General features: G+C 36.1%; 1 protein-coding gene and 4 long non-coding RNA genes across 6 annotated transcripts; 3 read left to right on the top strand and 2 right to left on the bottom strand.

Annotated features, from left to right (window-relative positions):
- Window positions 1–12,899: 12,899 nt before the first annotated feature.
- On the bottom strand, window positions 12,900–13,871 carry LOC131025719 (uncharacterized). Its single transcript, XM_057955511.1, has one exon. The coding sequence runs from the start codon at window positions 13,869–13,871 to the stop codon at window positions 12,900–12,902; it is 972 nt and encodes a 323-aa protein (XP_057811494.1).
- Window positions 13,872–17,938: 4,067 nt separating this feature from the next.
- LOC131024275 (uncharacterized) lies at window positions 17,939–19,373 on the top strand. Its single transcript, XR_009101730.1, has 2 exons — window positions 17,939–18,492; window positions 19,094–19,373. It is a non-coding gene; the product is annotated as an uncharacterized LOC131024275 (long non-coding RNA).
- Window positions 19,374–40,379: 21,006 nt separating this feature from the next.
- Window positions 40,380–41,454, bottom strand: LOC131024274 (uncharacterized). The gene is made up of 2 exons (XR_009101729.1): window positions 41,315–41,454; window positions 40,380–40,899 (listed from the first exon to the last, which is right to left on the bottom strand). It is a non-coding gene; the product is annotated as an uncharacterized LOC131024274 (long non-coding RNA).
- Window positions 41,455–52,431: 10,977 nt separating this feature from the next.
- Window positions 52,432–54,924, top strand: LOC131024272 (uncharacterized). The gene is made up of 2 exons (XR_009101728.1): window positions 52,432–54,097; window positions 54,699–54,924. It is a non-coding gene; the product is annotated as an uncharacterized LOC131024272 (long non-coding RNA).
- Window positions 54,925–61,894: 6,970 nt separating this feature from the next.
- Window positions 61,895–64,435, top strand: LOC131024271 (uncharacterized). 2 transcript variants are annotated; one of them, XR_009101726.1, is made up of 3 exons: window positions 61,964–62,589; window positions 63,475–63,558; window positions 64,160–64,435. It is a non-coding gene; the product is annotated as an uncharacterized LOC131024271 (long non-coding RNA). The 2 variants fall into 2 exon arrangements; XR_009101727.1 differs by having other exon boundaries at window positions 61,895–63,558.
- The last annotated feature ends 7,060 nt before the right edge of the window (window positions 64,436–71,495 follow it).

Raw genomic sequence — 71,495 nt, 5'->3', positions numbered from 1 at the left:
GTACTACTTCTTTCACCAAAGGCTCGCCATGCATTTCTTCTGTCTTCCTTCTCACTTCTATCACTCTTCTTCCTCACCATCTCTTGTCTCTCCCCCTCTCCTTTTAAGGTTCGTATGTATGGCCGCTTCTCTTGAATATTTCCAAGATGGTATGCATACTTTCCTTTCCTTCACACTGCTCTTCTCCACCTCTCCGTCTCCTTCACTTCTCCGTCTTCTTCACTTCTCCGTCTCTCTTCTCATCTCTCACCTCCCCACTGACATCTTCCTCTTCTCGAGTCCTCTCACGTGTTCTTGAGAATCGGAGTTGGGTACCGTCTGATCATAGCTTCCATCATCAGCTCTCTTTTTTATGTTGCCAAAAATGGGGAAAGTAGGAAGTCAGAGAAAAACCTTCTCAAAGATAGTTCCCTGCATCTTCTCGAAAGACTGAAGATGGTAAAGCAAAAGGATCACCAGAAGTTATAAGGATGACGTTTCAGTAAAGACCTCAAGTCAACGGAAAATAGGTGTGAGTGGAACAAGTTTAGAAACACATGAAGACTAAAGATGAAGATCAAGAAGTTCAAGGCGCAGACAAGCAGACTTTTGGAGTCCATGGGTTTCCCATGTGTTTTCTTTGTTATTTTTGCTCCCTTGTATGTCTTGCCCAATACCTCGACTGATGTCTCATCAGTTTTTCTTTTAATGAAAAAGAACTTCTTTTTGATCTCAACCTGAAGACAATGACTTTTTGTCTAGGCTCTGATTAATATTTTTCTGTCTTGTCCTTGTTCTGTTTGAACTATTGCGTTCTTCTCTCTGAGTACAAGTTTTAGGATCTTTTGTTAAGGGGGAATAGTATTCACCCTGTTTAATAACTTGTGCTCCGAGTTCTGTCTTTTTCTTGCTTAGAACTGTTGTGTGGTTTTGGCATCATCAAAAAGGGAGAAATTGTTGGGAACTTAATGAAATATCCTAATCCTTGTTTTGATGATACCAAAATCAATAGGTTTCTCTTGTAATAGACTAGAACTGCTCGAACTCAAGTGTTAGAGTTCTTTTTCTAGTTTAGCTTGTTGTTCTGAAGATTGAAGACTAAAGAACGAAGGACTGAAGACTGAAGTTGCCGACTGAAGCATCAGTCGAAGAATCAGTTTTGACTGATTACTTAATGCGTGCCACGTGAAATCAGCGGACTAATACTAAAGTCAAGTATCAGTTAAACATTCTTCCTCGGACTGAACCTCCAACGTTCAAAGGAAGCCACGCACTCCAGAAGTACAGCCGCATTAAATGCAGAGATATCAGGATCGTCATTTTTCTACAGAGGTCATTCCTCTTTGGTGATTACCTTTTCAGAGATGTCGCATCTTCTGCTCTTCAAGATAGTCGTTCTCACCAAACAAGGAACCTCGAAGATTGAAGCCTCAGCCCAAGTTCAAATTTCTCTCTAACGGAAGAAATCTTGAAGACCTTCTCCGCCAACGGATCTATTCAAGACTTCTCCTTTAAATATCTCTCGAGGATCACTTCAATCTTCACCGATTCAACGACATAAGCTGAAACTCTGCCAAAATTATTTCTCAGCTAAAGCCCAGACTCTCCAAAGTTTGAATCGAAGAAGAGATTCTCAAAGCCAAAAATCAGTCACTACTGATTACATAAATTCTCTTAGACCTTAGGCAAACCTCATTTATCCAAAGCCTAGGTCAAACTAAGTACAAAGAACTTGTTCTTTGAAGTTTAGTTGGTAAGTTTACAAACCTCCCTTCAATCGACTGAATCGAGTGTTTGTGTTGTAAAGGAGTTCAGAAAGGCGTTCTGTCTCCGTGAGATCCTAGTGCCCAGTGCGTGCTAGGAGTGAGAAATCCAACAAGGTGTGTTGGTACTGTAGATTGGATCTTCGATTGTTTCGGTTGTGTGCACCTGTAAGCACATGTTCAGGTTTGCAGTGCACCAGTAAGCACTTGCAGAGTGAAGTTGTTGGTTTGATCAACCGACCGTAGATGTAGGAAGTGTTTTCCGAACCACGTAAAAATCTCTGTGTTATTTACAGCTTTCAGTATTTACTTTCATACTTGTGTTCTTCCTTTTGTAAACTGAAAACTGATTAATTGCAAAGAGAAACTTAAGAGTAACAACGTGCTCAACTCACAGGCTATTGCAAAATGAAAGTTTTCCGCTGCGTGTGTTATCAGTCTGACTGATCTATCTTCTGATAGTTAGTTAGAGTTATAACATCTCTATTTATCAAACTCGACTAAAGCTTTACGTGTGATAACTCCTTACTGAAGAGTTTTCAGTATCAGTCGTCAACTCTGTTTTGGTCAAAACTCTTTTCAGTAAACAGGTGTCTGAGTTTTTGTTTGAAGTTTCGTTTTGATCTATCGAAAAGATCGAAAAATAGCCTATAGGTGTATTCTCTCCCCCCATACACCTATTCGAGACCCTCCGGACCTAACAGGTACAGTCAAGAAGAAGGAATCGACTACGATGAAACCTTTGCACCTGTTGCAAGACTAGAAGTAGTCAGGCTTTTCTTAGCCTTTGTCGCTCATAAAGGATTCAAAGTACACCAAATGGATGTGAAGTGCGCATTTCTCAATGGACTGCTCACCGATGAAGTCTATGTGGAACAACCTCCGGGTTTTGAGATTGCTGGACCAGAAAATGTGTATAAGCTGAAGAAAGCGCTCTATGGATTGAAGCAAGCTCCAAGAGCATGGTATGATACTCTCTCTGAGTATCTAGTTGAACAAGGATTCAAGAAAGGATCTGTTGACAGGACCCTGTTCACTCTAAAAGAAGGAGAAGATCTCCTACTTGTTTAAATTTATGTAGATGACATAATCTTCGGATCCAAATCCGAACGAATGTGCAAGAAGTTTGCTGACATTATGACGAATAAATTCCAGATGTCAATGATGGGAGAAATGAATTTCTTTGTAGAATTACAAGTCAAGCAGACCAATGAAAGAATACTGATCAATCAGTCAAAGTACGCCAAAGAACTGATCACCAAGTTCGGTATTCAGCACATGGAATCAGTCAAGATTCTAATGAACACAAATTGGACGTTGGATCCAGGATCGGGAGAAAAATCTGTATCTTCAACCAAATACAGAGAAATCATTGGATCATTACTCTATTTGACTGCTAGCAGACCAGATATCGTGTATGCAGTCGGGGTTTGTGCAAGATATCAATCAAATCCAAAGGAAGCTCACATGGATGCAGCAAAGCGGATTTAAGATATCTCAAGGGCACGCCCAACTTAGGATTGTGGTATCCAGCTGACGACGACTTCAAGCTCACCGGATACTCAAACTCAGATTTTGCAGGATGCAAAATTGATCGCAAATCAACTTCGGGAACTTGTAATTTCCTAGGAAACAAGCTTATCTCTTGGTTTTCAAAAAAGCAGACTTCAGTCGCCACTTCAACAACTAAAGCTGAATACGTTGCTACGGAAAGTTGCTGTTCACAACTCCTATGGCTAGTCCAACAACTGAAGGACTATGGGATCGAAGAAAAGGAAGTCCCAATCTATTGCGACAGCTCCAGTGCTATTGTAATCTCACAGAATCCAATACATCACACAAGAGTTAAGCATATCGCAATCCGACATCACTTCATTCGTGATCATGTGGAAAAGAAAAATGTCTCTGTTGAATGGATTCCGACCGTAGTTCAGAGAGCAGACTTGCTGACCAAAGCTCTTCCCGAAGATAGGTTCAACGATCTTTGTGGAAGGATCGGCCTCATCAACCCTGAAGAATGATGCTGATCTTGAAGATCTCAACTGCAGTCACAATGACTGTTGCTCAGTCAACTGGTGCTCCTCAACTACTAACAGAAAACAGTGGTATCGACTGACTACAATGATCAGTCTACATTTGAGGGAAAACTTACTTTTATAAGTCAACCAGAAAACAGTGGTATCGACTAACTACAATGATCAGTCGATTAGTAAGTATCTTCAACTTACCATGTGTTTATCAGTTGATTCGGTTATGAGTTCTTAATAGTCTTCAAAAACATTTCTCTAACTGATCAATATTTTAAAAAAGACTTTAACTGTTTGTTGGAAAATGAAATATCCGTCAAGGATAAGTACTTTTAAGAGGATTTAAAAATTATTTTGACTTGTCATGATCCTTTACTTAACCTTTTTCCAACTTCTTTGCCTATGTAATAAAAATCTTAAAAATCTCATTGATTTGACAAATTGCAACGGTTTTTATTATTCCCTCCGTCCCAAACGAAATGTCCTGTTTTTCTTTTTGGGTTGTCACAAACGAAATGTCCTATTTTCTTTTTTGGCAATACACTCTCTCTCTATACTTAATATTTAAATAATTTTTCACCAACCCATTTTATCTACTTTATACACATTTCTTAATCTCCGTGCCGAAAAGAAATAGGACATTTCGTTTGGGACGGAGGGAGTACTTTTTCTACCTTTTGAAGCTTCTATCCTCTGCAGTGACGGCGGACGTGAAAAATTTCTTCAAAATCGTTTTAGGCACAACTTTCCAAACAACTTTTCATCTTCTCTCTTGGAAATATAGTCTATACATGCCTCGTTGCCACAAATTGTTTTCTTCAACAACTAACATCTTTCCACAGACTCCTCTGTGAGAATATTTTATTTTCAAAAGTTGCAGAAAAATTTCGTTCCAACAAAGGAGAGTTCAATGACAACGAAGTCATGGAGTGGGAGAATGATGCTCACACACTTGGTCTTCACAGGACCCTTCCACTGGATCTCAACGTTTCTCCGACGTCAAACTTGTTTCTACACTCACTTATATCCAGCGACAAAGGTGTCTTCCCTCGTAATACCCGGCGCCAAGAAGCTTCTTCGCTACTAGAGGATACGCTTTGAAGTACCTCTCTCAAAAAAGGACTTCACCTGGTTATCAAGCTCATCTCACATCTTTTGTGAGCTTCCATGGCGTGCAACAACAATGAGCAGTAGCTCGTTGTCAGCCAGCGCAACCCATCGCACGCGGTCTTCTCTACAAAGACCTAGTGCCGGGTCATCGACAGTGTTTGTCCTCACGACTGTCACTGATTCGATTTTCCTTTCCCACACACTTCTCAACCTTTTCTCCTTCCTCTCTTTCTTAAGCCTCTCTTCCTCCCTCTTCGGTTTGCATGATAGCTGCTCCTTCTCTGTCTACCTCTAAGAGCCATGTAACCTCACCCCTGCCCCTTCCTTCATATCACCTCAAACACTCTTCTTCCTCACCGCCTACCTTCTTCTTCTTCTTCTTCACCCTTCTCTTCTCCATCTCCATCACCCCTCCGACACCTTCCTCTTCGGATCTTCTTGCGAGCTTCTTGAACCCTCGCATGGTCCTAGCTTCCTTCTTCAGTCATTCCTTCCTTTTTGATGTTGCCAAAAAGGGGAAAAAAACTCAGAGAAAAACCTTCTCAAAAACTAAAGCTGGTAAAGCAAAAGGATCAACAGATGATCATGAGGAAGATTAGCCAGAAAGACCCCGCGTCAACGGATAACAAGTGCAGAAGAAACAAGTTCAGGAACATGAAGATGAAGACAAAGGCCGAGAAGAAAACGAAGATGAAGATCAAAGAAGTTCAGACATGCAGACTGCTGGAGTCCCATAAACACTTGTGTTTATGTGTTTTTGTTTTTACTCCTTTGTATGTTTTGCTCTGTACCTTGTACTTTAACTGATTTCTCATCAGTTATCGTTAATGAAATAAAAAGAACTTCAATTTATCTCAACCTGAAGACAATCCATTTTTGTCCAGGCTCTAATTATTTACTTCAGTTTTGTCTTCGTTCAGTTCGTTTGAACTGTTATGTTTTTCCTTCGAGAATGAAAGTTTATAGGTTATCTTGTTAAGGGGGAATAATATTCACCCTGTTTAGCAACTTGCTGTTCTTGCTCTGTCTTTTCTTGTCTTAGAACTGCTGTGTGGTTTTGGCATCATCAAAAAGGGAGAAATTGTTGGGAATTTAATGAAATATCATAATCCTAGTTTTGATGATACCAAAATCAATAGGTTTCACTTGTAATAGACTAGAACTGTTTGAACTCAAGTGTTAGAGTTCTTTTTCTAGTTTAGTTGTTGTTCTGAAAACTGAAGACTGAAGCCGGAGGACTGAAGACTGAAGTTGCCGACTAATGTGACTATTAAGGCAAAGTCAATTACTGATATTTGACTAACCTGTCCAAGAATTAGTTACGACTGATTATTTAATGCGAGCTACGTGGATTCAGCGGACTAATACTAAAGTCAAGTATCAGTTAAACATTATTTCTCGGACTGAATCTTTAAAGTTTAAAGGAAGCCACACACTCCAGAAGTACAGCCGCATTAAATGCAGAGATCTCAGGATTGTTCTTTCTCTGCAGAGGCCATTCCTTTTTGGTGATTACCTTTTCATAGATGTCCTATTTCCTGCTCCTTAGTAGCTGTTGTCACCAAACAAAGGAACCTCGAAGATTGAAGCCTCAGCCCAAGTTCAAAATACTCTCTAACGGAAGGATTCATGAAGACTATTTCAGCCAACAAATCTATTCAAGACATCTCCTATAAATAGAGCTCGATGATCACTTCAATCTTCACCGATTCAACTACATAAGCTGAAATGCTGCCGAATTCGTTACTCAGCATTCAAAGCCCTTCCAAAGTTTGAATCGAAGAAGAGAATCAGAAAGCCAAAAATAGTCACTGCTGATTACATACATTCTCTTAGAACTTAGGCAAATATTGTATATCCAAAGCCTAGGTATAACTGATTACATAGAACTTGTTCTTTGTAATCTAGTTGGCAAGTTTTCGAACCTATTTTCAATAGACCGAATTGAGAGTTTGAGTTGTAAGGAGTTCAGACCAGTGCCCTGTCTCAAAAGAGATCTTAGTGCCCAGTATGTGCTAAGAGTGAGAAATCCAACCAGATGTGTTGGTACTGAAGATAGGATCTTCAGTTGTCCAGGTTTGCTGTGCACCCGTAAGCACACGCCCAGATTTGTTGTGCACCCGTAAGTACATGCCCAGTGAAGTTGTCGGTCTGATCAACTGACCGTGGATGTAGGAAGTGTTTTTCGAACCACGTAAAAATCTCTATGTTATTTACAGCTTTCAGTATTTAACTTCTTACTTGTGTTCTAACTTTCTTAAATTGAAAACTGATTAACTGCAAAGAGAAACCTAACTGTTGATCTCACGGGCTATTTCGAAATAAAAGTTTTCCTCTGCGTGTGTTATTTGTGTAATTGATCTATCTTCAGATAGTGAGTAAGATTCATAACATCTCTCTGTTTAACAAACTCGACTGAAGTCTTACGTGTATCAGTTAAAGTCTTTGACTTAACTGATAACTCTTTACTGAAGAGCATTCGGTATCAGTTGTCAACCATGTTTTGATAAAACTCTTTTAACTAAACAGGTTGAGTCAGTTTGTATTTCAAGTTTCATTTTCAAAAATAGACTATAGGTGTATTCTCTCCCCTCCCTCCATACACCTATTCGAGACCCTTCGGACCTAACACTAAGTCAATATTCAGGCAAGCAAACAGAAATATGGAGAAATACTAAAACTAGACTGAAGACTGAACAAATAAATTCAAAGAATAAAATCAGATAATAAAGACACTAATTCTAGGGAATGTACTGACATTAAATAAACCTATGCATTTAACATATTAACTCAATTATCAATTTAATCCATCTATTATGAAAGATCATAATCCTATTCATAATATTCTCAAACAAACAACTATGAAAGTAGGTTAATAACCCATGTCACATTCAAGTCTTAAGAGAATAAATTAACTCCCAATAGCTCATGAAAAATAGCTTCTATAGCCAATCTATCACATTCAAGTCTCAAGGTAAAATTATATCATGCATTCCCGAATCGGCTGAACAATTACCACATTTAAGTCTCAAACTGAACAGCTAGACATGCAAACTATTGGCCGGATAATTCATAAGAAAATCAAGCACCAAGAATCATGAACTAGGAACTAGAGGGTTGATATTAATAAATTAAGCATACAAATTCAATCAACTGCATACAAACCCTACAATCAGAAAAGAAACAAGTCAAATATAATAAAATAAATCAAATACATAATTAAAAGAAAAAAAATGAAATAAATAAAATTGATAGAACCCGAAAAGAATTTTGAAGGAACCACTTAAATCTTCAATCTTGCAGAAAATAAATTTGAGATCTAAAAATTATTAAAGCAATAAATTATAAAGCTAAAAACTAAAAAATATGAAAAGAATATTAAGAGATGTTTCTAATAGGTCAATAAAATTACCTATATATAAGCACAAGGGATAAATACAGTACATAACTAAAAAATATAGATAAAAACGCATCTGGGCTAAAAAAAACCCTTAAAAACACGAACTTCTCGGTTTTGACGCCCCAATTTTCTTATCAAATAATAAAAAGTGCTTTGAATAAAAATAATAATACTCAAACATTTAAAATAATTCAAATATCAATTTCAACGGAAAATGTAAATAAACATAATAAATCTAGTCTCTGTTCCGATTAAAAATAAAACATTATTTCTTCTTTATTCCTCGACCACCATCACTCGCCCCGCCCATCATCACCCAAGACGTCTCCTGAAAAATGATATTGTTTTGGGGTGAGTACAAAAACTCAGTGGGGTACATTTATCCGAATTATAAGAATCACAACAAATATAAGTGCATAAAAACTGTCTGTTCTTTTGTATTGCCCAAAGGCTATATCTTTTTGTCTCTTAGCCCGAAGGCTATAACTTTCTGTCTCTTAGCCTGAAGGCTATAACTTTCTGTCTCATATAGCCCGTAGGCTATAATTTTTTGTCTCATATAGCCTGTATGCTCTGCCTGCATCTCACACATACAATTTGAGTAAAACGTATAATAAGGATAAATGTTAAATGCAATGTTATAACACACCTTAACCTTTCTTGATTAAAACTCACAATTAAATAATTAAGTCTCGCGCGCCGTTCCTATAATGAATTATAAAATCATAATTAAAATATGCTACATCAATGAGTGCACATGAAGATGGATATATAAATATAAATAAAACCTTTTTCTACTATTACTAATAATTTACTAATTAAAATATTTTAAATACTAAAACATATACAACATTTACAATATGTATTTGATAGAATAATAATCTCAACTCACTAACATAAATAAACGAAGAAGCCTTATATATATTGTTAGGTCCAGAGGGTCTCGAACCTGTATGGAGGGGGGAGGGGGAATACACCTATGGGCTATTTTTAAAACTCCTCAATCAGAGGGATCTCAGATAGAGATCAAAACGAAACTTTACACGCAAACACAGACTCCTGTTTTACTGAAAACAGTTTTGACCAAACAGGGTTGACGACTGATACTGAAAGCTCTTCAGTAAAGAGTTATCAGTTAAGTTGCTGGAACTTAACTGATTCAAGTAAGGGCTTCAGTCGGGTTTGCTAAAACAGAGATGATAACACTCTTCCTGACTATCAGAAGATAGATCAGTCAGACTGATATCAGTCAGGAGGAGAATCAGGGGCATCAGACGCAGATGATTGAGGAGAAGAGATATTGATTACCTTCGTCTTCGGAGAAGGTTTGGGTTCTCTTCTTGACGGTTTGAAGAGACGGAGACTGTCTGTGAAGTCAATCATCTTTGACCATCGCACAAAGCTGTGCTCCTTTGTTCCTTGGATGATAATCTGGGAGACCATGTTCTCTTGTCGAACCATTGTAGCCGGCCTCGTGTGGTGAGCTTCGTTGTAGAGAAGCTTCAGATAAGCTTCTTCCCAGTTGAAGGATTCGTTCTTCAGAAGAGCTGCCATAACATTCTTCTGAGGTTGAGAAGCTTTGTCGAGAGTTCCAGTTGCACCTATCCAGCATTTCTGGATTATCTTGCCCAGCATTGCATACTCTGGATGAAGATGGGAAAGAGTGACTTGGCTTTCCGTCGATTCGGATTCATCCTTTAGAGCAGACTTGAGAGTCTTGTTTACTTCATCATTAGTCAGTCTGGAGAAGGAAGTTCCACTGTTCGGGAGTTTGAACAGTTTTCTGACAATCTGAGAGACGTTGAGAGTCTCTACAACGCAATCTGTCGAGGAGATGAAACTGACTTTTGAGATGAGCTCTCCAGAGTCGTTGAAATGAAGATTCTTGTAGAATTCTCTGATAGCATCATCAAGTAGATATTTCGCTTCACTGGAGACGAATTTGGTCCATCCGTGCCGGTGAAGAATTGTCGAGACTTTCGCATATTCAGGCTTCTTCTCGAAAGATTCCTTCTGCACAGACTGTTCATATCTGACTTCTTTCTCAATTGAAGCCTCCTTCTTATTGTCGTTCTTCTTGATGTTAGTCTTGGCCATTTTGAATGTGAAACCTGAGAATAAAAATTTGCAGAGAGTAATCTCACAGTAGAGTGCTGTGGATTTTGGGAGTTAGAGAGAGTGCAAAAGTAATGGAAGATGGAGAAGTGGCCGTAATGAAGAAAGTGTGATCGTGGAGGATGAACAGTTTCTTAGGGCAATCGAAAAGACGTGGGCGGTATGAAATCTGCGCGCCAAGTCAGGTTTAATGAATTTTGATGTCCGTAATTAATGCCCGTCAGAGAAATACCTTAAAATAAGAGATATAAACCGATATGGAATATTAGGCATGATCTCTTGTTGAAAATAGGCGGCGTACAGTGCATGCAATGATTTGAAAAGATATGCTCAAAAAGAGGTGTTCAGAAATTGTAAGTCCAATACTAAACGCAAAGTCGCCAGTTAATCATTATGACACAAAAACCATATTTCCATTATAAGACAAAGATAAAAGCGAATAAAAACAAGTTCCCAACAATCAGTCAGGAAAGCAGTCAAGTACTGATAAAGCTTAAGCAGAGTTCCTCCTAAATTAGATAATCCATTATCAACTCAAGTAAAAAGGCACAAGGAACAATGACTGAGTAAAATTAGAAATCGAAAATCAGCTTGAAATCAGTAAAAGGCAAAATTCCAAAAGAGTGCAGAAGAACAAAACAAGAAAGAATGAACTATGGCAATCTAAGAATGTCATTTACAAAATAAAAAGTTTTCTGATTATATGACATTCCTTGATCTTCCTTAGTCCTCAGTTGATGCAGAGCTGTTTGCTTGGTTTCCTTGGAGGACTTCCTTTTGGTTCTTCAAACATCTTCCATTTTCCTTTCTTGTCTTGTAACACCCCAATTTTCATAAACTTTACTATTTAAAAATTTTAGAGAACAAAAGATAGTAAAATAATAATTTCTTGATTTGTAAAGAAAATTTAAACTAATTTCAAAATCAACTTGCCAAAACTGAAGTAGTATCATAAAATAAAAAAATAAAAAAAATAAACTGATAAACTAAGACTTAACAAGTTCAACTAAAATGTTCAATGTAAAAACTCTATCCCTAGTCATCCTCCACTTCCATGGCCACCTCGACTCTGGAACTGCAAAACTGAAAAAATAAGGGGTGAGCATATTGAAAATATACTCAGTGAGGAACCATGCACATATTCACATACGCTTAAACATGCAAATAATTCACATTGTCATACACATATACTTAATTCTGAGTGTTTCTGAATTTATAATCATGTACTTGAACATGATATTATGAATTTCTGATCATGTACTTGAACATGATATTCTGTGTTTCTGATCATGTACTTGAACATGATATTCTGCGTTCTGATCATGTACTTGAACATGATATTCTGCGTTTCTGATCATGTACTTGAACATGATATTCTGAACATGTATCTAGACATGTATTTGAGCAAGCATAATCAAACATGAACTAAAATCACATTCAAACATACATGAATATAACAACAGGCATATAATCCCTCACCTTAAAGTCGAAGCTTATAAATTCAATTAAGCCCGGAATGAGGATCCTAATTGCACTGCACCGATTAAATAGATAAAACGTTTTAATATGAATTCTAACTTAAACTAAAATTTTTATAGGCAAAACTGTATAATATAACCGTATATATATATATATATATATATATATATAATCATAAAAACAATACTAATAATTTGATACTAAACTAACTGTTTGAAACATGAAAAAATTAAACTAATATTAATAAATCACATTAAGGCTTTAAACCTAAACTAATCAAATATCAAAATTTGGTAACTAAAATAAAGTTACTAATGTAAGTCAGAGTCACTATCTATTCCAAAACATGAACGAAAAATTATATATATATATATATAGCTTGATTGACATACATATATATATATAATCTACTAGTTGAAACTTAATAGGCAAAAAAATTGGAAAGGTATTCTGGTGATCATCGATTCTGATGAGTGGAAAGAAAATCAATTACTAACAAAATAAAATCATATAAAAGACTTACGGTTTGAAAAACAAAACTCAAGCAATTAGCAAAGTTTTGCGTGAAGTAAAAAAATAAGGAGGAAAAAGAAGAAGTACCGATTCTGCTGTTGCTTCCAGTTTATGCGTGTGTGCGTGTTTTAGGGTTTTAAAAATTTGATCTCATATTTATACTAGTCTTTAAAGAGTTCTAGTTCTAATAGGAAACAAAAATAATAATAATAATAATAATAATAATAATAATAATAATAATAATAATAATAATAATATTCTAGCTAAAATTAATGGTGCATATCTATATGTATCATGTAATTATTAAAAAAATAAGTTATACAAGAAAATACTATTAATTAAACTTATAAAATAAATCTAAATTATCGGGGTGTTACAACCTACCCCACTTAAAATAATTTCGTCCTCGAAATTCGAATCATGATTCTTGAGCCATACAAACTTGTTCTATTGTGAGGTAACTTGTTACTATATTAATCTCTATTCTATAGTAGTAGAACTTATCGTACCTTTTTAAGGTTTTTCTGCCTCATCCGGCCCTCCCATATGGTATAATCGTGCATTTCCTCGCCTTTCTGGCTCCCTCCCTCTTTTGTCCGGACAATATGGGGCTATATGTCCCGGCTTGTGACAAAAATAACAAACTCCGCTTCGAATCATGCATTTTCCGAGGTGGTACTTGTTGCACTCGGGGCATTGCGGGTAGGTTCGCTGTGGTGCCTCATTAGATTTATTTTCCACTCTTTCTTTCTTATTTTGCATATCTTTCTCTCCATCGTTTGAATCCTCCCATTTCCTCTTTTCATTCCTAACCATATTCTTACGTGGTAGCTTATCCATCTCCAAACCCGCCTCAACTTCTTGCGCTCGTCTCACAGCCAAAGCATAATCTTCGATTCCTTGAGCCGCCAATATTCCTCGAATTTCTGGTCGTAGTCCCCTTAAGAACCTATCCGCCTTTTGGTCATTGGTGTTGACTAGACGTGTGGCATAGCGTGAAAGTTGGTTGAACTTCCTTTCGTAGTCGGTGATAGACAACTCTCCTTGTTTGAGATCCAAGAATTCGACCTCCTTTTGATTGCGGTAAGAGCGTGGAAAGTATTGGTTGGTCACAATCTCCTTGAACCTATTCCATGTCAACCCTTGTCGCGCTTGTTCAGTCATGGATCGCTTGAAGGACTCCCACCAATGGCTAGCATCCTCGCAAAATTGAAAGACAGCACATGAAACTTTGTGGGCATCGGTGCACTCGATATGTTCAAAGATTCTCTCCAGCTCTCTTATCCATTCCTCCATTGCTAGAGGTCCACTCCTCCCGTCAAATCTTGGTGGATTATAACGTCGGAACTGCTCTACGACTACGCTTGTGTTATTGCGTTGTGGGTTTTGCGCACCTTGAGCTTGTTGTTGAAAGAATCCTTGCATTGCGGCGATAAATTCTTGCATCCCGTTTTGTTGATCGGTAGGGGCTCTACGGGGCGGCATGGTTCTCACTTAATCAAGAAGACAAACACATTAAATTTCTAAGTGAAACCTAAATTCTTTAAATCGCAAATTCTCGCTTAATATTTCATGTTCTTCTTGCAATTTCCTAATTCGTGCGTGTAAAGTAACTACGGGTCTAGTATTGGTTTGCCGTGTACATGTCATCTAAACAATTCACAATTACAACTATTTCTAATAGAGCTAAACATAATAGTACTAGAACATAAAAGCATAACATCATATCTGCCATATACTTGAACAATTTGAACACATACCTTGAAGTGGAGTCGATGCAGCGCATGAGTTTCGAATGACTAGGCTTGCTTAAAATTTTGAAAGCTAATTTTCTTTTAAACACGAGTCTACAAAAACGTAGACCCGCTCTGATACCACTATGTAACACCCCAATTTTCATAAACTTTACTATTTAAAAATTTTAGAGAACAAAAGATAGTAAAATAATAATTTCTTGATTTGTAAAGAAAATTTAAACTAATTTCAAAATCAACTTGCCAAAACTGAAGTAGTATCATAAAATAAAAAAATAAAAAAATAAATTGATAAACTAAGACTTAACAAGTTCAACTAAAATGTTCAATGTAAAAACTCTATCCCTAGTCATCCTCCACTTCCATGGCCACCTCGACTCTGGAACTGCAAAACTGAAAAAATAAGGGGTGAGCATATTGAAAATATACTCAGTGAGGAACCATGCACATATTCACATACGCTTAAACATGCAAATAATTCACATTGTCATACACATATACTTAATTCTGAGTGTTTCTGAATTTATAATCATGTACTTGAACATGATATTATGAATTTCTGATCATGTACTTGAACATGATATTCTGTGTTTCTGATCATGTACTTGAACATGATATTCTGTGTTTCTGATCATGTACTTGAACATGATATTCTGCGTTCTGATCATGTACTTGAACATGATATTCTGCGTTTCTGATCATGTACTTGAACATGATATTCTGAACATGTATCTAGACATGTATTTGAGCAAGCATAATCAAACATGAACTAAAATCACATTCAAACATACATGAATATAACAACAGGCATATAATCCCTCACCTTAAAGTCGAAGCTTATAAATTCAATTAAGCCCGGAATGAGGATCCTAATTGCACTGCACCGATTAAATAGATAAAACGTTTTAATATGAATTCTAACTTAAACTAAAATTTTTATAGGCAAAACTGTATAATATAACCGTGTATGTATATATATATATATATATATATATATATATATATATATATAATCATAAAAACAATACTAATAATTTGATACTAAACTAACTGTTTGAAACATGAAAAAATTAAACTAATATTAATAAATCACATTAAGGCTTTAAACCTAAACTAATCAAATATCAAAATTTGGTAACTAAAATAAAGTTACTAATGGAAGTCAGAGTCACTATCTATTCCAAAACATGAACGAAAAATTATATATATATATATATATAGCTTGATTGACATACATATATATATATATAATCTACTAGTTGAAACTTAATAGGCAAAAAAATTGGAAAGGTATTCTGGTGATCATCGATTCTGATGAATGGAAAGAAAATCAATTACTAACAAAATAAAATCATATCAAAGACTTACGGTTTGAAAAACAAAACTCAAGCAATTAGCAAAGCTTTGCGTGAAGTAAAAAAATAAGGAGGAAAAAGAAGAAGTACCGATTCTGCTGTTGCTTCCAGTTTATGCGTGTGTGCGTGTTTTAGGGTTTTAAAAAATTGATCTCATATTTATACTAGTCTTTAAAGAGTTCTAGTTCTAATAGGAAACAATAATAATAATAATAATAATAATAATAATAATAATAATAATAATAATAATAATAATAATAATAATAATAATAATAATAATATTCTAGCTAAAATTAATGGTGCATATCTATATGTATCATGTAATTATTAAAAAAATAAGTTATACAAGAAAATACTATTAATTAAACTTATAAAATAAATCTAAATTATCGGGGTGTTACATGTCTTCTTCTCGTTTGTCTTTGTCATCAGACTCAGGAACACCGCTGTACTTGTTCTGTATTTCCAGTTGCTGTTGAAGATGTGTGACTGTTGATTCAAGAATAGCTATTTTGACTTTCAGTTCATAAGTTGCTTCTTCTTGAATGAGTAGCCTCTCGTCCAGCAATTGAAATCCTTCATCAGTGAGAGGTCTTGTAGGTCTTTGATCTTCAGCTGGTACTTCTTCACCTCTTGCGTCGGCTGGAGCAGTCTGATGCGGTGGACTTCAGTGTCTTCAGTGTCATCTTCTTTGAGAAGACCTCTGGAAATCAGGTACAGTTTGAAGTTCGGTGCCCAGTCATGAATAGCATCCCAAAGATTAGTGACTTTGAATTTCTCAAAGATACTATTCTCTAGGTCTTCCAATTCTTCTTTGTTGAGAACTTCATCAATTTCCTTGTATTGAGACTTGGGCAGGGTCTTGACGAAGATGAAGAAGAAGTAGCTGACGAGATCCTGAATGTGATATCCCGACCCTTTCATAGGGAATATAGACGACCTTTAATTAGTATACTATTGATACACGCCCGATTTTAATAAGTTATATTATTTAAAAGAGATTTATTTTATAATTGAGTTCTTTATTATTACCCTATCGATTTAAGGCCTTGAGGCCGTTCTATTAGGTATATGAAAATGTTCCCACAAGTATCTTTAATTTTATATAATTATTTATTCACTTATTTATTTATTTTCTGATGGACCTCAAGCCCAATAAATATTTTTACTTATGAGTTGAATAATTTTTATGGGCTTGCAGTCCAAAAAAAATTTGTGAGCTCCTCAATAATCCAAAATTTGAAATTTTGGTGAAGGCAGCAACGTTTCTCCCTTTTTCCCAAAGATTTTGCAGTATCAGATCTTCCATCTCCCCAAAAATTCTGCAGTGCCAAATCTTTTACTTTTTCCAAATCTTGACAAATTGATCCTACGAGCAAATCCTTTTATTTTCCAAGACAATCTTCTGCTGTCAAGCTCATTTTATACTCCACAAAACCAAATACAACAAACACCAACAAAACCCACCATTTCTTCACCCCTGCCACCACAATTGTGGTGTGTATGGTTCAACTTCATACTCCTATTCTCAACTACATTTCCGTAATCTTTAGAAACAAAGAAGAATTTGTACAGAACCTTTGGAAACAAGAAAACCTAAGGACATAACATTTATACAATTTCAGATTTCTCCAAGAACCCATCTTTCTTTTCTTCAAATCTGAGTTGAATCCTTCTTGCTTACCTTCGGAACGAGAGTGAGAGTCGAGAAAGTGGTGAGAGCTGGGAGGGGGTCTGTCGGAGCCTCACTCTGAGTTGACGAAGTCGCAGCTGCCGGTGCTGCAGGTGGCGGCAGCCCACCGGCCGCTCGTAGCTAAAGCAGGCGGAGGAGGAGGCGGAGGCCCAAGACGGACGACTGTTGGCTGGCAGGAGGCGAGGCGGCGTGACCCGAGGCGATGCGAGACGCCGTCGCACGGGGCGGCGCGGCCGAAGGCCAAGCGCCGCTAGCCACTGCGAGAACGGAGCAGCAGCAGCAAGCGCTCGTCCGCTGCCGGAAACGTGATGGAAGGAGAGGGCAGATGGGAGGCGGCTGAAGGCGAGTCTCGCCGGAGTGGCTGCAGGCGGCGGCGGCGGCAACGGATCTGGGAGGAAGGAGGAGAGGTAGAGTCGGCAGCAGCCACTGCCGTGGTGGGGCGGCCCAGGGTGGCTGGTCGCCGCGAGCAGAGAGAGAGAGGGGGAGGAGGACGCGGCCGAAGGACAGGCGCGCGCGGACCGCCGCGAAAGCAACAACGGCGGCGGCGGCGCTCTTCGGTCGCCTGATGTGCGCCAGGAGGGAGAGACGGAGGAGACGACGATGATTGGGGGAGGCGTCGGAGCCGGCGATCCTCGCCGGGGTTGAAGCAGGCGGCGGCGGTAAATCTTGGAGGGAGAAGAGGCGGTGGTTCAGGGAGAAGAAAGAGAGAGAGGGGACCGATTTGAGAGAGAGAGAAAGTGAGAGGTGATTTTCTATTCTTTTGTTTTAGTTTGATTTTTTTCCAATTTGGGCTTTAAGCTATATTTGGGCTTTAATTTAGCTAATGGGCCGATTTTTATTTCTAAATGGGCTGTTGTTTAATAAAACTTATGGGCTCAATTTATGTATTATGCTTGGGCCTTATTAAGTCATTGTAGGTTTTTCCTCAAATTATTTTCTTGGACATAATTATTATTTTGGGCCTATAAATGATTTAATAAATTTTATTAATTTCTCCCAAGTTTATGGTTTTGTATTTTTTTGAAATTATTAATTATTTATAAGTCTTAAATTTAATATTATTAATTATATCTATTAAGTTATTAATTATGTATTAAAAGTTTATGGATTCACTTAAAGATATTATAGAATTCTTATTCGGGCAAAGTGTATCAATAGTTAGCAATCCCCATATTTGTTTAGAAGTTAGAATAGCACCAAGAGACCTATTAAGAATAGATTTCTTGTAGGCTTGAGGATCAGGAGGATTAGCACTGCGTTTCCGTGACGGGTTTACGATTAAACTACAGGCTTTGCCTATTCAGGTGGGTTTTATTTTACATACAGTGTATCTTGAGTTATATAAGCTCTGATATTTCATGAAAATTATCTGTTTATCCAATATAAATGTTTTTATGTGCGTTATGTAATTGTTTAAGGCTCACTTAAGTATCGATCGAGATTCTCATTTGGCCTAACACGCTAAATGAGGATTGTGTACACAGGGTTAGTGGCTCGATGGGTTGATCACCATCGTGCACTAACAGATTTAGAACGTTATAAGGGTGGGTGCTTGACAGGAGGTTATCCGGAGCACGGTGCTTGACAGGAGGTTATCCGGAGCACAGTTAAGGTTATTGATTTCGACCGGGTGCGTCCCGAGATCAATAACAGATTTTGGATCTGACTGGGTGCGTCCCGAGATCAGTGAATGTAGGGAGAAAGTGAGTAACAATCGAACGTACATGGGCGCCCTCGACAAGAAAATATTTTTGTCATGCTTAGAAGTGGGATTTCGCTTTAAAACCTTCTAAGTCATGATTTTGATATTGGATAAACTGCCTTAACATTTCATAAAATATTTCGAAAACTTGTGCCCACTGAGTACATTAGTACTCAGCCCAAATTATTTTCAAATGTTTTCAGGTTGATCAGTTGGTGCAGATGAGGCTGAGCTGAGGCTAAGGTTCCACGATGTCTTTTGCTTCCGCTAATAACTATCTTGTCACCTCATCCTCCATCCCCTAAATTGAGAATTTCTATTGTGTGGTATAATATTATCTTGTTGGGCTTAGACTCTTAACCCATATTTCTTTTAATGAAGCCATCACTGATTATGATCAGAGTCACGAAACTAAACTTATGCGATCCTGGGTTCGAATATTGTCATTTGATTAGCATCTCTTAATGCCTTTCATTGTATCTCCTTTCATCTTATCTCTTTAGATATGCATACCCGATTTAATGGGTAAATTGGCAAGTTTATTCAGCTCAATTAAGTTCTTCAATTATTTTCCTATTTCTTCTTGCCGTGGAAAAGTCGGGTTATTACAAGTGGTATCAGAGCGTAAGTTTTCTTTCGTGTCTCTGACTACCGCTAGTTTAACTATTTCGAGTCTAGAATTGTACCTCTAGACTACTAAGCAATTCTGCAACCCTCAGCTCATCGTCTCACTGCCTGATCAACAAAGGTACGTTATCAAAAATTTCAAATAAATGATTTTGTTTCAAGAAAATGCGCGCAAATGATTATCTTGTGAAATACTTGAATGATTCCACATATGCAAGGAGATATTGTTTATGCAAAGAAAGAAAAGTGTGATTTCTGGACCAACGAGTCCTTACAAGAAGCAAAGTATGTAATCATGATGGGACTCTTCGAGCCCACATGATCTATTTTCAGGAGAAGTATATTATGATGAGTCTCTTTGAGCTCACATAAGCATGTTTGAAAGAGAAAATATTTGTTGTTTATGTTTTGATTCTATGAATCGTTATGATTAAGGATATGTTATGATTTTTAACTTCATGCATGTTGAGTAATATTTCAGACGGCATAAGTGACATTATTTGTTGACTTCGGTTAATTATGACCTTTTTGACCTGATAGTTATGAGTAGGTTGACTCAATAGTCAACAAAGCTATGAGCTTATAAGAGTATGCTTTGCCTCATAGTTAGAGATGCTCTACCTAATTCTATGATAGGATTTCAATCTTTATAAACTAGACTTTTGTCTAGAGAACTTTAGAATGATGAGGAATAGGACCTTGATGAACATAGAATGCTCTCAGAATACCTATGATGCTTATAAAACATAGAAACTTGGTTAGATCTAGCCTTGCGCTATTTCTGTTTGAATGTCATTGGTCTTTCTTTTTAGACGGACAAACAAGGCGATAAATTCTGCAAGCATTAGACACCAATGTACTTGCAAAAACAATATGACGAGAAGTTCCATGACTACATCAAGAACCTAGATGTTTTCTTCAAGGAATTTTGGGGGATTTTCGTGTTTTGAATAGATGCGCGCAATGGAAGAGTATTAGATATCGAATCATCAACGAGGCTCGTGCGGCACCTTTCTAATGAATGGAATATAGGGACAACCAACACATGCCCAAGAATGGTGATCAACGATTTTCCGCAACTGACCAAGAGCACCAAGCCAAGGCCATTGACATCGTAAGAAGATCATGAGAACAATATTGAGGAAGCTATCACAAGAAATTCACGAGAGAGCAATTGACTGCATATGTTATTAGATTAGTGGTGGTACCAGTTGTGTGGAATCACGTTTCTTTTGACATAATCACCAAACCTTTTGATTGTAAGGTCGAACTCTTCTACATCTAACTCAGACCTTACCTAGAACCTCAATTCTTTTAATAAATTCTCATATTATGCTTATGTATTCCAAAGAAACCGTTGGAGTACAATTACATTCATTATAATACAAGTCCTTTTTTTAGGCATATAATATATAAGTATATTTCTCATACTTTAGTGCGTGTTATTCAAAATTTTCTTCCCCATAACACGCCTAGTTATTATGATTAAATTAGATCCGTCATTGTTCAATCGTGTTAATCAAAAGAACCCTTTTTGAGATGCATTATTATTTTGAATATTATGAAAGTCCTCTTTGAGGCAAATATATAAGTAATTTATTCATACCTGATGCGTGTTGTTCAAATTTGCTTTCTCATAACACGCCAATCTTATGATTGATTCACACACGGTATTGTTAGGTCGTATAACCAATTGAACCTTTAAATACACAATGGATATGGCAATAAGTTAGCGTGGACGACGACGAGGAACTACCCCTGATGAGGTTGCACCACAAATAGCACCAGACCATTTAGTAATGAGAGGATTTTGCAAAGAGAAGCCACCTATGTTTGACGATTTAGGCAGCCCTATGAATGCCGAGCAGTGGATCAAAGCAATGGGAGGATTTCACCGGGGATTACTCTTGGCAGAGTTATATAAGAAGTACACACCGGGATGTTACCAAAAAAGAAAATAAAATGAGTTATGGAACCTGAGAAACGTGCGGAGAAGTTTAGGAACGGACTGCGCAATGAGATATCAATTTTCCTAGCGAGTCAGAGAGGTCTCACCTATGCACAAACACTTATCAGAGCTCTCACGATTGAGTCACTACTACCAAGTTAATGAGGAAAGAAGAACCAGAACCAGAGGAAAATGATCAAAGAAGTTCCAGTTGTTCGAGATTTCAAAGATGTTTTTCCTAAAGAATTTCTCAATTTGCCACCAGACCGACAACTAGAATTTACAATTGACCTAGAACCTGGAGCAGCTTTAGTATCTAAGACGCCGTATAGAATGGCCCCACCAAAGCTACAGGAATTGAAAGTGCAACTGCAAGGATTGCTAGACCTAGGTTTCATACGGACTAGCGTATCACCGTGGAGAGCACCAGCCCTAATCGTCGAGAAGAAAGATGGTTCGATAAGAATGGGTGTCGATTATAGAAAACTAAATATGCTCGCAATAAAGAATAGATATCCTCTTGCGAGGATAGGTGACCTGCTTGATCAGCTGAAAGGAGCTGGTGTCTTTTCCAAGATTGACCTAAACTCTGGTTACCATCAGTTCAAGATAAAAAGGGAAGACATTTCTAAGACAACATTTCAAACGCATTACGGATATTACAAGTTCACAGTGATGCTTTTGGATTAATAAATGCCCCAGCCGTTTTCACGGATCTAATGAATAAAGTGTCCCATCAGTATCTCGATAGTTTCGTCTTAGTGCTCATTGAGGACATCCCCATCAACTCTAAGACTGAAGAACAACACGAAGAACACTTGCGCATCGTACTCGAGACGTTGCAGGATGAGAGACTACTCGCCAAATTCCACAAGTGTAAGTTTTGGTTAGGAGAAGTGATGTTTCTCAGTCACATCATGTCGACTGAAGGAATCAAAGTGGACCCTGCCAAGGTCGAAGCAGTCAAGGAATGGAAGGCACCATCAAACGTTAATGAGATCAGAAGTTTCCTCGGTCTAGCGGGCTACTACAAAAGATTCATTGAGGGATTCTTAAAAAATTGGTTGGGCCAATGACTTAGCTTTTGAGAAAGAGAATCAAGTACTTTTAGTCCGAAGCTTGTGAACAAAATTTTTAGGAACCCAAGACAAGGCTGACTACTGCTCCAGTGATAGCAATACCAGAAGAAAATGGAGGATTCGTGGTGTTGGCATTATGCCTCAAAGCTAGGACTAGGTTGCGTGTTGATGCAAAATCAGAAAGTGATAGCCTACGCGTCTCGTCAACTGAAGCCCCACGAGCTGAACTACCCGACTCATGACTTAGAGCTCACGGCCGTCGTGTACAAGCTGAAGATTTGGAGACACTACTTCTATAGAATTAAGTGTGAGATCTTTACAAACCATAAGAGCTTGAGTATTTCTTCGAGCAAAGGAATTTGAACATAAGACAACGAGGATGACTCGAATTAGTGAAGGATTACGATTGCGCCATCAGTTACCACTTACCACCCCAGGAAAGTGAATATAGTAGCTGGCGCCCTAAGTCAAAAGACGAATGCCAAATTAGGGTATTTCATCACCCAATAAAAGGAACTGATTCGTGACTTCGCCTCACTCAGTTTAGAAATTATTCATCATCCGGAGACAGTATCAGGTTGTGTAGCTGCACTAGTAGCTAAACATGATTTAAGAGAAATAATTGTGCAAGCACAAATGGGAGATTGGTACTTAGAGAAGACGCGTCTTGCGGCAAGAACGAGTGAAACTAAGGGATTCTCTGAAGATAAGTATAATACACTATCGGTTGGTGAAAGATTGTGCGTGCCACAAAAAGAAGAGTTGAAGAACGAGATTTTGAGGGAGGCTCATGATACTCCTTACGCTGCACATCTAGGCAACACGAAGATGTACTGGGATTGAAGCAAATTTTCTTATGGAGATGAAATAAAAGAGATGTAGCGTCGTTTGTGCAGCGATGTCACGCCTGTCAACAAGTTAAAGCCGTGCATCAAATGTCGTATGGAATGCTGCAACAATTACCTATTCCTGAATGGAAATGAGAACATATCAACATGGACTTTGTGGTGAGCTTACCAAGATCAGCGATCGCCTATCAACATCAACGCATTTCCTCCACATACAAATGACTTTCGGATTGGAGAAGTTTGCAAAGCTATAAGTTAAAGAAATTGCGCGTCTTGACGGTGTACCTGGGTCAATCACATATTATCGTGATTCCAAATTCACAGTTAGATTTTGGAAGAGCTTACAAGAAACGTTGAGCACCACACTGAACCTCGCCACAACCTACCACCCCCAAACGGACGGTCAACGTATTATTGGAGTATTGAAATACATGTTTTGAGCAACTGTTGCAGACAAAGGAGAAAAATTGGGATGACCTGCTACCCCTCGTAGAGTTCACCGATAATGACAGCTACCAGTCAACGATTGGAATGACCTTACGAAGCGCTATATGGACGTAAATGCAGATCAGCACTTTACTGGAAAGAAGCAGGTGAATGAAAACTGTTGAGACCGGGACTAGTTCAGTGGATGATTGAGAAAGTCGACCATATTAAGCAGAGGGTAAAAGAAACATAAGATAGAGAAAAGTCATATGTTGATACACGATGCACTGAAATGTAATTCAATGCCGGGAACCGAGTCTTTCTCAAAATTTCCCCAACAAAAGGAGTTATATGTTTCGAAAGAATAGGTAAATTGCGACCTCGCTATATTGGACATTTCGAGATTCTAGATAGAATGAGACCCGTAACTTATATGTTGGCACTGCCACCTAGCAATTTGAACGTGAATGATGTGTTTCATGTTTCACAATGACGAAAGTACGTGTTGATCCAAAGCACACAGTAAAGCATGATGAAGTAGTTCTAGCCAAGACCTAAGCTATGGAGATAGGCCAATCCAGATTCTTGAGCAAAGGAGTTCAAGTTTTAAGAAACAAGCAAATTCCCTTGATTAGTACCTTGTCACCACCATGGTGTAGAAAAAGCGATGTGAGAGTTTGAAAGAGAAAAAAAAAAAAAAAAACTCTATACCCTTAGTTAGACTTCAAGGGCATGTAAATTTCGAGGACGAAATTTGTTTTAAGGGTGGTGGTGTGTGATATCCCGACCCTTTCATAGGGAATATAGACGACCTTTAATTAGTATACTATTGATACACGCCCGATTTTAATAAGTTATATTATTTAAAAGAGATTTATTTTATAATTGAGTTCTTTATTATTACCCTATCGATTAAAGGCCTTGAGGCCGTTCTATTAGGTATATGAAAATGTTCCCACAAGTATCTTTAATTTTATATAATTATTTATTCACTTATTTATTTATTTTCTGATGGACCTCAAGCCCAATAAATATTTTTACTTATGAGTTGAATAATTTTTATGGGCTTGCAGTCCAAAAAAATTTGTGAGCTCCTCAATAATCCAAAATTTGAAATTTTGGTGAAGGCAGCAACGTTTCTCCCTTTTTCCCAAAGATTTTGCAGTATCAGATCTTCCATCTCCCCAAAAATTCTGCAGTGCCAAATCTTTTACTTTTTCCAAATCTTGACAAATTGATCCTACGAGCAAATCCTTTTATTTTCCAAGACAATCTTCTGCTGTCAAGCTCATTTTATACTCCACAAAACCAAATACAACAAACACCAACAAAACCCACCATTTCTTCACCCCTGCCACCACAATTGTGGTGTGTATGGTTCAACTTCATACTCCTATTCTCAACTACATTTCCGTAATCTTCAGAAACAAAGAAGAATTTGTACAGAACCTTTGGAAACAAGAAAACCTAAGGACATAACATTTATACAATTTCAGATTTCTCCAAGAACCCATCTTTCTTTTCTTCAAATCTGAGTTGAATCCTTCTTGCTTACCTTCGGAACGAGAGTGAGAGTCGAGAAAGTGGTGAGAGCTGGGAGGGGGTCTGTCGGAGCCTCACTCTGAGTTGACGAAGTCGCAGCTGCCGGTGCTGCAGGTGGCGGCAGCCCACCGGCCGCTCGTAGCTAAAGCAGGCGGAGGAGGAGGCGGAGGCCCAAGACGGACGACTGTTGGCTGGCAGGAGGCGAGGCGGCGTGACCCGAGGCGATGCGAGACGCCGTCGCACGGGGCGGCGCGGCCGAAGGCCAAGCGCCGCTAGCCACTGCGAGAACGGAGCAGCAGCAGCAAGCGCTCGTCCGCTGCCGGAAACGTGATGGAAGGAGAGGGCAGATGGGAGGCGGCTGAAGGCGAGTCTCGCCGGAGTGGCTGCAGGCGGCGGCGGCGGCAACGGATCTGGGAGGAAGGAGGAGAGGTAGAGTCGGCAGCAGCCACTGCCGTGGTGGGGCGGCCCAGGGTGGCTGGTCGCCGCGAGCAGAGAGAGAGAGGGGGAGGAGGACGCGGCCGAAGGACAGGCGCGCGCGGACCGCCGCGAAAGCAACAACGGCGGCGGCGGCGCTCTTCGGTCGCCTGATGTGCGCCAGGAGGGAGAGACGGAGGAGACGACGATGATTGGGGGAGGCGTCGGAGCCGGCGATCCTCGCCGGGGTTGAAGCAGGCGGCGGCGGTAAATCTTGGAGGGAGAAGAGGCGGTGGTTCAGGGAGAAGAAAGAGAGAGAGGGGACCGATTTGAGAGAGAGAGAAAGTGAGAGGTGATTTTCTATTCTTTTGTTTTAGTTTGATTTTTTTTCCAATTTGGGCTTTAAGCTATATTTGGGCTTTAATTTAGCTAATGGGCCGATTTTTATTTCTAAATGGGCTGTTGTTTAATAAAACTTATGGGCTCAATTTATGTATTATGCTTGGGCCTTATTAAGTCATTGTAGGTTTTTCCTCAAATTATTTTCTTGGACATAATTATTATTTTGGGCCTATAAATGATTTAATAAATTTTATTAATTTCTCCCAAGTTTATGGTTTTGTATTTTTTTGAAATTATTAATTATTTATAAGTCTTAAATTTAATATTATTAATTATATCTATTAAGTTATTAATTATGTATTAAAAGTTTATGGATTCACTTAAAGATATTATAGAATTCTTATTCGGGCAAAGTGTATCAATAGTTAGCAATCCCCATATTTGTTTAGAAGTTAGAATAGCACCAAGAGACCTATTAAGAATAGATTTCTTGTAGGCTTGAGGATCAGGAGGATTAGCACTGCGTTTCCGTGACGGGTTTACGATTAAACTACAGACTTTGCCTATTCAGGTGGGTTTTATTTTACATACAGTGTATCTTGAGTTATATAAGCTCTGATATTTCATGAAAATTATCTGTTTATCCAATATAAATGTTTTTATGTGCGTTATGTAATTGTTTAAGGCTCACTTAAGTATCGATCGAGATTCTCATTTGGCCTAACACGCTAAATGAGGATTGTGTACACAGGGTTAGTGGCTCGATGGGTTGATCACCATCGTGCACTAACAGATTTAGAACGTTATAAGGGTGGGTGCTTGACAGGAGGTTATCCGGAGCACGGTGCTTGACAGGAGGTTATCCGGAGGACAGTTAAGGTTATTGATTCTGACCGGGTGCGTCCCGAGATCAATAACAGATTTTGGATCTGACTGGGTGCGTCCCGAGATCAGTGAATGTAGGGAGAAAGTGAGTAACAATCGAACGTACATGGGCGCCCTCGACAAGAAAATATTTTTGTCATGCTTAGAAGTGGGATTTCGCTTTAAAACCTTCTAAGTCATGATTTTGATATTGGATAAACTGCCTTAACATTTCATAAAATATTTCGAAAACTTGTGCCCACTGAGTACATTAGTACTCAGCCCAAATTATTTTCAAATGTTTTCAGGTTGATCAGTTGGTGCAGATGAGGCTGAGCTGAGGCTAAGGTTCCACGATGTCTTTTGCTTCCGCTAATAACTATCTTGTCACCTCATCCTCCATCCCCTAAATTGAGAATTTCTATTGTGTGGTATAATATTATCTTGTTAGCCTTAGACTCTTAACCCATATTTCTTTTAATGAAGCCATCACTGATTATGATCAGAGTCACGAAACTAAACTTATGCGATCCTGGGTTCGAATATTGTCATTTGATTAGCATCTCTTAATGCCTTTCATTGTATCTCCTTTCATCTTATCTCTTTAGATATGCATACCCGATTTAATGGGTAAATTGGCAAGTTTATTCAGCTCAATTAAGTTCTTCAATTATTTTCCTATTTCTTCTTGCCGTGGAAAAGTCGGGTTGTTACACTGAAACTCTTCAGGATTCAGGGTTGCTAAGATTGAGGAAAAGGTGGTTGTGACACAATGTTGGGCTAGTTGTGTCACAAAGTCTTTGAGAAGGGCAGTTTGATTGACAGTGGCTGAAGATGAGGATGCAGTATTGATGTCAGCAGGTTCATCAAACTTCGCCTTCTTGTCGAACCCTTCCAGACAGAAGTGGAAGAATCCTCTGAGAGGAAGTTCTTCCAAATCAGTTTCTTTGGCGTCGGTTGCTTGTGTCTCCTCTGGCCGTTGATTTCCTTCGTCTTGTGGAGGAACAGTGGGAGACTATTGCTGAGATGTTTCAGTGCTTGGAATTAGCACTTCTTCTGAAGCTTTCTGTGCAGCTTCTTCATGATCTCCATTGAGAGACCTTTGAGGAGTGTCAATTGAGATCTTGACTGGAGATGACAAACTGTCAAACTTTCTTTTGATCGAGCCTCGAGTCTTGTAGCGTGGCTGTGAAGTGGAGAGAGGGATTTCAGGTAACACACTGACATTCCCTTTGGCTGAACTTTTCTATCCTTCGAATAGATGGATGGTGGAAGACACTTAAGTGGTGTTCTTCCAAAAGCATTGAGACTCTTTTGCACTGTAAAGAATCAGTGATGATACTCTGGTTCCTTGACGTAGATGCTTGGTGGAATGTGATTCCTTCTTTTCTTCAGCAAGGATCTGAAGATAGGCCTTCTCCCAGTTGAATGGGCCTTTCTGAAGCAGGGCGATCAGCACCAGTTTGTGTGGTCTTGAGAGATGACCAGGGGATCCAAGAGTGCCAAACCAGCATTTCTTGATCATTTTGGCGATGGGTCTGAGATGAGGATGTAGTTTCGATAAGCTCAGAACATTTGTGATGTTGTGGTCGGCAGATGCATCACTCATCAACGTATCTCTCATGAGATTTGTGGCTTCGTCATCGGCAAAGAGTGGGGCTGGTCCTTCGGTTGGGAGATTGAACACTTCTCTTGCCGCTCGAGAGATGTTGATGGATATCTTTGTGGAGTCTGAGAATTCTCCATTTGTGAACACAGAGATTTCAGTTTTGAGATCACCAGTTGACTTATCAGTTTTGATGTTGTCGTAGAATTCTCTGATGGTTGACTCGTCGAGAAGAAACTCTGGTGAGCATTGAGGGAATTTCATCCATCCATGACGTTCCAAGATTTCATCGATCTTGTTGAAATCAGCAAGATTCTGGGATGCCTCCAATGTTATAATGGATTCGTAACACACAACTTGTTGAGATGCTGATTTTCCCATGTGGAATTTTGAGTGTAGGGGACTTCTGCAAAAATCTGTAAATTGGTTCTCACAGAGATTGAACTGTGGATTTTTACTGTTAGTCTTGCAGGGATATTACACTCAAGGAGTTTTGCACAAAAGATTTCTCTGAGATTGAGAAAATCTTTTACCGAAGATGAAACGTTTTTAGTAGAGAATGTGAAAGATCGTGCACGAGGCGGTTTCTATAAACTTTTGAAATCCGTGTAAATGGAGACGTGGCACGTGGATCACTCCGCTTGTTAGTAAAAAGGGCGGGATCGTGTGATCGTGTGTTATCCATTTTGAACGAAGTTTGCATGTGTCAATTAAAAGGAATTGAATAATAATCTCAACTCACTAACATAAATAAACGAAGAAGCTTTATATATATTGTTAGGTCCAGAGGGTCTCGAATAGGTGTATGGGGGGGAATACACCTATGGGCTATTTTTAAAACTCCTCAATCAGAGGGATCTTAGATAGAGATCAAAACGAAACTTTACACGCAAACACAGACTCTTGTTTTACTGAAAACAGTTTTGACCAAACAGGGTTGACGACTGATACTGAAAGCTCTTCAATAAAGAGTTATCAGTTAAGTTGCTGGAACTTAACTGATTCAAGTAAGGGCTTCAGTCGGGTTTGCTAAAACAGAGATGATAACACTCTTCCTGACTATCAGAAGATAGATCAGTCAGACTGATATCATACGCAACGGAAATTAAACTTAGTTTCGCAATAGCCTCGGTGGAGCACGTTGTTGGTTTTTAGGTTTCTCTTTGCAGTTAATCAGTGTTCATTTTATCAATTGAAATAACACAAGTAAGAATATAAAACTAAAAGCTGTAAACAACACAGAGACTTTTACGTGGTTCGGAAAGACCCTTTCCTACATCCACGGTTGGTTGATCAGACCAACAATCCACTCCGCAAGTGCTTAACAGTTGCACTGCAAACCGAACCGTGTGCTTGCCGGGTGCACACAACCGTACCACTGAAGAAAACCCTTCTTCAGTACCCACGCTTCACTCGCGTCGGATTTCTCTTGCTCAGCACAACCCGTGCTAAGACTTCTCACTCAGAGTCAGAGTACCTTCCTGAACTCCGAATCACTCAAACACTCTTTTGGGGGGGGGGAGGTTTGAACGAGTGCCAACTATACTACAAAGAACAAGTTCTTTGAAGCAAGTTTGACCTTTGACTTCTGGGTAAACAGAGGTTTGCCTAAGGTCTAAGAGAATATGTGTAATCAGCAGTGACTGATTTTGGCTTTGGAATTCTCTTCTTCGATTCAAGCTTCGGGGAGGTTAAGCTTTAGGCTGAGTAGCAATTTCGGCAGAGCTTCAGCTTATGTCGTTGAATCGGTGAAGGTTGAAGTGATCCTCGAGCGCTATTTGTAGGAGAACTCTTGAATAGATCCGTTGGCGTAGAACGTCATCAAGATTTCTTCCGTTGGAGAGCAATTCGAATTTGGGCTGAGGCTTCAATCTTCGAGGTTCCTTGTCTGGGTAGAAACGGCTCTCTTGATGGACAGGAGATGTGACGTCTCTGAAAAGTAACCACCAGATAGGAATGACCTCTGCAGAGATAAGGATATTCTGAGATCTCTGCATTTAATGCGGCTGTACTTTGTGAGTACGTGGCTTCCTCTGAACGTTGGAAGATCAGTCCGAGGAGGAATGTTCAACTGATACTTGACTTTAGTATCAGTCCATTGCGCGCATTAAGTAATCAGTTCTCAACTGACTCTTCAACTGATACTTCAGTTGGTATCTGCAGTCTTCAGTCTTCAGTCCTTCGTTCTTCAGTCTTCAGTCTTCAGTCTTCGACACCGCAAACTAAACTAGAACTGAACTCTAACACTTGAGTTCAAAAATAATTCTAGTCTATTACAATTACGACCTATGAATTTTGGTATCATCAAAACAAGGGTTAGGATATTCCACAAGGTTCCCAACATATATACAGTTATTATTACTTAAATAAATAAATAAGGACTACACATATATATAAGCAACTTAGCTTTTCCTTTAGTCGGTTGTTTCCTTTAGTGGAGGGGTGACTGAGATTTTGAGGCAGGAGCTTGCGGCCCAGCTTGGTGTACGGATGGAGAATCATCAGGGAAAGTATCTAGGCATTCCCAGCACCGTGGGGAGATCCAAGGTCGAAATTTTCCAGATGTTAGTGGATCATACTAGGAAAAAAACAAAGGATTGGAAGCCGTTTTCTTTCTGGAGCAGGGAAGATGGTGTTAATCAAGTCAATTCTCCAGTCTATCCCCACTTATTTAATGAGTTGTTTCGTCATTCCTAACCAGATTTGCCAGAGGCTCAATAGTATTGCCGCCAGTTTCTTTTGGGGACAGAAAAATGAGGAGAGACGAATTCATTGGAGAAGCTGGAGGAAACTTTATGTGCCAAAAAATGAGGGTGGTCTTGGGTTCAGAAATATCAATTTGTTCAATCAAGCGATGTTGGCAAAACAGTCGTGGCGGATCTTACAAAATGGTTCCACTCTTCTTTCCTGTTCCCTTAAAGCTAGATACTTCCCCCGATCGGATATTCTCTTGGCTGGTAAAGCCCATAATCCATCTTTTATTTGAAAAAACTTACTAGTTGGACGTGATCTTTAGGTGGAAGGCATTGCTTGGCGAGTGGGAGATGGAGCTAGGATCCGTATTGGTAAGGATACTTGGATTCCTGACGGGAAAGGCAATTACAAAGTTGGTTGTGTGGGGGATCAATAGGCTGGAAAGAGGGTGGAAGAACTTCTCATGGATGACCAGCCTGGTTGGGATTGGCCTAGGCTCGCGGATATCCTTCCTAGTGTAACTAGTGTTTTGCTCGTGCGATGCACGAGATTACATATGTTGTTAAAATTTGATTTTGCTTAACTAATTTTTTAAAAGAAATATGAATATATTTTTGTTGAAAGTTATTAAAATTAAAATAAAGATATAAAATAATAAAAAATATCATAACTTATTTTAAAATTCATCCATTTACGTAAAAGTTCATAGGTTGTCTATACCTGATTAAGTAAGATATCGAACAATATAAGCATTTTATTGTAATATTCTGAAAGACACTTTTATATAATCTCTAAAATAAATGATTTTTAAAAATATTTTATTATACAATTGTTATACCAATTATGTTATAAATTAGTTAAAAATAAAGGTGAAAATAATAATACATGAAAAAACAATTGCAAACTTGTCATCTTATTATTATAAATTTTGGAACACTTCTTTATATACAACATTTGTAGAATTAATAATCTATTTTGTCTTCATTACATATCAAGATTTTCAGACTTCGACTTGTAACTCTAGAAATAGCTACATAAAACTGATTGTGACTAAAAACAGGCCTATTCAGATACAAACTCACATGAGAGAGTGATTGACCTTGACTTTTGTTTATAGTCATTGCATAAGAAACAATAATAGGGAACTGCCGCCGTTGAAACTTGAACGGCAGTCTTGGATCAACTGGTATCAGTGTCATCTTGGTATCAATATTTGATGTCCTACATTATGGTCTGTGAGAACTTTCCCTTCCAAAATATGCGTACCGAGTCTTGTAATGATCATGATACCAATCATGATAAACTGTTAAATGTATATAATAATAATAATAATAATAATAATAATAATAATAATAATAATAATAATAATAATAAATCATGATACCAATAAGGATTGTTATGCATCTATACATTCTACATCATAGTAAAAATTGTCACCAAAATAACTAATTTTGGTATATTATTTTTTTTTGGGGGGGGGGGTAATTTGATCATATGTATATAATATAATGAATCTATACTATATGTTCAAAACTTAAGTATTCTCCTACTTTAAGCATACGAGCAAATAAAAAGTTATATGCAAAAACAATACATGAACAAACCATCTTTCACACAAACCAATATCCAAAACCTCAAGAAAAAAAAAAGACGCATTAGTAATCACATAAATTACAATCTCTATCACTCTAATCAAACAAAGCATACCTCATCCTAAATCACTAAACACCACCAAAAAATGAAACTTCCAAAATCAAAATCTAGTGCTTCAATATTTCATAGTCCTAATAGTAATAGCCAAATTAGTCAAATCTTATATTATATTGTTTATATTTTAGCCATTTTTTACCATAACTTAGTCAATAATGCAAAATATATATTTGTTATCATTTCAGATAATAGATAAATTGATAATTTCATAAAGAGTTTCTAAATAGCTCAGATGATGGATTTTTATTTATTTATTTATTTATTTTAAATATGAGGCTATTTTATAGTACGTGACTTGCTTGTTCTATAAAAATAGTATTTTTGCAGTACAAACTCGCATTACACAATCAAATTTCCTAAATCACTATGAGAAAACACAATCACTGAATAACACAAGAGAATCCAAACCAACATAAACCTGCATTACACAACATCACAAAAGAATCAAGTAACATCTCACACCGTGAGCAACCCACCATTAAAACCAAGAAACACCACTTACAAACTCAGAGATGCAAACTTTGACATTACAAAATATAAATAAAGCTAAAGATTGGTTGTGAGAAAAGCACGTACGTCAAAGGATCAAAATTATATGACTACAATTAATAAATTTAATATAGTAGACATTTGTCGTCGTTCTACACTTTTTGTTTCTATCATGCATCACCAAAAAGTTTTTTTTATCGCATTAACACTATCTTCTTTCAAGATATATTTGAACTTGGGGATCAACGTGCGATCAAGTGTAGCATGGATGCGGTCACCCTATATGAAAAAATACAACTAAATTAGAAGAAGATAATAATGTTGCAAGAATGCCTAAATACGTAATAGTTCAGTGAATAGAGATTTTTTACCTCACAATCATGAAAAATACACTCATAACTGATAACATTGTTGGTGCTTTGCGATGAGCGGTTATATGCACACACGAGTCTCATTTTAATTCATTGCAGATATGACATTATTTGGTTGCAAATTTTTTACTAAAGACCACATGGTCGGCATGTTTGTGATTAGAGAAATGATGAATATCAAAAGAAGAAGTGAGTATAAGTAAAAATTTCACACCAAAAGTTAGTTTATATAGGCCACGGGGATACACATTTGATGGGAGATATATATGAAACTTATATATTTAATATATTATATTGAATGAGATGCTTTGATAATGGAGTTGATTTTGGTTTGATGATAATAAAAAGTTGTTACATTTTTTGGAGATATATATGGAATGTTGCCAAATTACACATTTCACACTATCACCTCTCTCTCTCTTAGATCTGACGCCATGCATGCCTGAGATAGGGCTTCTTCTTCATCTCTTTTGTTTAGTTGTAAAGATGATACAAAAATCTCATTAATCATGCATACCAATCAATACCTTACTCTACTTAATATGTATTTCATAATATCGTTGATAGTTGATTGGTATATTGGTATTTTGATTTGTTAGACAAAACATAGAAACATAATCAATGTGGGTCATGATTTATGGAGATATGATTGGATGATTTATTGTGTCGTGTTTAGCATTAGTAAGAATATTATTATTATTATTATTATTATTATTATTATTATTATTATTATTATTATTATTATTATTATTATTATTATTATTATTATTTGTCATACTTTGCCAAAATCACAACAAAAAATTAACAGCCGCCTTATATAGCCCTTCTTTTGTTTATCTCCAAAAGATTTAATTGAAAATAATTAGAAATCAATCTATGAGATAGCGTGTAAATCAAAAATAATTTATATGAGATATTGCTACGAGTTCGTAAATAATTTTTGATTCTCTTAAATTAAAAAACAATCTATAGTCTAAAATTGCGTGTAAATCAAAAAGAATATTCACTTTTGCAAATGACAACAAGATCCCATGCAATTTATATGTATTTATATTCTGAATTTTATTTATTGGATGAATATTTCTCACAAAAGATTTAATTGAAATTAGTGATCTACAAATTTTTACATATAAATTTCAGATATAGATATTGGGAATAAATGTCGTTCAATTAAATGTAGATTTAATTACATTTAATTAAGAATATATATATATATATATATATATATATATATATATATATATATCATCCTATAAATTAGTTAACTTTCTAAATATAGATCAACTTTCCAAAAATAAATTGAGTAAAAGGGCAGGAATTTTTTTTGGCTAGATGGACCTGCTTTTATATATGTATAGATTCTTATATATATATATATATATATATATATATATACCTATATATATATCATCCTATAAATTAGTTAACTTTCTAAATATAGATCAACTTTCCAAAAATAAATTGAGTAAAAGGGCGGGAAATTTTTTTGGATAGATGGACCAGCTTTTAGATATGTATAGATAAATTGAGTAAAAGGGCGGGAATTTTTTTTGGCTAGATGGACCAACTTTTATATATGTATAGATAGATACCTCGTTCTCTCATGGCTAAGTTTAAAATAATTTTGAACTTAGATATTAAGATGATTCACACCGGATAAAAGAAAATGATCAATTTTAAATTCCAACAAATTGATTCATTATATTATATGCATTGCATAATAATTTTGAGTTCAAGTATTTGAAAAATATGGCGAGCTTATTATATTAGCAAAATTCGAAAGAATTCCTTTTATAATGCACCAAGGATTTAATTACATTCCTATTACAATTTTCCTACTCAAACCTATACTATTATATTAAATGAAAGCATTACATCTATTATATAATAGAATTAAGCCTTAACCTATGTGGCATATCTAAAATCTCACCATTTCGAAATTTACCATATATAATCTTCATCATTTATTAATTAATTAACTATTACATTCTATATAAAGATTCATTAATCATAATAAATATAATTAATAATAAATGTATATATATAATAATATTAATTAACATTACATATAATCTAAACTAATAAATTTTATTATTTATTTTTTCTAGATAAAAATTAGATTTACATGTTTGATAAGAAAAAAATTATAATCTATACATGATAAATTATTTTAATTGGATGTTAGTGATTAGATGTATATTTGTTATTAATTTTATATTTCTCAATAGCGTACATATTTCCCCTATTAACACTTATATGTATATGTTGCAATATATTATATTATATGAATATAATATATATATATATATATATATAATATTTATATTCTTAATTTTCAATAAAATTAATTTTAATTTAAGTTTGAATTCAGACATGCACGTTAGGGGTGGGAATCGGGTCAGGTTCGGGTACCCTACCCGAAAATCGACCAAAACACCTACCCGATCCCGAACCCGATTTTGAAATCGGGTACCCTAAATTACCCGACCAAGATGAATATGAAATACGCAGCCAGAAATTGAAAAATTCTTCTACCTATCACACCAACAGAGGAGAAACAATTTTCTCACTTGAAATCGGAAAATGAATCTATGAATTCATATAATACAGAGACTTCATCTACATCATAAATGGAGAAACATTTACCAAAAATTCTGTTCCTTTAAATTCTCTAACAAATCCTCTCTAACCACATTTACATGGAAATCGAAATCTTTATGAAAAGAAGAAGAAGAAGAAGAAGAAGAAGAAGAAGAAGCTCAGCTGTCGACGGTCGTCGGAGCTCGGAGGCGGCACAGCTGCTGTGGGGCGACAAGCTTGGCGGCGGAACGAGGGCTCGACTGTGCGAGGGTCGCGGTGGGACTGGCGGTTTGTGAACGGCGGCGACGGCCGAGGAGAACGGCGACTGCGGGCGGGCGAGGGGCGCCGCTGGGTCGCCGGAGACGGGAACGACTTCTGGAGTAGGGGGCGGCCGGGCGGGAGTTAGGGCTGGGATTGGAATTTGGGATTGAAATTTGGGATTCCAAATGGGAACTTGGGAAATGGGAAGGCCGGAGCCTTGGGGTGGGAATTAGGAAGGGAACATGACAGCTGTTTGCCTGTTTCATACTCCAGAACTAGGGAAGGGATTTTAATTAAAATATATTAAATAAATTATTCGGGTATTTCGGGTATACCCGATACCCGATCGGGTATACCCGATACCCGATTTTCTAACACCCTAAATACCCGATCCCGAACCCGAACCCGAACCCGAATTTTTCGGGTATAGGGTACCCGATACCCGATTTTTTCAGGTCGGGTAATCGGGTACTCGATACCCGATCCCGAACTTCCCAGCCCTAATGCACGTATATGTAAATTATAAACGGGTCCGGTCATTGATTTACATGTTTGCATAATAAGGCACAAATTCTATAAACTGATTACTTTAAAACAAAATCTTATTTTATGTCTATTAAAATAATTAAAATTTTATTTTTATTTTTTATAAAATAAATCCATACATTGTATTTATATAAAGAAGAAAAATATATTTTTCATTTCTGCAAACTTTATTTGTTTCTGCTCGTCCATTACTACTACTACTACTACTACAATAATAATAATAATAATAATAATAATAATAATAATAATAATAATAATAATAATAATAGATAAATTATGAAATTAGTAAAGCATATATGAAGAATTAGATAAAGAACAATAGAGGATATGATGTTAAAATATATTAGAAATCTTTAATCTTGTATCAAATTTATAATAATCTCAATCGAGTGAAGAATTCATATAAATCACCTCATTTCACATTGAGTATTTTTATAAGATTTCACCAAAATAAAACTTATACAAGAATAAGCTCTTGCTCTCCAAATTAAAAATTTACATTTAATTGACGGAATGATTGAGACTAATACAATTTGAATTGTTTTGTCAATTTAATTTGACAAAATTTATTTAATTAAATACATGGTCTAATTAATTTAATTTGAAAAAATAAATTGGTTCGATTAAGTATATTATTTCTTCAATTTAATTTTATTATAAAATAATATATTTTGTATTTTAAAAATAAAATTTGGATTCAACATAGATTTTTTATGAAAATTTATCAATTAAATTACTAAATAAATTAATACAATTTGAATCTCGTGTCAACTTTCTTAAGCTACACACGGGATGATTTTCAAAACTTAGTTATGGTCTTTCAAACTTCAAACAAGATAATGTTCACGAGTCAATTTTATTCTTTCAATTTTCAGACGGAATGATGCTCGAAACTCAAGATTTGAAGATAATTAATGTTCACGAGTCCATTTTATTTTTTCAATTTTCAAACGAAATGATGCTCGAAACTCAATTATGATATTTCAAGCTCCAAATGAAATAATGCACAAAAAATTGTCAAGATTTTTCAAGCTGCATACAAGATGATGTTTAGAAGTTAGTTATGATCTTACAAGCTAAAGATATAATGATCTTTAAAGCTACACACAAAATAATTCTTGTAACTTAATTGTGGTAATTCAAAGTTCAAATGAGATGATACTCACAAGTTAAATTTATTTTTTTAAACTCCGAACGAGATGATTCTTGTAACCCAATTATAATATTTAGAACTAATAATGCATAAAAGTTTGTCAAAAAATTTTCAAGTTCCATACAAAATGATGTTTACAAGTTAGTTATGATGTTAGAAGCTCCAAATCATACAATCTCACAAGTCAACTTTGATTTTTAAAGCTCCAGATAGTGATGTTAAAAAAACTTGACGCATAAAAGTTCATTTTTTGTATTTTAAGGTCTAGACGAGATGATACTCAAAGTCTGATGTTCAAACGTTAGTTGTCGTCTTCCGAAATTTAGATTATGATATGATCCTACAAGGTTCAGACGAGTTGATGCTCAGATGAAATAAAATTTTCAATATCGATACATTTTTCAAAATATTACTCCCTCCGTCCACGAATTAAAGCCCTACTTGCACTTAAATTTTTGTCCACCAATTAAAGCCCTATTGTGCTTTATGTACATTTTTACTCTTCTTCTTTTCCTATATTTACTACCCTTTGCCACTAATGGACCCACCTTACAACAACTTTATCATTTTTATATTCTATATTTATTACACTTTATCACTAGTGGACCCACCACTCAACACCTTTAACACTTTAGTCAACTACTTTATCACTTTAGTCAACTACCCTTATATTTCATCCACAACACCTTTTTTAGTTTTCTTAGTCTCCGTGCCCACCCTCAAACGGGGCTTTAATTCGTGGACAGAGGGAGTATTAAATAAAAATCTACATAAAAAGAATATTTATTATTCTAACAAAAGGTTAACATTTAATTAAGGAATATGATTCAAATTAATATAATTTCAACTATATTATCTTAAATTAAATAAATTTAAAAATAGTTTATATAATAAGTTAAAATAATTTTCCGTCGAATTTCGACGGATTGCGCACTAGTATATACTTATTCATACATACACATACACACATGTGTTAGTACAAAAGGCATCCCCAAATCTTCCTTCATCCGCTGCCACCCTTACCCTGCAGCTCCCTTTTTCCTTTCAAGCAAAGTCAAGCTCATAGTACAATAGCTTGTCAACTCAGCCACCCTTTCAAGCAAAGTCAAGCTCATAGTACAATAGCTTGTCAACTCAGCCACCCTACACTCCACCTGCAGTCCCTCCTTCTTGCTTGTCATAGGAGAGGTAGCTGCCAATCTTCTCCTTTAAACCAAATCAGCTAGCAACTTCCTTCACCATTCTACACTGCAAACTCCACAAGGAAAGCAAGAACCTTCAGTCACTCATTTTCTGCTAGCATTCAAGGTAATCTTTGCTTGAGTCTCTTCCATCTTCCTTCACATTCTATCCTGCATTCATTAAAGAACATGAAATAAAAAAACTTGACGCATAAAAGTTCATTTTTTGTATTTTAAGGTCTAGACGAGATGATACTCAAAGTCTGATGTTCAAACGTTAGTTGTCGTCTTCCGAAATTTAGATTATGATATGATCCTACAAGGTTCAGACGAGTTGATGCTCAGATGAAATAAAATTTTCAATATCGATACATTTTTCAAAATATTACTCCCTCCGTCCACGAATTAAAGCCCTACTTGCACTTAAATTTTTGTCCACCAATTAAAGCCCTATTGTGCTTTATGTACATTTTTACTCTTCTTCTTTTCCTATATTTACTACCCTTTGCCACTAATGGACCCACCTTACAACAACTTTATCATTTTTATATTCTATATTTATTACACTTTATCACTAGTGGACCCACCACTCAACACCTTTAACACTTTAGTCAACTACTTTATCACTTTAGTCAACTACCCTTATATTTCATCCACAACACCTTTTTTAGTTTTCTTAGTCTCCGTGCCCACCCTCAAACGGGGCTTTAATTCGTGGACAGAGGGAGTATTAAATAAAAATCTACATAAAAAGAATATTTATTATTCTAACAAAAGGTTAACATTTAATTAAGGAATATGATTCAAATTAATATAATTTCAACTATATTATCTTAAATTAAATAAATTTAAAAATAGTTTATATAATAAGTTAAAATAATTTTCCGTCGAATTTCGACGGATTGCGCACTAGTATATACTTATTCATACATACACATACACACATGTGTTAGTACAAAAGGCATCCCCAAATCTTCCTTCATCCGCTGCCACCCTTACCCTGCAGCTCCCTTTTTCCTTTCAAGCAAAGTCAAGCTCATAGTACAATAGCTTGTCAACTCAGCCACCCTTTCAAGCAAAGTCAAGCTCATAGTACAATAGCTTGTCAACTCAGCCACCCTACACTCCACCTGCAGTCCCTCCTTCTTGCTTGTCATAGGAGAGGTAGCTGCCAATCTTCTCCTTTAAACCAAATCAGCTAGCAACTTCCTTCACCATTCTACACTGCAAACTCCACAAGGAAAGCAAGAACCTTCAGTCACTCATTTTCTGCTAGCATTCAAGGTAATCTTTGCTTGAGTCTCTTCCATCTTCCTTCACATTCTATCCTGCATTCATTAAAGAACATGACTTCATTTCAGAAAGTTCTCATCTGCCATCGTTTCCACCAAAGACAAAGGATGCAGATTCGAAAACCAGCAAGTACGGACCATTTCAAAAGGTTTCACCTTGAACAACTATGCCTATTTCATTCTACATAGTATTTGCACACCTCTCATTTAATCAGCAAACCAATTTTAGTTACACCTTTCATCGCTATGCTACAGATTCAATGCATTATACATATATGTATGTACATAATTATTATCATCATTCTGCATATACGAGATATATGTGATTTGAGTAAGAGCTAGTAATATTTTCATTTCTGAACAAGAGCTAGTGTTTAAAGAAAGGATTTTTCTTGAGTTTACTTTTCAATTTTGAGTTGTTGTGTCGAAGTGGGTGAGAATGAGGGTTTACCTTGCTGTGGTGTAGAGTCGAGAGGTGGAGGGAGGCAGGGCGCGGCGGTGGTGCCGCTGCTGCTCGGCCACGATCAGGGAGAGCGAGAGGGGCTGGTCTGGGTGGAGGTTAGGGCACGGCGGTGCGGCTGGTTGTTGCTGTCGGCAGCGACCTCGTCGCTTATCGCCGGGAGTTTGATTGAGGGATCGAGGGAGGCGCGCCGCCGCCAAAGAGGAGGGCGGTGCTTGGGTTTTCAATCTAAGAGGAGAGTCGAGAGAGAGAGTTCCGAGGGAGATAAGAGGGCGCGGCGGCAGTCTTCTTCATCCGCTGCTGTCGGCCGGTTTGAGTGAAGGGGAGGGAGTTCACGCGGCGGCGGCTGGTCGTTGCAGTCGCCGGGTGGAGTAGCAGCGGCGGTAGGGTCTGGCATGACCGAGAAGGAGAGAGACTGAGAGAGAGGGTGACAGTTTGTGTGTGTGCGTGTCTGATGGGGGGGAGAGGGTAATAGGGTTTGGGGTGTTGGGTTTATTTTAAGTGTTTGAGCCCCTATTTTATTTAATTATGGGCTACCTCATTTTATTAATAGTTGGGCCCTTATTTAATTTAAGGACTTTGGACCGCCTCCAATTAATTAAATTGGCCTGTCTTATTTTTAATTAATTGAACTATTAATTAGTTTAATTAATTTATTTAAAGAATAATTTACATAATAATATTATATTATTATTATGTGCATATTTTGAGTAATCACTTATTATATGCTAAGCATGACATGAAATTGCATTTTTGCAATAAAAGTATTTATGATTTAATTGGTTTTACTTATAATTCCAATCATAAAAGAAAATCGAGTAAGGATATTGTTGGTGTCCTTAACTCAAGAATTTTAGTTTTTAATTATTTATTCATTAAATTTTGAAAATCCGGTTAAGTGAATCATAGAATGTTAAGCACTTTACCATGACTTAAGATTAGATTCACGAGACCTATTAAGAGTATAGATTTCTTGTAGGCTTCGTGGATCGTGAGGACTAGCACTGCTATTCCGATTCAAAGATAAGATTAAACGACAGGCATTGCCTAATCAGGTGGGCTTATTTTCCAAATGTATGATTGAGCTATGACCTAAAACGTTGTTTGAGAATTGTGTACACTTGTTAGCTGACTCGGTGGGTTGATCTCCATCGGGCACTAACCAGAGGCGTTATAAGGGTGCTCGGTTGGATGTGTTCCGGAGTATGAGAAATATGAGGCCTACCTGGGTAGCGTCCCGAGGTCAAAGTAAACTTGTATGGGTTACGCCATCAGTTCAAGTAAGCGGGAGACAGAGATTCGTCTGTAGCTAAAAGGTCCGGGATCACAGCGAGTAACAGAACAGAATGTGACAACTGCGCGCAATTATATATATATATATATATATATATATATATATATATATATATATATATATATATTGTCACACCCCAATTCTTGAAGAAATAAACTATAATCGAGGTGCGACTAAAATCATAGAAATAAACAAGGGAAGAACCTTGTGAAATTCAGATAATAGAATAAAAAGGTCGGGCAACGCCCTTTAAATGAAGAAAGATAAAAATCAAGTGATACTAATCAATCAACAACATTCTAAGCCTTAGGATCACAAGTTCGGTTTCATGCTTCCGATAACCAACGTTAAATAACATAGAGCTAGAAGTTGAGAGTTTAAGCTCGATAAAAACATAATTCAGAATTTAACATAAAAGTCTTAAGTTAGAGAATCAAAAGATAATAAGAGCTAGTGCAACAGTGGAAGACAAAATACGAAGTTGAACTCTAGCCTCAGCTGTGCCCCGTCAGCACCGACCAATCAACCTGAAAACATTTGAAAGTAATTTTGGGCTAAGTACTAATGTACTTAGTGGGCTAGCATTTTTATAAACATTTCATAATCATAAGAGCAGTTTATCCAATTATACTTGACATGACTTAGAAGGTTTTTAATTGAAATAACTTCTAAGCATGTTAAAACATTTTATTGTATTGCGCGCAATTGTCACACTCCCTTTCCGTTACTCGCTGTGATCCCGTACCTTTTAGCCACCGACGGATCCATTACTCCTGCTTTACTTGAACTGAGAGCGTAACCCAGCCAAGTTCCCATTTGGGACCTAATGCTCCGGAACACATCCCGTCGAGCATCCTTATAACGCCTCATACATGATTAGTGCCCGAATGAAGATCAACCCACCGAGTCAGCTAATAGGTGTACACAATTCTCAAATAACGTGTTAGGTCAAGAGGAACCTCGATCGATTAACTTATGCGAGCCTTAAACAGAGTAGAGTGCACAAAATATTTTATCGGATAAATAGTTTTCATTTCATTGAAACATTTAAGCTCAATAGTTAAATCATACATTTGGAAAAAAAATCCACCTGATTAGGCAAAGCCTGTCGTTTAATCGTAACTCTGAATCGGAATAGCACTGCTAGTCTTCACGATCCACAAAGCCTACAAGAAATCTATAATCTTAATAGGTCTCCTGAATCTAATCTTAAGTCATAGTGAAGTGCTTATCATCCTATGATTCACTTAGCCGGGTTTTCAAAATTTAATAAATATTTGAAAACTAAATTCTTGAGTCAAGGACACCAACAATATCATTGCTCGATTTTACTTAAATAATTGAACTTATAAGTAAAACTAATTTAATCAAAATGATTTTATTTGCAAAATGTATAGTGCAAAATTAATTCATGTTTTAACTCACATAATTAAATAAATACATCTAATATATGCACATAATAATAAGAAAAATATTATCATACAAACTTTTTATAATAATTAATCAAACCCAATATTAAAGAGTCAAATTAATAAACCAATCAAACTTAGTCAAATTGATGAAGCAAGCCCAACAATTAAGTAACACAAGGACCTAAACTAAAATGCAGCAGCCTACTTTTAAACTAAAATTCTGGCCCAGATTTTAATTAAATGCGGCCCAGCATTAAGAAATAAAATAGGCTCAAATCATTTTCATCTTCTTCCTCAATAAGACACGCACACAACTCAACACATACAAACACACACACTCACTCAAAATCACACACACCGATGCAGACACACCCTCCACCGGCTCCCCTTCTCTTCTCCCTCATCTCCGGCCAACGCCGGCCCTCCTCCGGCGCAGCAGCAACCGCGGGGAACCCCGGTCATTGCCACGCCATCCTCTGACCTCTCTCTCTCTCGTCCCTCTCCCACGGAATACACACACGACGCACCACCTCAGGCCGCCGACTCCCTCTGAAATCCAGCGGCCTCAGCGGCATTGAAACCACCGCCGCCACCGCTCGCCCAAACCCAAAGCCCTAAATCACCTCACTTCCCTCCTAACCTTCCTCTCTCTCTAAATCCCACTGGAACCCTAGATCCCCAAAATCTAGATTGACTGCGCCCTACCTTAAATTTCCGGCAGCGACGACGCTATACACGACGCCGCCTCCGCCCCATCTCTCTCTCTGGCTTCGACAGACAGCAGCTGCCAGGCCGCCGCCGCTGCCGCCGCCGCCGAGCTCCGACCCAGCCAACAGAACACACGCACCCTCGGCTTCATTCTCTCTCTCTCTCTACGCGCTCCGGCCAGACAGCAGCTCGGAGCCATCGCTGACCGCCGCCTTCCCTCTCTCCCCTGTCTTGACTCTCACCACAGCAAGCATACACTCAACATTCAACAATCAACAATCAAGGCTCAAGTTCAACACAAGAATCAAGTTCGAATCTTTTTCCAAATTACAGGTCTTGATTTATTATGTAAAAACATTGTAAAAGCACAGTTATATAGTATACAGGTTTATGCAGTTGGTACTCATGCATTGTTGGTTTGTAAAACCTTAATGGTGTTTGAATCATGCTGCGTCAATGAAAGAGATTAAAATAGGGGTTTAAAGGCAAAACCTTGATTCAATGAGTTCTGCTATGTTATGTATGGTGATCTTGTTTCTGTAGAAAAGATTTGCAGATAATGGTTAAGAGCTTGTTCTTGTTGATTCAAGAGAAATAAGGGGAGAATGAGATCTTTACCTGTTTGAATTTCGTTGCTGGGGTGAGGAATTAGATGAATAAGGGAGATACTTAAGGGAGTAGGATGAACAGGTTAAGGTACTTGCTGCAGTAGAAAGCATGGTAGTAAGCATGGGTGAAGGAGTGAAAAGAGGAGCTAAGGCATGGGTGAGCATAGGTGCATAGAGTGGCTGAGGAAGCATGTCGTGCAATTCTTTTGCTGCTGTACTTGGCAACGGTGACAGCAGCAAAGGGGGTTGTGGATTGGGCTTATCATGGAAGTTGATTGGGCTCATTTGGATTAACATAAAAAATGGTTCTTGGGCTAGTTTATTTATCAAAATTATTCATGACTACAAGGCCCAAATAAGACTTTTTTTTTTTTTTTGAGAGCAAGGCCCAAATAAGACTTATTAAAACCCAATACATTCAAAAGATTAAAGTCTAACATAGACTTTAATTTAAATCATGTAGTATTAAAATAATATTAGCATATAGAATTAATCACATATTCATATAATTTAATTTATGAAATGCACAAAATTTCAAAAGACTAAATTTTTATAAAGGCTTCTGAAAATAAATTTTGTTGGAATTTAAAATATAAATCATTTTTCATTTTTCCGGCGTAAATCATCCTAATCTAAGTTTAAAATAAATTCTAAACTTAATATAAATGGGCGGGGTGTTACATATACATATATATATATATATATACATATATAGGGTTAGGTTCAATTAAAAAGGCCTAAATGTAAGAAAGAAGAGAGAAGTAATCTCATCCGTTGATCTTATCTAATCTAACGAACATGATTTGTTCACGCCATGTTCAACGGATTTTTTCGTTGAACATTCGTGAATATATACAATATTTTTGGGGGTTCTGGGTTTCGACCCCCCATATGTTCAACGAAAAAATCCGTTGAACATGGCGTGAACAAATCATGTCCGTTAGATTAGATAAGATCAACGGATGAGATTACTTCTCTCTTCTTTCTTACATTTAGGCCTTCTTCATTGAACCTTGGCCTACATATATATATATATATATATATATATATAGGGGTGGGCTACCGTGAGAGCACATCTTAAAATAAGAAATAAGAGCAATTTTTAATGTATGAATTGTATGTACAACACGTATGAATTCGCTGTATAAAGGTATGAATTGTGAAAAATAAATTTTTGCTACCTTTGGGATTCGAACTCAGGACCATAAATCTATCCAACAAGATTACGAATCAACCGTAGATCTTGATGATCTAAGGGCTGAAAATGATTCTTATTTTATATATTAAGAAATGCTCTTATTTTAGCCATTTCCTATATATATATATATATATATATATATAGAGAGAGAGAGAGAGAGAGAGAGAGAAGGGTTCAAATAAAAACCATTCTTATCGTAAGAACGTAGAACCAATCTTTTCCATTTATTTTGGTATATTTAATGGTTGATATTAATTGTATTTTTTGTATTTTTTTTTCTTATGATTAACGTGGGGCCAAATATGTAAATGACTAATTAACTGTCATCTTAGTGCCGTTTTTTATGATATTGAACATGGCTTTGCATTTTTAATTTAAATTTCCATATTAGTGCAAATGAAATCAATGGGACGTGCATATACGTATATGGACTAGTGCAAATTAAATGTTTCTAGTGCAAATGTATTTGTGAAATTAAATGTTTCTGGTGCAGATATTTCTGATGCTAATGTACAGTCTTTTTTTACATGTTTTGTATTTTTAAATTTATAAACAAAATCATTTGTGCTCAAACAAGTTTATATTGATGCATAATACTGAACACGAATTAGCATTTCATCTTCTTTTTTTATTCATATTATTGTGTTGGTGCAAATGAAATTCAATTGAGGTGCATATATATATCTATATTATGCATAATCTATATGGAAAATTCTGTCACTTCTTATTTTAATAATGTATCAGACGTCCTTTGTCTGTTTTTTCTTTTTGTGCAAATGAAATTCAATTGAGGAGCATATAGAAAATTATACAATGAAGTGAAAACGACGGCTAAGGAGTTTAATTTATGGTTGAAGAATGAAGTGTTTTAACTCCACCTAGATTTTCCCCACTTTCTTTTACGTTATCACTTTTTTACCCTTTTATTTATTTATTTAATGTTTTATTTAATAATTAATCACATATTTATACTTGATTAAGGGTGTACATTAGTTCTACATTCTTATCTTACGGGTGGTTTTTATTTTAACCCAACCCTATATATATATATATATATATATATATATATATATAAGGGAGGGCTACAGTGAAAACACTTCTTAAAATATAAATATAAACGTTTTTTAATGTACAAATTTTATCCAACAGGGTTAAGAATTCATCCACCAGGGTTACGAATTATGAAAAATAAATTTTTGCTACCTTTGGGATTCGAAGCCAAGACCACGAATTCATCCAAAAGGGTTACGAATCAACCGTAGATTTTGATGATCTAAGGGTTGAAAATTGTTTATATTTTATATTTTAAGAAGTGTTTTTATTTTAGCCTTCCCCTATATATATATAGAGAGAGAGAGAGAGAAAAGTTAAACAGAGAATGCTAAATATTTAGAGAATAGAGAATTCGTGAAATAAAAACGAACAGATCTACAATTTTTACGAACAAATCAATGTACCGCATGAACAGCAATTTGCCCCGGGTTCGAATCCTGCTGGTGGCGAGTTTTTCTCTTTTTTTACTTAATACGTCTGTTCGTTAGTTATGTTGATCTGTTCGTAAAATGTATAGACTTGTTCAAAATGAAATATATAATAATTCTCTGTTTAACTTGACCCTATATATATATATATATATATATATATATATATATATATATGAAATGTTTTAACATGCTTAGAAGGTATTTCTCTTTAAAACCTTCTATGTCATGTCAGTATGATTGGATAAACTGCTCTTACAGATTGTGAAATATTTCAAAAGTTGCAGCCCACTAAGTACATTAGTACTTAGCCCAAATATTTTCAAATATTTTTCAGGTTAACGGCTGGTGTTGACGGGGCAGAGCTGAGACTAGGGTTCAACTCCGTATTTTGACTTCCGCTGTAGTGCTAGCCTTTATCTGTCTTTCGTTTCCTTGACTTAAGACCCTTATGCTACGACTTTAAAATTAATCTTTTGATGAGCATAGACTTTTGAATTTCAAGTATGTCGATTTATGAATGTTGGTTATCTGAAGCATGAAACTAAACTTGTGATCCTGAAGTTATTTATGTTGTTGATTGATTAGTATCATTTGGATATCTGTCTTCCTTCACCTAAAAGGGGCAATGCCCGATTGTTATCTCTTTTATTCAAATTTCATAAGGTTTTTCCCTTGTTCATTTCAATGATTAGTCATACCCCAGATATAGTTATTGTTTAAAGAATTGGGGAGTGTCACCTAGAGACGAGTTGTGGAAGTTCTCGGCAAATCTGGTGGCGAATCCGAAGATTTCGGACAGACCTTTTTGGCCGTTTGGGAAAGGAAGTTCGTACTCGGTTAAATCTGGTTATCTCTTGGCTTACTCTATTAGAGATCAATTTGAAGCCTCTTCATCACTGGTCGTTCATGATTTGTGGAATTAGGTGTAGGGTCTTGAGGTTATTCCTAAAGTAAAAAAATTTATGTGGAAATTTTTGCATGGGATCCTCCCTACGGCTAGTGCTTTACGTATGCGGTCTATTAAGGTTGGTCCGTGCTGCCATCGGTGTGGAAGGGAACCAAAAACAGCTAAATAGGCCTTGAGGGATAGCGCTTGGACTGTTTTTTTATGGGAAATTTCACCTCTCCGTCTCCCTCCTATTGATCCGAATGTGAATTTGACTATTAAGGAGTGGTTTGATTGGATACGTCTTCTTCCCGACAAAGAATCCCATAATCTTTTTGCCACCATTGCTTGGGCATCATGGTATGCACATAATATGTTTCTTTTCCAAGATAAGAAGATCCAACATGTTGACTGCCTTCAGATCTCCCAGCGTGCCCTGTGGAGTCGGCCTCCCTATTTTTCGGCGACTGGTCTGTCTTCTTATCAGGTGGTCTGTAGCAGGGGGACGCAAGCTAAGGTTCAAATGTGATGCGGCTGTGAGTGATGGACTTGGGATTGGCTTTGGGGCAGTAATGTTAGATGCGGAGGGAAGTGTGGTGGGCTGTAGGAGTGGTTTTGTGGCTGGTGTCTTTATGGCTGAGAAAGGTGAAGCCAGAGTAATTCTTGAAGGTCTTAATATGTGCTTGGAAAAGGGACATGTCGATGCCATCCTTGAAACGGACCGCCAACTTCTCTTTTGGCGTCTCTGCAATCGCGAAGTGGATCTTGGACCTATTGGCGATACTCTTTATAATATCTTCGTCCTTGTCAATTCACTGATACGTGCTGACTTTAGCTAGGTTTCTCGAACTGGAAATGTGATGGCAGATCGTCTTGCGAAACATGTTCTTGATTTCCGCTCTTCTCCTGCTTGTTTCGATTTTTATCATGTTGATGTAGACTCTTTTGGTTTGGTTTAATGAAAGCTTGCTTTCTTTCCCTCAATATATATATATAGGGGGGCGCTCCAGTGAGACTCCCTATTTTTCGTGTAACATGAGGACAATGAATAAGACATATAATACTAATGAACAAGACGTATATCTAACGAATAAGATGTATATATTGATGAAAAATAAAATTTTAAAAATTGGTAATGAATAAGACATATATGCTGATGAACAAGGCAGTATATATTGATGAGCAATACGGTATATACTGATGAACAATGCGAAAAAAAATCTCCCTCCAGATACAATATCAGCCATATGATTGATAAATAAATGCATCAGATCGTGCCCTAGATCTCACTAAAATTAGGGGGTCTCATTGGAGCGGTCCCATATATATATATATATATATATATATATATATATATATAGGGGATAGTTCAATGGAGACCACTCCCTTAGATAAGCTAGAATAAAGACCAAATCATGTGCGTCGATCTTGCTTAATCTAAGGGTGATAATTTAACCTTTAATTATGATTTTATTTCATTTATTTTATATAATAAAGGTTAGGTTTGTCATTTTGTATTTTCTTCTTCCAACTCATTCTCTCTCTCTCTCTCTCTCCCAACTCACGTTCTCTCTATCTCTCTCTCTCTCTCACTCCCAACTCATACTCTCTCTCTCTCTCTCCTACATTGTTCTTCTTCGGTGAAGCCGCCAGCATCTCCTCCTCCTCCTGTTGCTGCTCCTCGCTTCTATCCCCTCTCCGTCTCATCCACCGTCCCCTCCGAGTCCGAGACCGTCATTGTCCCCTCCATTTCCCCTTTCCCTCGCCTCCCTCCCCAATCTCCCCAATTTGTCGACACCGGCGTCGCCAAGGAGCGGCCAACGAAGACGACGACGGTGAAGAGGGAGTTCACGTTCACCAGGCCGTCCAAGGCGGTCACGTGGATGCTCGTGGTGGCGTCCGCCGCGCCGCTGCCGGATCTGCAGATCTACAGATCTGTAGTGTTCGTAGAAAATACTAATGAACATACTAATGTTCGTCGATATGTTCGTAGAAAAACAAAAGAACATACTATTGTTCGTCAATATGTTCGTAGGAAAACAAATCAACATTCTAATGTTCAGCTATTATATTCATTGACGGATCAGGTCCCAGAATGGGAAGAGAGGAATTTTTGGGATTTGTTCAACGTGATCCCAGATTTCATTGGATTTGAGTGGACATATTTTCCCTTTTCGGATTAAATAAATGTAATTAACCAATATTTAATTACATGAAAAATCAAATTAAGAAATTATATGAACCGTTGATTGAAGTGAGATGAATGGCCTTGATTTGGTCTTTATTCTTTATCTAAGGGAGTGGTCTCCATTGAATGCGACCCTATGTGTGTGTGTGTGTGTATAGGCCACGGTTAAATGAAGAATGCCTAAATGTAAGAGAGAAGAGAGAAGTAATCTTATCCGTTGATCTTATCTAATCTAACGAACATGATTTATTCACGTCATGTTCAACGAATTTTTTCGTTGAACATATGGGGGGTCGAACCCAGAACCCCCAAAAATATTGTATATGTTCAATATATTTGATGAATGTTCAACGAAATCCGTTGAACATGGTGTGAATAAATCATATCCGTTAGATTAGATAAGACCAACGGACCGGATTAGATTATTTCTCTCTTCTCTCTTACATTTAGGCCTTCTTCATTGAACCTAACTCTAGCTATATATATATAATACACATGAGTAACAAACATATCAAAATTCTTTGAGTCATTTAAATATACTAATAGAATTTGAAAAATAAAATGATATGGGACACACACACATCAAAATAAATGTGAGTACAATAACTTAAATATATATGCCTATACGAAAATGATCAAATTGATCAAATTGATATATAAACTCGTGCTCTTAAACTTTAAATCAAAGAAAAAGGCTAGACATAATTTCTGAGCCACACACTTTTATATATATATATATACACTAGGGGGAAGGCTAAAATAAGAATTCTTCTTAAAATATAAATTAGGAACCATTTTCAGCCCTTAGATCATCAAGATCTACGGTTGATTCATCACCTTGTTAGATAAATTCATGGTCCTGAGTTCGAATCCCAAAGGTAGCAAAAAATTATTTTTCGCAATTCATGCCTTTATACAGTTTATTCATGCGTGTTATACATAAAATTCATGCATTTTTGCTGGTTCGTAATTCTTAAAATAAGGGTGGTTTATTGAATAACCGCCCCCTATATCCTAGATACACATGTAGTTATATATAATATATATGTTGAGATATATCTAAGGAAAAAAGAAATTAAGCAAACTCCCTACGATCTATTGTTTTGACCAAAACAAAGAAAGTAAAAGAGTGATTTGACGTAGACATAATCACAACTAGAGTAAATAGCTTGAAACACAAAAGAATTTCTGGACGAAAGGTAGATAAAATTAAAACATTTACAGGAAGAATAAAGAAGAATGAGTTATCGGAGGAGAGAAGAAGATTGAGGTTTATGGATGTGTTGGGTCCCGGAGGGTCACTGAACTGGTGTATGTGTAATGACCCGACTTTTTATTAAGGATTATATACTTTTAAATTACTGATTTAAGGATTGATTATGGTAATTAGGGATCAGCATCCATTAATAAAATACGAACTTATATGAATTTGATAATTTATATATGTGATGATTTATTTTTTTTATTTTCAATAGATGATGCACTCAAAATATATTTTGAGTCCATTAATTTATTGTGGAGAATTTAACACTGAAGTGTTAAATATGAATCTTTTATCGATTGTTTACTTAAGCCCATGAGTAATTTAATTTATGTTAGAGGCAAGCTCAAGTGAATTTTATGCTTCAATGAGAATTAGGCTTATATATCTTAATGTGTTTATATGAGATTAAGCACATATGGTTCTCATTCATCCACATCCCTCTCATTCTTCTATTAAACCAATCACCAATACGTTCACAATTTTCTTCACCTACTACTTCACAATTTTCTTCACCAATACGTTCACAATTTTCTTCACCTACTACTTCACAATTTTCTTCACCTCTGAAGTCAATCTCCAAATAGAATTTTGCTTCTTTAAAACCTATTCCACTATCTCAACTCACCCATTCCCACCTCTGCAGCAAGTTTTATAAAGTAATAGAGTGAAGATTATTCATCTCATTCAATTCTTCTTCACAATTGGCTTCTAATCTATGCCATATATAAAATCTGCAGAGACTAATACCATACACCTATTCAAGGTATTCCCGTTTCTATTATATTATGTGAAATTTCTGGGGTATAGATGGGAGTGTGGTGAATATTTGTACAAAGTTTCATGTTATTTGAACTTCGTTTACTACCCTTTTAAAATTTGAGAAGTCTACTGCCCGTATCTGTTGAAACTGTCGTGAGGCAGATGATTAAGTTAACTATTTCAGTAACCATATGTTGATATTTAGCTCTCAAATTTTTATGGTATAAATTTATATGCGTTATCTATCTGCATATAAAATTTGGGGTCATTCCGGAAACGTTTGCTATTTTTCAAAGATCTGGACTTTCAGTTGGCAGAAACTGCCGAATCTGGTAGGCGATGGGAAAATCGCTATATCTCTTAAACTACTTGGAGTTTTTCAACACACTTTTTTTTCAATTAAACTAGACTCAAAGAGGTTTCTATTGAAATAAAATTCGACTCCATACGAGTTCGGAGTAAAAGCAGTTTATTAGTTGAAGTTGAATCTATACAGTTTTGTTGAGATGGAAATGATTCAAAATAATTCCTATTAAGGATTTTAAAGTTTTATTGTTGATAAAATATCACTTTTAGTTTATAAATGAGCTATTGATGTGTATGTATATATATTGGAGATTGGCATTATTAAATGGGGAAAAGGAAAACGTTTTATGTTTATAGAATTATTCTTTATTTATAATAGATAAATAAATGAATAAAATGGAATTTCCTACATCCTCAAAGGTACATGAAGTATTTTGATAAAGGAAGAACGATTGTATATGAGTTAGATATAGTCGTTTAAGGAAATATGGGTAGTTAGAGAAATGAGTGAATAAGTGATTCACTGCATTTGTTGTTATCTTTTCTATTATTCACTCGAACACATGTTTTCGTGTTATCAAAGGTTCAAATAAACAAAAGCGTCTGAGTAACCTATCGCGCTAAGGAAAGAGAATCGTTGTCTTAAGTAGCAAAACACTGCAATCAGGTGGGCATTACTTTTACTATACGTATATAGAGATCCCCTGCGTGTCGTAGGCCTCTTATACGAATGAATGCATGAGATGATTTAACTGTTAATTTCAGTTTTATATATCTATCAAACGAATTTAATGTTACATTTAAACAAGATATTTCATTACAAAATCATTGAACTGAAAATTATTTCAATTGTTGTCTTGCCATAAATGTTTAAATTTTAGTATGATATCTATCTGCTTTGGCTTTGCCAATGATGCAATCGAATTCGGGTCCTGAGCAGTTGATAGCTATCCTGCCAGGACTAGTGTACACCAGTGACCGTGAGTCATCTAGCGGGTTGGCCGGTCAAGTGACCGTGAGAGGTGGCCACCTCTCCGGCACACAGTTCCAGATATGATAGATTACAAGAGAACTTAGTCTGCAGACGAACTTTAAGAATCACAAATGAACTTAGTAAGCTTGGGCCTTTTTAGCGAAAAACTCCCTTGCTGTACTGTTTATGATGGCATGACAATTTACAGTTTTGAAGCATGTATTTTTATACCTAGGCATACGTGCCCACTGAGTGCTTTTGTACTCAGCCCTGCATATGTTTTCTAAATGTGCAGGTTGAGCTGATGTGATGATGGTGCTGCAATGAGCGGAGTCTCCAGGGTTGTTAATAAATAGTTAACCTGTCTAGAATATGTCTTCATACATATGTCTAGCTACTTTCCGCTGCAAGATGTTGTTGATGTTATAGTATGTTATGTCATACTTTGAGTCTTAAGAGAATGGTTTCATATGATGTATAACTTGATTAATGATATTAATTAAGTTTTATGCTGTCTTTCATAGACTATTTTCAATTGAGTATTCATGAATAAAAATGACGAGTTTTATTAAGATAAGTAAGTTTTACGGCTATAAATGACGCCCCTTTTCTTCCCCTTCTTCTTTAACCCCATCCCTAGTCGTAGATCACTCGGCTTAACTATCCTTAGTTAGGGCGGGCTGTGACAAAGTGGTATCAGAGCGAAGGAAAGCTCTGAATTAGAAGTCTTGAGTTTAGTCTAGAATGAGTCGCTAGACTAATAGTTATTAACAACCGTGAGCTCAGCGCACCATCACACCAGGCTCAACGAGGTATGTAAAATTTCAAAGTTTATTTGACGTTAAATTTTGAAGAGCATGATGTTGAGGTTATATGATGAGTTATGATGTTACACTTTAAAGGTGCATAGTTTGAGTTTGAGGATGACAACATGATTAATAATGAGTTATTATGTTGTAAGAGCATATGTTGATGTTACATGATGAATCATGAGAGCGTTTATATCATATGATGTTATATGATTGAGGATGCATAATTATGAGTTATGATGTGATGTATTTGAGATGTTTTGTGATGAGAATTGTTTGAGCAGTTGTGATAAGTCACGATGATTTAGATGAAGGAATCTAATGTCATTGTTAAGAGAGATTTTTTTTTTACTAAGTAGAAGGATGAAATGAGAACTTAGAGCTAAAGCTTGAGAGAATTAGCAATTGCTTTAAGTACTTGTTGGTTTGAGTTATGAGTTTGAGTTATGAGCTTGAGTATAATAGCATGATTAATGATGAGTTATTAGCATGCTGCAATGAGATATTGTACGATATGTTGAGTTATTTTGTGACGCGAGTTTTGCTCACGCAACCTTAATGGTACTTGAGGAGGTATCATGAGCCATAGTCTTTGGAGATGGCTTTGAGAGAGAATTGTTGAGTTGTCTTACTGAGTCACGATGATTTAGATTAAGGGATCTAATATCATTGTTTAGAGAGATTCCCTACTAAGTAAAGACGGGACGAGATGAGAATTTAGATGTTTTGAGCTTGAGTTTTAAGATAACAGTACTACTTAATAGGAGTTTTGCTAAGTTATGTTTTGTTTATTTTTGTTGCTGGAGCCAAGTAGAGTTAGTTCCTAGAGTCACCTTTAAGTTCTCCTTATAGGTTGGCCAGGACTGTTGGCACTGCACGAAAGTGGACTGTTGTGAGATCGAACTCAGGAAAGATCGGATACGAGGACGAGGCGTACAGTATGTGGTACAGAGATACCCTAGCAGATTTTCAAACACATGTTCATAGACTATGAAAGGATGAAAGCCTTATGGTTGTTACTAGACTGGATGGCATCGTGCACCTAGTCCCCGTGCTACCAATCGAGTGGTAGGATTGAGCAAGGAAGAAAGCCACTCAATATGATGGGACATGTCGTCTTGAGCATTAGACCCACAGGAGATGGGATTTGTTACAGATACCCAGATTTTCTATGCGGATCTACTGACCGGATGCTTGTTTTCTACCAGGGACTCTAGAAGAGTGTAGTAGATATCGAGTCGATCCTTGAGTATCAGTTACCAAAGATGATAAAATGATAAACGATAATGAGGATGAGAAGTAGCCGAGGAGGGCTAGAGTTGATGAGGATGAGAAGAGAAGTCGATGTAGGCTAGAGCTAAGGATGATCTTGAGAGTATGCGCGGTACACCCTCGTTTTTGATTAGTTGCAATTACATTGCGATGTATATAACTTACTTAGGAGATACTGGTACTTGAGATTTTGACATGATGATAGATAAGCATGCGAATATAGTACCCTACTGATGTTAAATAGATGGATGTTCCTAGTGTGCTAAAGTAGCAACTATATGAGTTAACTGGTAGCAATTACTGTAAGAGGTCCAGACCGAGACATAGTACTATTAATGGTGTCGGTTTAGAAGGGACATTACGATAAATACTATGGTTTTGTAGGGTTTATATAACCCCTTTATGTAAGTCCTCTAAAAAGAGGCATTCTACTGATGGATATATTAGGTTGACCAGAGTGGTCTTTTTGTTAGCATTTCGTGAGTGCTTATTGCCTTACAGATGAATGTTAAGGTGACCGTGAGGGTTTCCTTAAAGTTGAGTTAGTAAATTGAACTTGAATTTTGAGGATGCTTAGAGCGTTGGTCGAGTTGAGTTTTCCTTTTGTGATTTCAAAAATGCCTCAAAGATGTCATCAAGAGTGTGATGTGAAAGATAGGCGGGATAATTCTCCGCCACCACCACCGCAACATGAGAGGAGAGTCGAAAAATATTGAACTTTCGAAACAAGAGTCTAGAACATAGGACCCTGAGTTTAAGCTTTTAGCTTGCTGGTGTGAACTTAAGTTTTGTTATGTATAGTATGATGAGAATTTAGAAGACCCAGAATTACCAAGTTCGGGATGATGTTTCCCGTGTAACTGGGAAGTGATTATGTTGGACCTGGCCAGTCCACATGATCCAAATCTCAGTAGACGTCTTTTGGGTTTATAAACCCCTGTATTTCAACTTCAGTTTAAAAAAAAAAAAAAAAAAAAAAAAAAAAAAAAAAATCAGATGGGTTCTCACTCTAGGTCATTTTGTTCGACTTGGTAGTTACTCCTTTCTACCCTCTGGTTATTTATTTGAGTCTCTTGAACAAATTTTCTGCAGCACTTTATATCATTCGAGATTTGAGCCTTTGCAACTTTTGAGTTGTTCTAGTAGATTCTTTTGAGGTATACGACTAAGAAGTGTTAGTATATTGACTTAGTAAGTCACCCAAACTATAGCATGGTTAATTGACTTTCAGTTGTGTCTAAATTAGTTGAGATTAGTATTTCTCCTCTGATTATTATCGACCACTCCTTTTGTTAACAATTTATAGTACAAACCGTAAGGTTGAGAATAAGGACTTGAGTTATTTTGTCTATGCTGATTTCACGATGGAATCATGGAAAAAGTGTTACACATGTGATATGAGAAAAGGAATGTATTGATGATCGTTTTTTTTTGTTAAAAATAGAATGTCTGGTAGATGAGAAGCTAGAAACGAGGTGGGGACAGAAATGAACCATCACGAAAGATGGATGAACTTTTTCTCGAGTAAAGATTGTTTTATCAATGAAACTAAGAATCCAGTTGAGGGTAAACTCTAGATTAAGACGATGAAGAGAATCTTTGATTTTCTTTGTACCGCACCAGAACGACTTCATATGTTGCATTCCAGTTGACTAGATCTACAGATTTTGGTGGGAGGCCAAAAGAAAAGCAATGACTCAAGAATGTTAGCAAACTTGTCTTAGTAAGACTATAAGACGGACACATATTACATATTTTTTTTTTTATATCTGCGATAAGTGGAAAGAAACGAAAATGTTCAACCTCAAGCAAAACAAGATGTCTATGACCAAGTACGACCAGATTTGCTGCGACATATCCGTTATGCCCCACAATAGGTGGACATCGATGAATAGATACTGAAGAAGTTTCGACCTGGCCTAAAGTATGAGATAAGAATGGCATTCGCCAACCACGGTGAGTTTACGTACTTTGAATTACTCAACAAAACTCTAGACGCCAAGGTAGTTATGCTCGGGGATCAACCGACACAAATTCAAACTGAACAAAGTGGTCAAGACATGAAAAAAAAAAAAAAAAAAAAACTTTTCACCCGTAGAAGGGATAACGGTAGTAACGCGTAGTTATATGAACCTGTAATTGAATGTAAGATCGCTTAAGGTGGTAGCGAATAACTTGATGTTATACCAATATGGAACGTAGATGTAACCCTAGGAATGGACTGGTTAGCTGAGAATTATATGCTACGATTTATGCATTAAATGAGAAATCTCCTTCAAACCTTCAAGAATAGACGCATTAAGTTTTCAAGAGATAAGTATAAGGAGAGAATATCAGTTATTTCATACATACAAGCCATGAAGGTGATAAATAAGAAACATTACCAAGTTTTCCTTGTATACCTAAACGGATGAGCTAGCACAGAAAGGACAGTTGAGGACGTAGAAGTTATACGTGAATTTCATTATGATTATCCGGAGAACTTACCAAGACTGCCACCCAATAGATAAGTAGAATTTACCATCGACCTAGTACCAGGATCGACACGTGTATCAAAAGCATCGAACAAGATTACTCCAAGGGAGTTGGAGAACCTAGAGATCCAATTGCAGAAAACGACTAGACCTAAGTTTAATCATGTCTAGTGCATTCCCATCAGGAGCGCATATTTTGTATGTTATGAAGAAGTATGGTACTTTAAAAAGGCGCACAGACAATAGAGCGTGGAACAAATTAATACTCAAGAATAAATATCCTTTAGTGAGGGTAGATGAATTGTTTGACCAACTCAAAGGTGCAAATGTGTTTTCCAAGATCGATTGAGGATCGGATGTCATCACCCAAGACAACTTTTAGAACGGGTTATGACCACTACAAGTTTGTAGTTGTGCCATTCAGGCTAACAAATGCCCAGATATATTCATGGGCATCATTGATAGAGTATTCTACCTTCACCTGGATAAGTTCGTCTTAGTGACTCCAAGAATGAAGATGAACATAAGGAACATTTAGGGACCATGTACAAAAGTACTATTGGGTGAACGAATTTATGCCAAATCAGTAGGTGTGAGTTTTGCTCAAGAAAGTGGCATTTTCTGGAACATATTGAATGATTTGAGTTTATATATGTGTTTATATTTATTAAATATTGCACGTATAATTTACTTAGATTAATTTAAACACCAAGGTTCAGATTTGATGAAGGCCGTGAGTCATAAGGCCAGAGACGAGCGATGCTCGATTTTAATTGAGTTATTTTGAGCATGCCAATGTGTTTAGTTAAAAATATTTGTATTTAAATTTTTGGAATTTATTTCCATTAAATACAAATTTTCTAACTATTCGATGATTTATTAAGTTGAGATATGTGGAGTATGTGAAGTCATGTAAGTGAACTAGCAGTGCATATGAGTTAATGCTATGTTAGTAAGACTATATGAATTATTTGAAGTATTTATGAGATGAGCATGATTAGTAAGTTATTGAGCTTTTTGAATTACATGAGAAATGCATATAAAATGGCTAAGTATGAGAAATTAGCATGGATTAGATTTATTAGTTTAAATGAGGTAAATAAATTAGAGAAGCATGTTAATTAATTATAGTTGGAATTTAGTATTTAATTACAAAGTCCGAGATTTAATCGAGAACTATGAGCATGATAAATTATTAAGATATAAATTATTATTTGAGTTTGATATCGATTATGTGTCTAAATGGAGTGAGTGTGAGAGTTATGAATAACGCACATAAATGTTGGTATCTGACACTCGAACAATTGGTGTCGAGTATAAATGATAGTTTACTGATAAAGAGTTTTGATGATTTTGAATTGTAGTGCTAGAAATTCTAAAACCTGATAAGGAATTTGTAGTAGCTGATGAGACAAAGAGGATGGGTTGAACCCGAAAAAGATTATGATTTTGGTATTAACCATCACATGGACAAGACCAAAGTAGTAGATGATACAGTGAGCCGGAAGGCCTCGTCTAAGAGGTGATAAGATGATGATAGAAGTGATTAAACCACCCAGCTTGAGGAAAATTGTGGTAGGAGCACGAAAGAAGGATGAGAAGTTAAGAGTAAGAATAAGGATAAGAAGTTTCAAGAATTACCACGAGGAATCAAATAATGCTATCTTCTTTGAAGGGAAGATATGCATCTCCATGACAATGAACTTAAGAATAAGATAAAGCCACGACACCCTTATACTATCACCAGGAAGTACTAAGATGTATTAAGATCTAGAAAAAAATTCTAGTTAGGAGGAATGAAACGAGATGTAACCTCATTTGTTGAAATATGTCTTGCGTGCTAGCAAGTGAAGGTTTTATAACATATCATATTGTTACTTTGAGTTTTTGAGCTCATAAAGTCTAGCTTAAAATCGTGTTTGGGACAAACCGAACCCTTAACGAACTAATGGATTTGTCGAGATTGATTTTTCGAATCCTTAAGACTTAAGCAAAGGTTGTCACGAAAGGGGGTAGTCAATGCCCACATGACTCGAGATTCCTTCAATGAATGAATAAAAGTTTATAACGGCATTTTAAGCTAACTGCTTACATGCTCGAAATGGTGGGTCTCCTTACAAACTGTTTAAGTTGCTTTAGGAATACTTTAGAGATATTAGTCGTTATAGTTCCGCTTAAATGACATAGAAATTACTAATAAGGTATGTTAAGGACGACTGAGCTAAACCGGGGTGAAAGCTGAGAACATGTTTTTGCCACTCATTGTGAGAGATATAATACCAGTTATCAATCGACTATCGATAGGTTGGCAAATGAGGCGTTACACGTGAGAAAATATAGATCACCACTTTGTTGGGATGAAATGACTAGATGATTGAAATCATCCGTCAAAATTTGATAGTGAATAAAATAGGGGCCATGATTGACAGAGTCATATGTTGACAAATGACAAATTGACCTATGATGTGAAAGTGGAGAGATAATTTCCATAAAAGTTTCTCCATCAAGAGAAATCATTGGACTCAATGTGAAGGGTAAACCTAAACCCCGTTTTATAGGCTCATACGAGATTGTAGAAAGGATAGGCCCAATAACTTACTGTTTGGCGTTAGCGCTAAGCTTTGAGAATGTGCGTAATGTATCCCATGTGTCGCAATTAGAGAAAAATGTTTACGATTCAAAACATATGATCCATAAGAACAACATTGTTATTAGTCAATATTTGAGTCACGAAGGAAGATCCAAATCTATCTTAGATCGGGAAGTTCAGGTACTAAGGACTAAGTCGATACCGATAGTAAGGGACCTATGAATATAACATGGTCAAGAATAGACTACGGTCTAACAAGAAAGTGAAGTACTCAGAGTTGTTTTCTGCGGTACAAATTTCGGGACGAAATTTCTTTTAAGGGGGATAGTATGTAATGACCCGACTTTTTATTAAGGATTATATACTTTTAAATTACTGATTTAAGGATTGATTATGGTAATTAGGGATCAACATCCATTAATAAAATACGAACTTATATGAATTTGATAATTTATATATGTGATGATTTATTTTTTTTATTTTCAATAGATGATGCACTCAAAATATATTTTGAGTCCATTAATTTATTGTGGAGAATTTAACACTGAAGTGTTAAATATGAATCTTTTATCGATTGTTTACTTAAGCCCATGAGTAATTTAATTTATGTTAGAGGCAAGCTCAAGTGAATTTTATGCTTCAATGAGAATTAGGCTTATATATCTTAATGTGTTTATATGAGATTAAGCACATATGGTTCTCATTCATCCACATCCCTCTCATTCTTCTATTAAACCAATCACCAATACGTTCACAATTTTCTTCACCTACTACTTCACAATTTTCTTCACCAATACGTTCACAATTTTCTTCACCTACTACTTCACAATTTTCTTCACCTCTGAAGTCAATCTCCAAATAGAATTTTGCTTCTTTAAAACCTATTCCACTATCTCAACTCACCCATTCCCACCTCTGCAGCAAGTTTTATAAAGTAATAGAGTGAAGATTATTCATCTCATTCAATTCTTCTTCACAATTGGCTTCTAATCTATGCCATATATAAAATCTGCAGAGACTAATACCATACACCTATTCAAGGTATTCCCGTTTCTATTATATTATGTGAAATTTCTGGGGTATAGATGGGAGTGTGGTGAATATTTGTACAAAGTTTCATGTTATTTGAACTTCGTTTACTACCCTTTTAAAATTTGAGAAGTCTACTGCCCGTATCTGTTGAAACTGTCGTGAGGCAGATGATTAAGTTAACTATTTCAGTAACCATATGTTGATATTTAGCTCTCAAATTTTTATGGTATAAATTTATATGCGTTATCTATCTGCATATAAAATTTGGGGTCATTCCGGAAACGTTTGCTATTTTTCAAAGATCTGGACTTTCAGTTGGCAGAAACTGCCGAATCTGGTAGGCGATGGGAAAATCGCTATATCTCTTAAACTACTTGGAGTTTTTCAACACACTTTTTTTTCAATTAAACTAGACTCAAAGAGGTTTCTATTGAAATAAAATTCGACTCCATACGAGTTCGGAGTAAAAGCAGTTTATTAGTTGAAGTTGAATCTATACAGTTTTGTTGAGATGGAAATGATTCAAAATAATTCCTATTAAGGATTTTAAAGTTTTATTGTTGATAAAATATCACTTTTAGTTTATAAATGAGCTATTGATGTGTATGTATATATATTGGAGATTGGCATTATTAAATGGGGAAAAGGAAAACGTTTTATGTTTATAGAATTATTCTTTATTTATAATAGATAAATAAATGAATAAAATGGAATTTCCTACATCCTCAAAGGTACATGAAGTATTTTGATAAAGGAAGAACGATTGTATATGAGTTAGATATAGTCGTTTAAGGAAATATGGGTAGTTAGAGAAATGAGTGAATAAGTGATTCACTGCATTTGTTGTTATCTTTTCTATTATTCACTCGAACACATGTTTTCGTGTTATCAAAGGTTCAAATAAACAAAAGCGTCTGAGTAACCTATCGCGCTAAGGAAAGAGAATCGTTGTCTTAAGTAGCAAAACACTGCAATCAGGTGGGCATTACTTTTACTATACGTATATAGAGATCCCCTGCGTGTCGTAGGCCTCTTATACGAATGAATGCATGAGATGATTTAACTGTTAATTTCAGTTTTATATATCTATCAAACGAATTTAATGTTACATTTAAACAAGATATTTCATTACAAAATCATTGAACTGAAAATTATTTCAATTGTTGTCTTGCCATAAATGTTTAAATTTTAGTATGATATCTATCTGCTTTGGCTTTGCCAATGATGCAATCGAATTCGGGTCCTGAGCAGTTGATAGCTATCCTGCCAGGACTAGTGTACACCAGTGACCGTGAGTCATCTAGCGGGTTGGCCGGTCAAGTGACCGTGAGAGGTGGCCACCTCTCCGGCACACAGTTCCAGATATGATAGATTACAAGAGAACTTAGTCTGCAGACGAACTTTAAGAATCACAAATGAACTTAGTAAGCTTGGGCCTTTTTAGCGAAAAACTCCCTTGCTGTACTGTTTATGATGGCATGACAATTTACAGTTTTGAAGCATGTATTTTTATACCTAGGCATACGTGCCCACTGAGTGCTTTTGTACTCAGCCCTGCATATGTTTTCTAAATGTGCAGGTTGAGCTGATGTGATGATGGTGCTGCAATGAGCGGAGTCTCCAGGGTTGTTAATAAATAGTTAACCTGTCTAGAATATGTCTTCATACATATGTCTAGCTACTTTCCGCTGCAAGATGTTGTTGATGTTATAGTATGTTATGTCATACTTTGAGTCTTAAGAGAATGGTTTCATATGATGTATAACTTGATTAATGATATTAATTAAGTTTTATGCTGTCTTTCATAGACTATTTTCAATTGAGTATTCATGAATAAAAATGACGAGTTTTATTAAGATGAGTAAGTTTTACGGCTATAAATGACGCCCCTTTTCTTCCCCTTCTTCTTTAACCCCATCCCTAGTCGTAGATCACTCGGCTTAACTATCCTTAGTTAGGGCGGGCTGTGACAGTATGGGGGTACACCAGTCGGCTATTTTAAAAATAAAATTTCTTTCGTTGACTAAAGTCAGTAGTGTGATATGATCAGTGAGAAGCAAGATCGGTTGAAAGAAGGTGTAGACTAATACTGATATTGTTTCAGTGAATAACTTCAGTATAAAGAACAAGTCGACACACTGATAGTTCAGTTAAGGCTTCAGTCTAATCAGTTGAAAAACAGAGTGAGTGTTATAAATCTTACTGACTACCCAAAGGTTTGTCAGTTAGACTGATAACACTTGGTGAGCGGAAACAATTTAAAGTAAATAGCCTTTAGTGAATCAGATTGTCAATTTTAAGGTTTCTCTTTTTAAATTAATAGTTTCAGTATAGAAGCTTTGTGCATATATAGAATATGAAATACTGAAAGCAGTAAATGACACAGAGATTTTTAACGTGATTCAGAAAATCCTTTCCTACGTCCACGGTCAGTAGATCACACTGACAATCGATTATGCTTGTGCTTATAGGTGCACAGCAAACCTATCAACTGAAACAACTGTTTCAATACCAACACGCTGGGTTGGATTTCTCGTCTCTTTTCTCAATCTCGCAGATTTGCTAAGACTTCACTCGTCTTGCTTCCGGGGGCTGAGAACTATTCGAGTTTAGACAACCGTCTAAAATCTATCACTCAAACACTTCTTTTCGCTCGGTTGAAAAGGGGTTTGAAAATCTTCCAACTATGATTGATGAGAACAGGCTCTCGAGTAATCAAAAGACTAAGCTAATGATGTATGAATATGATTACCTAGACATTTCTAAGAGAGTGTTTATAAATCAGGTGAATAGATTTTTACAATAGTGTTTACTCTCTTCTTTGATTCAAGTTTGATTGCTAAGTAAGTGGCTGACTAGATATTTTGGCAGAGCTTCAGCATAAGTGTTTGAATCGGTGAGGTTGAAGGTTATTCTTCGAGCTCTATTTATAGGCGGGGGTTGTAGAATAGATCCATTGGAGGAGATCCTTCTTCAAATATTGTCGTTGACACTTGATTTGATCTGTGCTCAAGGTCTTCATCCTCTATCTCCATTTTCGTCGAAATGGGTATGGTCTTCAAGCATGGGGAGATGGTGTTACAGTATAAAGTAACATAGATGAAGTAACTCTGCTCGGTGAAGGACGATTTGCCATATCCCAGCATTTAATGCACTATCATTTGCATTTAATGCGACGTGTACCAGAAGATATCCTTTGTCTTTATTCGTCTAAGTGATATGTACTTGAATGCATCTTCAGTCCGTCTTTTTGTAGCTTCAGTCCGTTATTTTCTTCTGATCCTTAAATAAGTCTTCAGGGAATGTTTCGGCTAAAGATTGCTTGTACATTCCAGTACTGGTCCTTCATTTATTGTTGCAATAACTTCAGGTGAACTTCTGTTGGTCAGTCTTCCAAGCTTCAGTCCACGTTTTTCAATCAGCTCTTCATCACAAAGGTTTCGAAGGCAAAGCGACTGAAACGGGTTTCTAAGGGATGAACACATCAGTTCCCCCTAAACATTATAATCTTATCACCTGCAGTCAAACAAACTTAAGCGACTGAAAGCAAACAAATAACTGAGAGTCAAGCAATAGAGCAAACACATGCAAGTTACTGAAATTTAAAATCAGAGCCTAGACAAAGAGTTATTGTTATCAGGTTGATGGAGCAATTCTTTTCTTATATTATCTTTGAAAAATTGATAAGATATCAATTTCAAAAGAACATACACTGCCCACAGCAGAGAAGAAAAACTAAAAACAAACTAGAGTTTGTTTCCTTGTTTTTCATCAACTTGCTCTTGCTCTTATTTTTGTTTTGCTCCATCTTCATCAACTCGAGATCTTTTGGCAGGCCTTTCACCTTCTTCATTAGGACTAGACTTTTCCGTAGTCTTTTCCTTAGACTTTTCTTTAGTCTTTTCTCCCTTTTTGGCATCATCAGAAAGATAGAGATTCGTCTTCTGATCAGCCAGGCGCCGGAGTTCCATCACTTGCATCTCAAGGGCATGAAATTTGACTTTGAGACCATTTAACTCATTTTCTTAAGCTTGAACACGCCTTTGAAGCTCAAGATCTCTCGCGTTCACAGTGGCTAGGTCATCTTCAGCCATATTAGTTGGTGGAATTCCAGTTGCAGTTCCAGTAGCATTAGTTGATGGAGATGGTTCTTGTTCATCGTCCATGGCTTCTTGTTTGACGTCCAGCAGTTCAGTCGTGTCGTTAGGACCCTAGTTTCTTATTGCATGCCGTTGTAGCCTTTGTTTTTCCCATATTCGGAAGTGGGTTGTGAAGGATTTCTGCAGAGAAAGAATATGTTTCTCACATATGTGACTGTGAAAGATAATTAGTTGCAGAGAGAATATTTCACAACAGATTTTGGCTGAAAATAGATAAGTGAGGAAGATCAAGAGCCATATATACTGATTAGTGAAATAATATAAAATTTGAAACCGAAAAAGAATGTGGGTTTGTGATTTGACGGGGATGATTCAGTTCTCGTGCCTTAAGAGAATTTGATAAAAATTTCGCGTGGGTAGGACACGAATTGGTGGATGGACCAACATGAAAATTAGGACACGAATTGGTGGACGGATGGAGTACCAAAAAAAAAAAAAAATGATTGCAATAATAGTTCAAACACAGTGATAATATAGCACCATGTCTGAAAAAAATTGATTCTTACAGTAAATAATTATTGCAATTAAGTTGCACTCCGAGGGCTTTAGATTATATAACAAGGACATGATGAGTTAAAGGCTGAAATATAATTCCAGATTAGTAAATTACATATGAAAATTTTAAGTTACATTATACTATTAAATACAATCAACTTGTAATCAACTCGAACTAGATTTGAGTATCAAATTTCTATAAGAATGTAGATAAAGGTGAGTGATTCATAATAGATGAAGAACCCAATTAGAAGAAATAACATAACTGATATACCTACTGCAGTAGCTGGGGACGCCAAACGTGTGCTGCATTCTCGAAGCATTGACTAAGAACTTAAAACGACATTGATCGCTCTGTTCTAGGATTTGTCAGTGGAATAAAATATTTCTTTGATATATTTTTAAATTATTGAAAATATCAAATAGGTTTTAATTATGAGTATAAACCTCATGCCAAAACTATTATCGAAAAAGTACATTAAAGAAATTTTATCTTTACCCAATAACCAGAAAATAATTTTTAAAAAACTAAATATGATATATAAGAATCAAAACATAAGCAAGAAAATGCTCTTTTAATAATGAATGCTTTCGTTTGTATAATTCTCAATCTCCATTTTGTTAATTCAAATAATTTCTATCTCAGCGGTTCTTCAAAAATGCTAGAGAAAGAGAGAGAGAGTGTGTGTTATCAAAACAGTGGAAATCAGAGGGAATTATGTGAAGATGAAAATATTTATATATCTAAATTTGATTCTAACACTTCTAAAAAAAATTAAATATGATAGCTTGATGATCAATACCCATTGATAGGGCATACCACTAGCATGCAGATCAACATTATTAAGCTACCAAACAATTTTTTTTTACTGCAAATATCTATTTTGTGTAGATATTATAGATCTACCTAACTAATAACATAAACATAATAAAATCAAAAATTAATCTGCAAAAAAAAAAAGATCACCTTTTGTGTTTATGAAACACTTTGTAGCTATTCATAGATCTACCAAAATGATACCATAAACATAAAATGAAGAACATATCAATGAAGAAATGAAGAATTTTTGTTTTAAGCAACACTTTGTGTAGATATTTATAAATCTACTAAAATAAAGCCATAAACACAAATAAATGAAGAAAAAATTAACGAAAAAATGAAGAACTTTGTTTTAAGCAACACTTTGTGTAGATATCTATAGATCTACCAACATAAAGCCATAAACTCAAATAAATGAAAAAATAATTAAAGAAAAAATGAAAGAACTTTTGTTTTAAGCAACACTTTGTGTAGATATTCATAGATATACCAAAATAATCACAAAAACTAAACCCAAAAAAATAAGGAAGGAAAAATGGAGAACTTTTCTTTTGTATAAAATGTGGAAAAAGAAAGGAGGCATTTAAATGCATAAATTTTTAATTATCCCTCTTTTTTCCATAATAAATTTATCCATCAAAGTAAACGCACCCTGATGGTATAGTTGAAGCAAGTTGTTGGGCATCTGCTAAGTTTTTAAGAAAGTTATTCCTCATATCATTGTCGTCCGACTCTTTTAGATGCATAAAAGGTGTTTGGAATGCATGCTGGGTATATTTATCAGATGATATCTTATACAATCAAAGAACTTTGTTGCATAATCCATGTAAAAAATTAGTTATAATTTTATGTTATCATTGTGCGTGTTTATCTTTTGTATAATTATATTATATCATGAAATTGTATTTTTTCTTTTTAATTGTAGAATTACAGTTAACTGAAAATCAAATCAAGTGTTATATACTTGTGGAAATTGAAAAATTATTGAGTAGTTTTTGAAGGACTTTACGAGAGTTTGAAGGCATTCCTTATCCAAGTTCTGAATTCTTCGAAATTGATCAGTGATGAATTGAGATATGATCGAAAAACAATAACAGATGAGCACAAAGTTTTGATTTCCAAGCTCACTGATAAACAACGATGTGTTTATGATACTGTTATTAATCTGACATAGTCAAATTCTGGAGGAATATTTTTCATATGTGGATACAGAGGTACGGGAAAAACATTCATATGGAACACTCTCTCAGTAGCTCTCAGGTGAAAGGGAAAAATTATTTTAAATGTTGCTTCAAGTGGTATTGCGTCCCTATTATTTCCTGGTGGGAGGACAACTCATTCACGATTCAAAATTCCCATTAATGTTAATGAAAATTCTAAGTGCAACATTAATCAAGGATCTTCACTTGCAGAATTGATTGTCAGGTGTAAGCTTATTATTTGGGATGATGCATCAATGATGCACAAGTTTTGTTTTGAAGTATTGGATCAAAGTCTACGAGATATAATGCGGTTTATTAATTCGTCAAATGCATCCACCCCTTTTGGAGGCAAGACTATTGTGTTCGGGGGTGATTTCAGACGGATATTGCCTGTTATACCAAAAGGAAGTAGGCAAGATATTATTTTTGCAACAATAAATTCTTCATATCTTTGGATATATTGTAAAGTTTTATGGTTGACAAAAAATATGAGGCTTCAAACTATGAGTTCCAGTGTTGAACCTATGAAGTTGGAAAAGTTCTCTAAATGGATTGCGAATATAGGTGATGGAATAATTGGACGTGCGAATGATGGTCATGTCAGCATTGATATTCCAACGGAGTTTTTGATAAAATGGTCTGAAAATTCGATCGAGCACATTATTAACATCATTTATCCATCATATTATACTGATAATGTAGATGCAAGTTATCTACAATAAAAAGCCATACTCGTTCCTACTCTTAATGTTGTTGAATCTGTAAATCAGTACATGATTTCTTTGAACAAAAATGAAGGTCATTTATATAGAAGATCAGATTCAACTTCAAGATCAAATTCAGTTACTAATTTTGTATAACAACTTAACAAGTACACACTCCAGAATTCTTGAATAGCATCAAATGTTCAGGAGTACCAAATCATGAAATATTTTTAAAAGTTGGAACTCTAGTTATGTTGTTGAGAAATATTGATCATGCAAATGGATTGTGGCAATGGAACTCGATTGATGATAACAAGACTTTGACATCATGTTTTGGAAGTGCAAATTGTTACAGGAGATAATGCAAATAAAAAAAAAATTGATTCCAAGAATGTCATTGACTTCTGCTGATCTAAAATTGTCATTTAAGTTTGAACGACGACAATTCTCCCTAATTGTCTCTTATGCAATGACGATCAACAAAAGTCAAGGTCAATCTCTTTCTTTTGTTGATTTATTCTCGCCAAGACCAATTTTTACACATGGTCAATTGTATGTTGCGGTGTCAAAAGTACGAAGTCGAGGAGGACTTAAAATTTTATTTTCTGAGGATGGTAGAAATGATGACACTACTACTACTACAAATATTGTATATAGTGAGGTTTTTCAAAATGTGTAACTTATGTGTGATTTTTTTTTTTTTTTTTTTGCATTTTTTTACTTAATTTGATCACTTATATACAATGTCTTATTTTTATTTTTACTTAAAATATTATTTAAGAATAACGTTCGCCGTGCAACACACTGGTGGGTGTACTAGTTAGAATTATACAATTGGACGATAGGTAATCATAAAATTTAAGTTAAAATTGAATCTAAAATGACATCGACGTGACCCAACTCTAATCAAAACGATGTCATTTTGATTACGAAATTATATTTTTTTTACAAAAATCATGTCACCCATGAATAATTGTCATTTATCATTAATTAAATTAATTAAGCTAGATAGTAAAAAGATAAAGAGAGATAATGAGTGTATGATTACTTATCACCAATTAGCATTTTCTGGTCCAATTAATGACGTGAAATATTCATCACATGATCACGTGATTGAGAAAGTTTTCAATGACTAATCTCAAGTGAAGCTGCATTTATTATTAATTATAAAAGAATTATTTGAATAATTTTTTATAACAATATATCTAATGGGAAAAAAATAAAATGAGCCAAATTTCGTGTATTTTTTTACAATTCTCAAAATTCGTGGAAAAAAATAAAATGAGTCAAAGTTCGTGGGAAAAACTAAAATGAGCTCAAAGTTTATGTATTTAGACGTCAATAACCCTTTTATTAATCATATTTTTGAAAGAGGCCCAACGTTAAGGCCCAAGGGAGAGCCCAAGTAAATTAATCTCACAAAAGAGTAAGAGAATAATTAAGCCCATAGGTTAATAGATAGCCAATCTTCAGTGCTTTCGAGCACAACTCTAATTAACGAAATATTCGAGTCACCAAGTAATAAGAAAAAGCT

Source organism: Salvia miltiorrhiza, chromosome 5 (assembly GCF_028751815.1).
Source record: "Salvia miltiorrhiza cultivar Shanhuang (shh) chromosome 5, IMPLAD_Smil_shh, whole genome shotgun sequence".
NCBI classification, from domain to species: Eukaryota; Viridiplantae; Streptophyta; class Magnoliopsida; order Lamiales; family Lamiaceae; genus Salvia; species Salvia miltiorrhiza.
The sequence above is the reverse complement of the archived record's forward strand: the minus strand, read 5'-3'. Positions and strand labels throughout refer to the sequence as shown.

Excerpts from the sequence above, each read along its gene's own strand:
- LOC131025719 (XM_057955511.1), bottom strand. The coding sequence starts at position 13,871 with ATGCCGCCCCGTAGAGCCCCTACCGATCAACAAAACGGGATGCAAGAA.